Here is a 72089-nt window from a genome sequence, read left to right on the forward strand (position 1 = left end):
TACGCGGGGTCTGAAAGGGAAATTGTTGTTGGATTATCTTTAAATACCCGCTACTTTTTGAGCAGAATTCTATCTTTGTATAGGCTAATGTTCCTATTGTTGAAAGCACAAAGGTGTGTAGTAAACAAATAGCACATTTATATTTTGCATTTTGTTTTCTTACTGTACCGAAAATGAACCGAACCGTGACCTCAAAACTGAGGTACGTACAGAACCGAGATTTTTGTGTACCGTTTGTTATGTACTTACATTTATATGTTCACTTGTATGCATTATGTAAGTCTTTTATTATTAGTCAAAGCAATCATGCATTCACACTCTGGTTAGTTTTAACATATAGCATTTGGTGTTATTAGAGTAAGCTCAGTTATCTTAGTCCTTTGAAGACCACAAAGGTGTAACATGAACCCCCCTCAGTCTACTCAAGTCTTTGTTCATCCAATCAGGGGAAGCCACAAGAAAACCCCCAGAACTGTTCCTTGTTGACCAATGATTTGAATGACTAAAGTAAACGCCCACTAGATTGTAAAATGTGAGGTATATATTGGAGTCAGATACTGTAATGTGTGTGCCTCATTCAATAAAGCATGTGTTTGTTGTTTGACCGCACCCTGAGACTCAGTATTTGTGTGTCGATTCAGTTTTTATTAAAGCCTCCAGAACAGAAAAAGAATGCGCGGCGTTGAAGGTATGAGGTCGAGAGAACACGCCAACACGTTACACCCCTAGTACTTAGGGTGTCAAATTCACCATTGGTAGGCATTTCGCCAGTGTAAACGTTTTGGCAGAACAACTGTATGAACAAGGAACATTCGTAACAAACAAAATTCTTAAAAACAAGTTTTTTTTTTTTTTTTTGTAAAAAAAATGTGAGCATTGAATTGCTCAAAAGAAGTGATCCCTTTATAAGAGAAACAACTTTACAGAGTTCAACTGCAATTATTTTGTTATCCATAGGCAATGAGAAAAAATGTTTTCAATGTGTCGCACCTGCTGCTCGCCTCATTCTTTTATATGTCACGCTCTTCGCGTGATGTTCTGCGGCTGCTTTGCCCCTGCTGTTCACGTCTACGTCACACCGGCAAAGCGTGCAGAAACCGTGGAACGAGTCTCGACTGCTTTTGGCGAGAAAATCGTTCTCTTTCGTCCATTCATCGTTAAAAGATGTCCATCGTTTTGGTATGTTTGCTAGCACTGTTGTAAAATCTCCACAAGAAAATTATGTTGTTAGATAGCCGCATGTGAAGCTTTGTTTGCATATTATTGAACCAATGACATAGGACGAAGACACTCTTGGCCAATCACAGACCAGTTGTGACAACAGTGGTGCTGAGTTGCGTCACATAAACTGAACCGCGGCCCATTTTCTTTAAAAGCCGGACAAATAGCATCTGGATAATGAGTGGTGCTGGACTCCGGACACATCACTGAAAAGGTTGAGTGTCCATCCTAAAACAGGACAGGTGGTCACCCTATACCGGTGTGCCCTGCCCATGACACATCTATGAAGGCCCTATTAATGATGAAAGCTTAATATAGGATTTAGAGCAACAAAACGGTGACAAGGACCCACTAACACTAGCCTTTGCTGCTGTTTACTGCCACTTGCCGTTGCACTCTCCTTTGCTCTCAGACATTGCGTGCAAGATTACTGCTCCTCATGGGAGTCAGATCAATAATATGTCATTTAATCCCCCCACACCTCCACCCAATACAGCAACTCTACCACGAATGTTTGAATCTGAAATAATAGTGAGCTGTTTAAAATGCAGTCACATCATAATGTTGCCAATGTTATGCTCACTGATTTACTTTGAAGAGCCGTGTGCCACACACAGTGAAACAGCTGAAAGCTACACTATATGTACAATAAAATGTACCTACTAAAAGATTTCAAATGTTCTTTTGTTTGTGGTATTTTAATTAATCCGGACCCAGAATTTGGGGACTGCTGAGGAAAATAGTGGTAAAGTTCTTTGCCTTTTGAAAAAACAAAAGAAATGAAATCACTTGACATTTAAGAAAATCTTCACCCTGATAAATCATTTGTGAGTCAGTTGAACGGGTTCAATTCTGAGAAAGGCAGACAAAAAAAAAAAGCTTATTGTATGTCAGGCAAACACAATAGGAGATAACGTGTTAAAAAAGCTATTGACAGGTATTTCAAACGGCTGGACTCATAAGAACAAAACGAATGCAAACAAAAGGTGGTATGTGGTGTTTATCTCTGACCTTTCCCAGCATTGTAATAAGCTGAAATCATTATCCTTTATTGAAATTTTCAGTACAAGTGTAATTCATCTTTTACAACCATTTGTTTACAGTACTTTACTTTTATTTATTTACCAATTTCATTTTTACTAAGTAAAATGGAGATGTTTATGAGGCAATGTTTATTTCAAGGCAAGGCACCTTGAGTTTTGAATTTTTTTTTTTTTTCTGCAGTTCCACCAGTAAATGGTCAGCTTGTCAACAAATATGGCACTTGATTTATATTGGACTTCATGGCTGTAAGGACAGCTCAGAGCAAAAAAGAGACCTAGACTTTACTTCTGTCAAGTGCGCAAGCTGAGAAAATGACTGCTATTGTTGCACCAATCATACCCACATGTTGTGCACGGCATTGAGTGAGAAGCATTGAACCCGAGATTCCAACAACTTCTATCCATAAAACTACGGCCATAATAGCATTGATTTTAAATGCATACAATTTAAGTACAACAAAGCCTTAGTTGAGTTCAATAAAACACCAATTACATCCAACTTGATGACTAGCAGGCAGTCCTCGCTGTTGGCTGGGATACGCTCCCGCCTACGTGTGACCTCGGAAATGGCGGATGTGTGGATGAAAATACTAATCATTATGGAAGTTATTAAATTACATGAGGTATTTGTAAAAATGACCAAAAACTACGTCTTAATTCGTGTAGACTTACAATACTAAATTGTAAACCCCACTAAACCTCTCCGAGCCGTCTCTCTGGGTGGCTCTGACGTATCATCAGCTATTATTCTGGATGCCTCCCATGGGCTCGTGCTCTCTGCAAACTCTTCCCCCTTCATTGAGCCCCAACCTCCCCTCACCAGCATGCTTGTTAAACAGACACACACATTAGTGGAGCTCATGTTTCCTCAGAGAGCTGCACAACTGCCAAGCCAAAGCAGCCACTTATCACTCAGCCTCTGCCCCGAGTTTGACTACGCAAGCGAGCTGCTTTCACACATTTACAACTCCTGCCCTCAAATAAACCCAAAATGTGCGTGTCCACTTTTTGGACCAAATTGTAACATTTTCTCCCTCTGGTGTATTGCGTGTTTAAAATAGAAAAGGACTGCACTAGTACACAAATGGATGAATGCAAATTCTTCAGGTGATGGCTTGTTTATTGGAGCATGCAGTATACGTAGAATTCACCACAGGAAGTGTTAGGAAGGTGGTGTTTGATGTACATTTCTCCACAGGTCACATCAGTTTGAAGTCCACGTCAGTGAATTCTCACACCTTTTCATCAGAGGATTAAGGTCGAGCACATCAAATAGAGAACAAATCTGCAGTGTGTTGAAAACATCACCCCTCGGAAATCCAGACTTGAAATGTTGGACAGGTGACGACATCTCGTGAGGGGTTTCTGTTTCCTAAGGCTATAAAAAGTCAGTGCTGTCCAGAAAACATACACGGCAGAACTTGAGCCATTATGCAACGATTAGTAACAAAACAAGCCTTTTTGTTCCAGTTAAAGTTTTGGTACTTTGCCTAATGATTTAATCTTTACAGTCTTGTTTTTGTACACTTGGAACAGAAAGTCCCCATCCTGGTTTTTATTTAAAAGCAACGCCAACTGTTTTGCAGCTGTTACTAGCCCATTTTAAGCGTATGTTTGTTAAAACTAAAATGTCGCTCTGTACAGGTACAATAAAATTTCCGGTGTAAGTAAACAATTAGGCGGAATTTACATTGCTGTGTTCAAGAGACAAAATAACAGAAAACATATAATGGACTTCATTTAGACAGTAATCGGACATCTGTCAAAGTGATTGTCAAGTATATGGGAAGAACAATATAATCTTGATGTCTTTCTGATTTACGTACAAATTTATTGTTACACCTGTTGGGTTATAAAGGAAAGTGGTATTTTTGCTAACATGCTAAGCGATAATCATAGACAGGCCTGCTTCTATCGTTTTAGTACAAAATAAAATAAAGATGTAACCAGGAACCTCGGACTTAAAGACTTGTAGGCTCTAATGAGCCACAATTGTTCTCATTCATTTATTCATTCATTCATTTTCCATGCCGCATTTCCTCATGAGGGTAGTGGAGATGCTGGAGCCTATCCCAGGTAACTATGTGCAGTAAGCAGAGTACACCCTGAATTGTTCGCCAGCCAATCGCAGGGCACAATGACACATACAACCATTCACGCACACACTCATACCTACGGACAATTTAGAGTGTTCAATCAGCCTACCACGCATGTTTTTGGATGTGGGTGGAATCCGGAGTCCCCGGAGAAAACCGACGCAGGCACGGGGACCCAAACGCTCTGGATGATGACTGGATGGTCTGTCTGAGACCGAATCCCTATTTGATTGACAGGGAAATGAGTAAATCAGTGATCTTGTTGTGTTAACATCCGCGGGAGGCATTTTTCAATTTTCATTCCGTTGTTCCGAGTTAAACCGGAGACTTTCATAATAATCCTAAAAATTAAAAGCTTATTTCCAGTGTTGTATGGTGTTTCTTTTGTGGTACTCCCCAAGGTTTCTCGTTTTCTCCCGAAGACTCTGGAGTTTTTGGAGTTTTTCCTTGCCGACATGGAGGGTCTAAGGATGGGGGATACCCAGGACTTGAATTTATTTATTCATCTTTGTTGCTTCGTTTGCTGTTTCTGATTGTTTATCATATTGCCTCTGCAAAGCCCTTTGAGACAACATTGTTGTGATCCAGGGCTATACAAATAAAATTGAATTGAATTGAATTGTTTTTTTTCTATTATGGCTGCTTGTGTTTGGAGACCTGACTTCTGGCACTCTAGTTTCTTTCCCTACTGGGCAGCGGGTGGCGCTGAGCCCCTCCACCGTCACAAAGCACTCACAGGCGGACACACTTTGAGCTTCCCCTCATTGAAAGACCAGCATCCGCCAGTGGTTTGAATGGTTGCCTTTACGCAACCCTGTGATTGGTCAGTTGGAATAGGGTACTGCTCATCCGCAATACAAAAAAAATAAGCGGCGTAGAAAATTGATTAGTTGAGGTTTGAAACAAAAAATTATCATCTCAAGTAAACAAACAGTTACGTTGCAAGGCAGTCGTGTTTTGTTATGCCGTTTGCAGCATTTTTGGAGTAGAATTTCAAAATTATGTTTCAAAATCATGAACAAACAAGCCAATTCTAGTTTTAATTGCTTGGGGTGAAAAGTGGCCAGTACAAATCCATACTTCTGGAGAATTATGCTGTAGTTAACTACTAGTGTTGCAACTGAGACCACGACCAAGACTTGTCTGAAACCAGAACTCACTAAGACAAGATCAAGATTTTGGGGATACAAAATCAAGACCACAACGTAGTCTTTTGGGAGTGAAGTTCGACGCCTGACCAAAAACATTAAAAAATGGCTTTGAATGAAGACCTCTCTTTAGTGAAAAAAAATATTAACTACATATTCCCTACGAAGTCAGAATATTATCTCTATCAGTAGCCGCATACTCAAAATCTCATCCCTTAAATCAATATACATACAAACCTCTTTGTATTCAATGTGAGTCATACCTCAAGATCTTTAATCTATAGAGAAGCATGTTGGGTGAATCTTGATGAAGCTTTGTCTTTGCTCCTCAGATGCAAAGATCTGAATCAAAGCCGTGCTGTATGCCGGCGGCTCCTGTACTGACAGCCTCTAGGGGATTTAGGCTAATTTTCCTTTTGGTCCAAGTCACTCTTGTCCCTCCAGCGCCACCACCCAAGAGTGCTATCCTCGTCACTGATACCTGACTTACTGCTGTTTGATGCCGGTCATGTCTCACTGCCTACCGAGCTCATCTATCACAGTAAGTGTGAATGGCAGACAGGGACGGCGCAGGATCAGAGGGGGGCTGCTTCTAACCCTCCCCCTCTCCAACGATATACTTAGTAATCTGTGCCAAGGCTACTCCCTAAACGAAGAATGGAGACCTTGTGTTCTGAGCCTCCAGATGGGAGACAAGAAAAAAACAGCAAACACAATTGCAGCTTTCCAGTGAAGAAGAAATTCAAACTATTCTTCTGTAATTTCGTACATCTTCATGTTATGCATTGTGATGTGATTTCAGTTCAGTACGGCTTCAAAAGAATTTTAATGGTATGCTGGCTTGTAACAGAAAGAATCGTATCTTTGTCATTGCCATGGCAACTACGGATCACTTTCCTTAGCGGACTCCAATGGTGAACCATCTCGAGCAGCTCCTCAGATTGTGTGCACAAAAGTTTTCCACAAAGGTGGAAAAATGAAGAACCAAAATGACATTCGGCATTGCAGAAAAAGTCCAACTGAGAAATACAGTAGATAAAAACAAAATCTTTTAATGCTTACATTGTATTTAGATGTCTTACATTTCTTATTAAAGAATAGTGTCTTATTTATATTAGACATTAGTTAATGATTCTAAGCTATAAATGATAGATATTTTGAATAATAAATATAATTACTTACCTTCTTTTTATGGCTGGGTTGAAACAAAAGTGGTTGCGTGGTGTCTGTAAACGGGGGTATCCAGGATAAAACGGACACATTAAAAATAGTTTGGGGGCTCAATGCACCATGAAACTGCTATGGCAGCATACTGAACTAATGATATGGAGACTTATCTCATTCTTTCACTACCATTTACAAGTTTACTTGTTTATTAGAATCAGAACATTCACTTCAATTGAGTGGTAAGTAAGGTGGAGGGTCTGACACAGCACCAGGGTGCTAAAAATACAAAAAGGGTCAAGGTATATTGCTAAATACATGATTATTTGGCCACCAAAAGTCATTTCCAAATGTTGTTTTTACTGATTTATAGAACGAAAGTACTATTCTGACATTACCCACCTCACAAAAGTCAAACATATCAGCAACATAGTCGCTGTTTTTTTTTTCACAAAACCTAAAAGTTTTTGGGAGACTTTTTGACACATTTGGGAAAAAAAATTCTGCTGTTTTACCGCTAATTACTAAAAAGCGTAAAAAGTTCTCACTAAACATTTTGTTCCTGGAAAAAGAAAAGATTTTCGTGACCAAATTATCATGGAGCACTAAATCTTTTGGGTCTTGAAAAATCAGTCCAAATGCTCAAAGATGGCTGGCTGAGCTGAAATGAGTGGCTTATTTTAAAGTATAACACTGTAGTTTGTCAACAAAATCAACTTTTTATTTAACTTTGACTCCATGACGATGGGTGAAGTTTATGGCAAAAAAATAAATAAATAAAAAATCATGTTGTAATGTGCGCAAACAGAGAAAATTGCACCGATTTTGTTCCCAGGTTGTCAGTCGAACTGGATCAAATCTCTCCCGCGTGGTGTGCATATAGATTGAGCATGCTTGTTGTCTGTAGCTGTTTAATACCAAAGAGAAGCATGGTAATGAAACGAAAGATTGAAACGTCTTTTATTCATAAAACTGCACTGACATTAGCATTGATTTTGATTGCACACAGTTTATTTACAACAAAGCCTTGAACAATGCACCATTCACTTGACAACAAATGGATCCAGCAGAAAGAGGATGCAAGCCTGTATGCGGCAAGAAAATACAAAACACAACATGGGTGCCATTAGCTACACAGTTTGGTCGCCTCGTACTCCGTGTAGTTGGGTTGTCTGGCACTGAAAGCCTGCAGGGCGCTGAGGATCCTGCTCACGTCCGCACTGGAGAGTTTAAGTCTGTGGCGGAGCAGACAGGCAAATAGATCCACGTGGGGGGCCCCCGGAGGCGAGAGGCGATTTACCCTGTAGCGCAGCTCCACCAGCTGCAAGAGAGCCGAGTCCTGCGATCCCTGAGTGTACGGGTAGTCAATCTGCAGAATCAAGTCCTGGATTGCCTCAGGGTCAAAATGCATGCTGTATCCAAACAGCTGCATGCTGTTCACTTTCATATAACCGATACTACTGGGTGGCTCTGTCGCCTCCGTAAGCTCATCGTCCACTGAAGTGTTCTTTGATCCCGTCGCCGCGCCCTCCTTGATTCGACTCCTCAGGTAAAAATGCACCGTCTCGAAAAAGCTCTTCCATCTGTTACCGAGAGACAACGTCCAGTTATAGCAGTCCAAGGGAATGTCCAATTTGGTCCGGTCCCAGTCGGGATAGCCATTTTGGCCTACGGGCATTGTCCAGCTCTCTGAATGACTGCCTCCAAATGGGTTCACGAAGAGCGAAAAAACTGGCTCGAGGGTGCTGTTCCTGCTGAGGCAAAATTGCAAGTCCAGTCCAAGGAGCATGTGAACACGATTAGATTTAACCCGGTTGCTTTTCAGGGTCAACAGCATTCGCTTCCTCCATGATGGGTCGAACCAAGTGTTGACCCGCACATCGTTGCTTACGAACACCGCGTGTAGAGTGATGCGCGGGTCGCGTCGCTGAAGCAGGTAGCGAAGCTCCATGTCGTGCAGGTCTTGATCGCTCTCCATACCCAGGTACGGGTCCGTAGGGTCGGGCACGGCGTGTCTGCAGGCTCCCTGGTTCAGGGTAAAACCAGGATTGCAGCTGGAGCATCTCGTACGATTCTCAGCAGAGCAAGACGAGCAGCGGGGTCCGTCGCCCGTGGAACATGGGATGAGGCCTTGGCAAGGTGGGTGACTGTAAGGGCAGGAGCATCTGCGACTTTCTTCATTGTAGACTCCAACTTGGTTGTTCTCACTGCAGTACAAGATGGAGAGGGTGTAGCTCAACCAGAAGTGAAGAGACCTAGGAGAGAATCACAACAAAAGATTCTCCAGCTTGATTCTCGTCTTTTGGAGTCCTTTCTGCTCGAAATGAATAGAATTCACCAGTTTAGCAAGACGCGCCTTTGCATATTAAAGCACTAATTTTTGGTTAGTAACACCATATACTGACAGAAGAGTCACTATTCTACTATTCTACAGAAAGAAAGGCTGGAAAGCATCCAGTGTCTTGTAACTTTTTCATTCTAAGCATTTTTTGACTCGCTTCCCAAGGGCATTAAGGCTCTTTGTCAGAATTTGACTTTATTTTAAATTCATTGCTAATCCATTTAAACTGGCACGGCTTTCAGAGAATGATCATGTTTCAGGGCCACCGACAACAATAGGTGTTCAACTCATTTAGGACATCTATTGCTATGATTGTCAACCACTGAGTTAACCCTTAATTGGGAAAGTGACCATTACAATCCAGTCTGACTGAGAGAGCTGGCAGTGATCTTTCGCCGCCAGCCTCTCCCAGTCAAAATGGATCAGATGTCTAGCGCTGTCAATGGCAGCTAATAAGTTAAATAAGTGCCCCACAAAGGGTTATGGACCTGTGTGTGGTATTTACACTTGGGATTAGAGATGTCCCGATCAATCGGGTCCGATCACGTCATTTTCAAAGTATCGGAATCGGCAAAAAAATATCGGCCATGCCTTTTTTTAATATATATATATTTTTTAATTAAATTGTTTTCTAATTGTATTTAACGTTACAAACATTATATGTTGCACTCATCCAGAGTCTTTAGTTTAGGCTTAAGGTAGGATTACCAAATTTATCCCGATAACCTGTAATGGCGCCGTTTTACCTATATAGAGAGATAAAAGGCAGTGCAATGAGTAGAGTGAATTTTGGCAGCCTTTGGAGCCTTTTTATAATTGGCTAAAGCTTTACAATCCCTACGTGGATTCCTCTCACAGAAAGAATGTTAATAATGTAAATGCCATCTTGAGGATTTATTGTCATAATAAACAAATACAGTACTTATGTACTGTATGTTGAATGTATATATTCGTCTGAGTTTCATTCATTTTTTTCTTAATGCATTGTCAAAATGTATATGATCGGGAAAAATTATCGGGAATGATTGGAATTGAATCGGGAGCAAAAAAGAGCTATCGGATCGGGAAATATCGGGATCGGCAGATACTCAAACTAATACGATCGGGATCGGATCGGGAGCAAAAAAACATGATCAGAACAACCCTACTTGGGATTAAAAATTTTAATCGCAATTAGGGCTGTCAAAATTATCGCGTTAACGGGCGGTAATTAATTTTTTAAATTAATCACGTTAAAATATTTGACGCAATTAACGCACATGCCCCGCTCAAAGATTAAAGTGACAGCAGTGTCCGCTTGTTACTTGTTTTATGGTGTTTGGCGCCCTCTGCTGCTTTACAAGTTTTAATAAAACGAAAACATTACGAGGGCTTTTAATATAAAATTTCTATAACTTGTACTAACATTTATCTTTTAAGAACTACAAGTCTTTCTATCTATTGATCGCTTTAAGAGAATGTTAATAATGTTAATGCCATCTTGTTGATTTATTGTTATAATAAACAAATACAGTACTTATGTACCGTATGTTGAATGTATATATCCGTCTTGTGTCCTATCTTTCCATTCCAACAATAATTTACAGAAAAATATGGCATATTTTATAGATGGTTTGAATTACGATTAATTCATTTTTAAGCTGTAATTAACTCGATTAAAAAATGTAGTTGTTTGACAGCCCTAATTGCAATACATTCTCCAACAGCTGACAATAAAGACTTTTAGCTCACTTCTTAATGTCTTTGCTACGCTTCATATTGTATCCTAAATTAGTTTAAGATGGAAGATTTTTGTTTTCCAATACAATGTGGTGCAAGATAACCATTAGGGCATTTCAATGCTTTAACAGTTCCTTTTAATGACATGGGCTACTAGACTCAGATTTTTCATGTTGTAAATGTATACCATAGAAGGATAATGGGTGTGCATTCCATTTTCAACTGATTACCATCGTGCAGTTAATATAGTTAGCATTTTGCACACACACTTAACACACTCGTCTAATTACTTATGTGTTACCACTTGATACATATGCCACATAAAAAATAATGTATTTTGAATTACATTTTATACTTACAATACAACACGTAAACATGAGAAATTTAATATACCCATAAACGCAATGTTTCACAGGGACACGAACAATAAAAATACTGTCTTTAATTTTATTTTACAACCACACAGTGTGCAATAAACAAGTACAATTGGATTCAAAGTTCAAAGTAGTAAATGGATGGATTGTGCATTTTATCAATTTCCTTCTTGAAAATGCAACCAATACAGACTGTGCAGTGGCTGTCATGAGCTGTTCGAGTCGAGCATCCAGGTGGGCTCTATGCTGAAACAGCAGTTGTAGCAGGGAAAAGAATATAGGGAGCCATAATGGAAAGCAACAAAATGGCAACAGCTGAAATTCTTGAAAAATGGTAAACTGTAAATGGAATGCATTTATGGAGCACCTTTCAAGTGACTGAGTGCTTTTACAGTGTTGATTCATTCACACAGTAATGGTGAATGCTGGCAGGGATCGAAATAAAGTATGGGGCTCGTTTACGCACTCATGTTGCAGCTTACATTGCAACTGAGACCATTAGTATCTAGCTCAGGGCAACTCTGGAGAAAATTTGGGGAAAATGGAAAAAAAAAGCTAGGATAGGATGAGATCATTGACAACCATGAACACTCCCCTGGTGCATTTATTTTATAATTTAATGTTAACTTTAGACATGACTTTATTAAAGGGAACCTCGGAATTAAAGACTAATAGGCTCTAATAAGCCACAATTGTTCTCTTTTACAAAAATATGTTATTAGAAACACATAAAATATTGCCATTGATTTAAAAATCTATCATATTTAATACATATTTTGCCCTACAGAGGGCGTCATGTTTTGTGGGCACAATGGAGGCTCGGTTAGAATATAGGAGAATATAACGGCGTTACTAACGGCTTTGTTTTCTTCAGTAGTGAGTAATCTAATTAATTACTTTTCTCATCTTGGCAACGCTGTTATCGTTAGTGAGGCGGGAAAGGTGTGCGTTACTATGCGTTGTGATGTTGGTTGACGACCGCGAGAAAAGTCTGAAAAACACGGACTCACGGAGATGAGAGAGCAGAGCAGGAGTGGGGAGGAGGCAAGGGAGTGTGACGCCGTTGCAAACGCGATGCTACTATGCTAGGTGGGTCCAATAATACCTGACTGTAGCTGATAGCCTTCAAACTACGCCCACATGATGCTTTGGTAGATATCACATACATACAGAACTAGATGTAAATGACAGACACGTCTGCATTAGCAACAAGTATCATAAAGAACTAGATGCGTTAGTAAACAGCCGCCATCTTAAAGCAGTACACTTCTCATGAAGGCTCTGTTGTAGAGAACCTTCCTAGCGAACCTAAGTAACTTTCTATCTAAAATACTCCTAAATCGGCAAAACTTAACTTAAATCTATCTTGAAATGATGAAACAGTTTTAAAAGTTACACATGTTGAAAATAGACAGAAGGGAACTAATGCAATAACGGGAGCAATTTTAACAACTTTAACGGTTGATTCACAACATTAAATGACTTCCACACATAGCGAAGGTTACTAACTAGTTTTCGCAATATCCGCAATACCCCTGTGTCTAGTTAACTTTAAGGTAAAAAATTGGGCTACGGCCAATTGTCCCAAAAACCTGTTAAACCTCATATTGTGTGACCGTTTTTTGTTGTTGTTGTTTTTTTTGTTTTGTTTTTTGAGAAAAAAAACATGAAAATTATCACCAATAACTTTGCCAAGTAACTAATTACTCTTAAGTAATTTGTTACTGTAATTAATTACTTAAAAAAAAAAAAGTAAGATAAACAACACTGGTGACGACTAACAAACACTACCAGGTTACTCCAATTCCTTCTACGTGGCAAGACGTCCAACACATCCGTAAACAGTGTTGTTAATCTTACTTTAAAAAATTAATTAATTATAGTTACAAATTACTTCTCCCAAAAAGTAATTGTGTTAGTAACTCAGTTACCTGAATGTAAGAGTAATTAGTTACTTGGTAAAGTAACTGGTGATAATTTTTATGTTTTGTCCCCCCCCCCCCCTCCAAAAAAACCAACCAACCAAACAAACAAACAAAAAAAAAACATAGGTCACACTATGTGAATTTTAAAAGGTTTTTGGGACAATTGGCCCTAGCCCAATTCTTTTCCCTAATTTACCCTTTACTCTGAATCAACCGTTAAAAGTTGTTAAAATTGCCCCCATTATTGCATTAGTTCCCTTCTGTCTACTTTTGACATGTGGAGGTTTTAAAACTATTTCATTATTTAAAGATAGATTCAAGATTTTATATATATATATATATTTCAAGATTCTCTCTCTCTATATATATATATCTATATATCTATATCTATATCTATATATATCTATATATCTATCTATATATATATGTATATATATATATATATATATATATATATATATATATATATATATATATATATATATATATATATATATATATATATATATATATATACAGTGCCTTGCAAAAGTATTCGGCCCCCTTGAACCTTGCAACCTTTCGCCACATTTCAGGCTTCAAACATAAAGATATAAAATTTTAATTTTTTGTCAAGAATCAACAACAAGTGGGACACAATCGTGAAGTGGAACAACATTTATTGGATAATTTAAACTTTTTTAACAAATAAAAAACTGAAAAGTGGGGCGTGCAATATTATTCGGCCCCCTTGCGTTAATACTTTGTAGCGCCATCTTTTGCTCCAATTACAGCTGCAAGTCGCTTGGGGTATGTTTCTATCAGTTTTGCACATCGAGAGACTGACATTCTTGCCCATTCTTCCTTGCAAAACAGCTCAAGCTCAGTGAGGTTGGATGGAGAGTGTTTGTGAACAGCAGTCTTCAGCTCTTTCCACAGATTCTCCATTGGATTCAGGTCTGGACTTTGACTTGGCCATTCTAACACCTGGATACGTTTATTTTTGAACCATTCCATTGTAGATTTGGCTTTATGTTTTGGATCATTGTCCTGTTGGAAGATAAATCTCCGTCCCAGTCTCAGGTCTTGTGCAGATACCAACAGGTTTTCTTCCAGAATGTTCCTGTATTTGGCTGCATCCATCTTCCCGTCAATTTTAACCATCTTCCCTGTCCCTGCTGAAGAAAAGCAGGCCCAAACCATGATGCTGCCACCACCATGTTTGACAGTGGGGATGGTGTGTTCAGGGTGATGAGCTGTGTTGCTTTTACGCCAAACATATCGTTTTGCATTGTGGCCAAAAAGTTCCATTTTGGTTTCATCTGACCAGAGCACCTTCTTCCACATGTTTGGTGTGTCTCCCAGGTGGCTTGTGGCAAACTTTAACGAGACTTTTTAATGGATATCTTTGAGAAATGGCTTTCTTCTTGCCACTCTTCCATAAAGGCCAGATTTGTGCAGTGTACGACTGATTGTTGTCCTATGGACAGACTCTCCCACCTCAGCTGTAGATCTCTGCAGTTCATCCAGAGTGATCATGGGCCTCTTGGCTGCATCTCTGATCAGTTTTCTCCTTGTTTGAGAAGAAAGTTTGGAAGGACGGCCGGGTCTTGGTAGATTTGCAGTGGTCTGATGCTCCTTCCATTTCAATATGATGGCTTGCACAGTGCTCCTTGAGATGTTTAGAGCTTGGGAAATCTTTTTGTATCCAAATCCGGCTTTAAACTTCTCCACAACAGTATCTCGGACCTGCCTGGTGTGTTTCTTGGTTTTCATAATGCTCTCTGCACTTTAAACAGAACCCTGAGACTATCACAGAGCAGGTGCATTTATACGGAGACTTGATTACACACATTTGGATTCTATTTATCATCATCGGTCATTTAGGACAACATTGGATCATTCAGAGATCCTCACTGAACTTCTGGAGTTAGTTTGCTGCACTGAAAGTAAAGGGGCCGAATAATATTGCACGCCCCACTTTTCAGTTTTTTATTTGTTAAAAAAGTTTAAATTATTCAACAAATGTTGTTCCACTTCACGATTGTGTCCCACTTGTTGTTGATTCTTGACAAAAAAATTAAATTTCATATCTTTATGTTTGAAGCCTGAAATGTGGGGAAAGGTTGCAAGATTCAAGGGGGCCGAATACTTTTGCAAGGCACTGTATATATATATATATATATATATATATATATATGTGTGTGATGTCTACCATGTCTACCATATCTGCCATATCACGTGGGCATAGTTTGTAGGCTATCGGCTACAGTCAGGTATTATTGGAGCCACCGAGCAACTTTTTTTGCCTCCTCCCCACTCCTGCTCTGCTCTGTCGTCTCGGTGAGTCCGTCTCCCTCAGACTTGACTTGTGTCATTCAAGTAAGTAACGCATAGTAACGCACGCCTTTCCATCCTCAGTAACGGTAACAGCGTTTCCAAGATGAGAAAAGTAATTAATTAGATTACTCACTACTGAAAAAAATAATGTCGTTTGTAACGCCGTTATTAACAACACTGTCTGTACATCGGTTCAAAGCGGTGAGCACTTACTATTTGCGTTTTTATTGAGTCCTTTTCATTGCCTCAAAATACTTTTTGCATGTGTTTTTATCTCATACTTTTAAGCATCGTGTTTTGTTGTAATACCTTTAAAGAAGATTGTTGATCTGTTGACCACATTAGACACGTTGCATATTTAAACCACCCTTATTTGATATTACTATGTTTAAGCATTATTTGATATTACTATATTTAAGTATTTCCTTCTTCTAGATCCCTTCTAAAGGGATCTTTAGTGTATTCTGTCTGTATGTATCTAAACAAAACAAGCTGAAAGTGCACAATAGTACTTCGGGTGTCAAATTTGCATCTTGTTGGACGTTTTGCCGGTGTAGCACATTTTGCAGAACACTGTTTTTTTCCCCCCTACTCTCCTCTCGTCTCATCCCGTCTTTGCTGTTCATTTTGCTTTTGCTGCTCGTTTTGTGAAATATAAACAGTGCTGTCATGCTCATTAATGTTCGTCTCGGGTTCAAATTGAAAGGGTTGAACAGATGACATGTTTATGTCGCTAGAGCCCGGCAGCTTAACCATGTGACGTCACCGCCCTGTGACGTCAACAAAAATGGTGACCTAGTAGTTAAGCTAATTTTACAAATTGTATAAAAATGAAAACATCAAGAGGGGTTTCAAATTATTTTAACTCATGTTTATCTTTTAAGAACTACGGCCTTTCTATCCATGGATCCCTTTAAAGGGAAAGTGCAGGTCAAGTATGAATGACCACGTGAAAAATGGTTGCTCGAAGAATCTAAATATGCAAATCACAAAATTCTTAGAACTACGGTGATGGAGTAAATCATGGTTAAACGCAGACCATGACAATGCGCTGCCATTTTGGGATGAATGTCACGTCAGTTATACCCACGCTCCTTTGTGTTGGAGATAACTCATGAAAAGCCAGCCAAGATGTGTCTGAGCAGCAGAGAAGACTGCGTACTTATCAGTTTTAGGTTGCAAGGCAAAATGAAATGGTGGAAGTAATCACTAACTCAGATAATTTGAGCGATTAGTTATTTTCCTATGTACTGGAAAGCCAGAGCAGGCTAACAGTTTGCACTGAGCAAAGATGAACATTGGATTTAGCATCTTCATTGCATCAGCATTTCAATCAGAACACAGCAACCAAGAAATCAGTGTGGGGACGAATCTGTTGCTCTCCACAATAGGCAACTACATTAGCAGGCACTATTAGCAAACAGCATGTAAACGCTGATAAACATTGAAAACAATTAATGAAATAAAAATAAATAAATAAATAAAATGGTCGCAGTCTTTAAAATTACTTTAACTGGTGTCATTTCTCTTTACCATCTTGGATGTAGACGAAAACTCTTTCACATTTTGGCTTTGGATTTTTTTCTCCAGCCAACGCGTTCTTTTCTCCCGTTTTTCAGCTGAAGGTGACTGCAGTGTTTGATGAAACATTGGGGCAGAAAATGTGCCGAACAGACTTTCCAGGTTTTTGTAGGCATGAACAGCATGCAGCCATCTCTTTCACAAGACCTCAGCAAGTCCGGTGGTTTGACTATTATATCTGTCCTGTTTGCACAGCTGAAAGACGAACACTGTGGCATACTGGCACTGCCTTTTCCTTTTCTTTCTGTCATTTTTTCGATGAACACCCGGCTATGGAATTCTGGTATAAAACAACTATATACTACATTCCTGGGAGCAGCGTTATTTTTAGCAGCCCTTTGAATTATCGTCTTGGTCTTTTGGACAATGATACTTATTAGTCTTAGTCATATTTAAGTCATGTCAAAATGTGTTTGTCTTCATCTAGTTTTTGTTGATGAAAACTCTAGAATAATTTCCTCTGGTTTTAGTCGACGTCTACTAAAAATGTTTTCATCTGTAAAATTAAAAACATTTCCTCCCAAACTGTTAAATAAATAAAGGTTTCCAACTATTTCGAATGAACATTGACAGATGAGCACATATGGTAGCGTCTACAAGGACAACACCAACTTGGTGATAATACTAGGTTGCCCATATTTTGACTTCCAAAAAAGCGGACACTCGGACACCCTTGGGATACTTGAATTTTACTCGAAGTTCACTCAAAGATGCCAATAGACCCTACTCATCTACGTCATAAAATGACGTGTCGCTGTATCCTACCGCCATATTGTCCGTCATTTTTAAGCCCTATTCTCAATGGTTTCAATTAGTCGTGCAATTTATAGAGCAATTCATGGAAGCCCCGGTGTTATCTGACGCTGTAAACTCATTGGATGCGTTGCATAAAAGGCGTTATGTGGAAAAGCTTCAGTTTATCCATTCGCCAGATCCATATTTGATGCCTAAATCGATGTTTTTCGACCCGCTGTCTTCGCCGCCTCTGCCTGACATCTGCTACCCTGATATTTACAACTATCTTGTCCACACAAAATCAGCCTATTCTCACGAAAGTTTGAAAAACTTTAAGACCTTGGAGGCTTATAAATACTTCGTTGCTGGTTGGGTGAAACAGGTCCTCATCCACGAAAATTCGGCAGGAATCTATCTTGTGCTCGTGAAGGTGAATTACGAAATTTTCATTTCAAAATCTTATGTTATTGCTAACATCCACTGTCAAGTCTAATGTATTTCATGTCATTTGTCAACGGAGCTAGGGCTTTTAATGTTTATATGGTTTAGCCATAGCACTCTCACTACATACATATATAATATGTAATAAATATGAAGTGCGATAGCACTACTCCAGATTGTCCCTAGTTGAATTTATTTTTTGGCTTTTGACCTCAATAGTGAAATTGTAAATTAATTGTATGACAACTGTCTTATTATCCCCTATAATTATATATTTTCAGGTAGTTTATTCACAACGTCTGAGTGTATGTTGTCGGCGATTAGCCTAGCAATGATCTTAATTGTGGTTGTCAGCCCAAAACCCTCTAAATATATATTAAATGCATCTTACCAGATATAAAATGACTACTACATAATCTGTGATAATCGTTTGGAGCCCAGTTTTCTCGTCGAATTGCAGCAGTCCATCTCGCTCTCCTCTCCAGGTCTCTCGGAATACGGTAGAACTTCAAGCCTCTCCGTCTACCTTCTCTGTTATTGCAACCGACCGCCACACACGCCTTCACCATTTTGATTATTAATGTTAACGAGCAGAAAAACACGCCATAATAGGAGGAATTTACGTAGCGGTAATGCGTCAACACGACAAGTTGACGGACAATATGGCGCGGGGGCGTGGTTGTGACGTCATGTGAGTAGGGTCTATATCACTTTAATATATTTAATGTGTGGCTCCTCTGCCTGAATAGAAAAATTCAGTTTTATATATACAAAAAAAAAAAAATTACCCATATAGTATATAACCAAAGACACAAATTCAAATTCTCAGAGGTTACTCAACAGGCTGTATTATTCCGAAAAAATAATTTAACAACAAAAAGGTAAAAAAAATAAATAAATAAATAAATAAATAAATAAAATAAAATAAAATAATAAAAAAAGATAAAAAAAATAATAATACAGGGTGATTAAAAAATGTACCAAAATCATCATGCATTTATTCATTTTAAAATCATTGAAATAGACTGAATTATTAATTAATGATTAATTCATTTAAAATTAATTAACTAATTAAATATTCATTTAATTAATTAATTAATAATTTAACAATAATTAAAATAAGAATTAAAAGTCTTTTTAACAAGTACGTAATTTTAACAAATTAAAAGTCATATTGGCTTGATGTTGTATGTGCCGCTGAAGGTGGTCACATTGAGCACTTGTAAAGCATGAAATAAAAACGAAGTTATATAATACTTGAATACAGCTAGTTAGTATTTTATTTTATTTTTTTTTAATATACCGGAGTGGTTTTGGCACATTCTTTTTAAATCACCCTGCATAATGCAGACCCATGGAAATGTAGTCTAATCAATACACACACACACAATAATGCACACAGACAGTAGGCTAAGTGCTAACTAAACAATTTCATGAATTGATATCATGACAACTGTCGTTGACAAATTGTTATTCCAACTCAATTGTTATTGTTATTCAATGTCCTAGATTGCATGCAAACAATAACCAAACTAAACTGACAAACGATTCAGCCAGCATGTTTCCAAACCTTGCAGTTTAAAACTTCATTTCCCCTAATGCCTAGCTCACTGACAGCTACCCTATTAGCGAGCACCGGTAGCTGAGGCAAAATCAAACAGTGCTACTGTATAAAAATTTACCATCATTGGCATTGCAACGATCCGACACCAAACAGGATTTTGCAAATCACACCAGTACAAAGCTCTGACAGAAGTCAACAGTTGCCCAAAAGTAAGTTTAGCAAGTCTACATACCGATAGCATGTGAGCTCCTGTCTTGACAAAAGTTTGTTTGTGAATGAGAAATGACAGTTGATGCCACGATGAAGCCAGTCTGTGACTGTGCACGCATGCGCAAATTTGTATCGAAAGTAGAATAAAGATAATTTTGTCTTAATTACTCTTTTGAGTACATGAGCATTTGATTATATACAGTGGGGCAAATAAGTATTTAGTCAACCACTAATTGTGCGAGTTCTCCCACTTGAAAATATTAGAGAGGCCTGTAATTGTCAACATGGGTAAACCTCAACCAATGGAGACAGAATGTGGAAACCCCCCCCAGAAAATCACATTGTTGGATTTTTAAAGAATTTATTTGCAAATCATGGTGGAAAATAAGTATTTGGTCAATACCAAAAGTTCCTCTCAATACTTTGTTATGTACCCTTTGTTGGCAATAACTGAGGCCAAAAGTTTTCTGTAACTCTTCATAAGCTTTTCACACACTGTTGCTGGTATTTTGGCCCATTCCCCCATGCAGATCTCCTCTAGAGCAGTGATGTTTTGGGGCTGTCATTGGGCAACACGGACTTTCAACTCCCTCCACAGATTTTCTATGGGGTTGAGATCTGGAGACTGGCTAGGCCCTCCAGGACCTTGAAATGCTTCTTACGAAGCCACACTTTTGTTGCCCTGGCTGTGTGTTTGAGATCGTTGTCATGCTGAAAGACCCAGCCACGTCTCATCTTCAATGCCCTTGATGATGGAAGGAGATTTTCACTCAAAATCTCTCGATACATGGCCCCATTCATTGTTCCCTTTACACAGATCAGTCGTCCTGGTCCCTTTGCAGAAAAACAGCCCCAAAGCATGATGTTTCCACCACCATGCTTCACAGTGGGTATGGTGTTCTTTGGATGCAATTCAGCCTTTCTCTTCATTCTTTCTCCTCCAAACACAAACCCTTTGTTTCTACCAAAAAGTTCTATTTTGGTTTCATCTGACCATAACACATTCTCCCAGTCCTCTTCTGGATCATCCAAGTCCTCTCTAGCGAACCGCAGACGGGCCTGGACGTGTACTTTCTTCAGCACGGGGACACGTCTAGCAGTGCAGGATTTGAGTCCCTGGCGGCACATTGTGTTACTGATAGTAGCCTTTGTTACTGTGGTCTCAGCTCTCTGTAGGTCATTCACTAGGTCCCCTCGTGTGGTTCTGGGATTTTTGCTCACCGTTCTTGTTATCATTTTGACGCCACGGGGTAAGATCCTGCATGGAGCCCCAGATCGAGGGAAATTATCAGTGGTCTTGTATGTCTTCCATTTTGTAATAATTGCTCCCACAGTTGATTTCTTTACACCAAGTGAAGAGTAAAGAGTTACACAAAACGTTTGGCCTCCGTTATTGCCAACAAAGGGTACATAACAAAGTATTGAGATGAACTTTTGGTATTGACCAAATACTTATTTTCCACCATGATTTGCAAATAAATTCTTTAAAAATCAAACAATGTGATTTTCTGTTTTTTTCCCACATTCTGTCTCTCATGGTTGAGGTTTACTCATGTTGACAATTACAGGCCTCTAATCTTTTCAAGTTGGAGAACTTACACAATTGGTGGTTGACTAAATACTTATTTGCCCCACTGTATGTGCCTGGAGTATGAGGACACTGATGAGTTGTGGGGCGGGGGGTGCATCACATCACATGATTGACACAACCAGACACTTCTACGACGCAGGCTAACTACACATACACACATTGTGAACATATGACGGAAATTATTGTGCATTTTTGTCTCGTTCTCGTCTCAACAAAAGTTGGCATCCGTCTCGCTATGTATTAGTCTGCAAAAACACATTTTTAGCTCATTATCGTCTCGTCATCATAATGAAAAAAAGTGTTTGTTGTTAACAATAACACCACTGTTTGGGAGCAGTCTAGCATAGCAGATCAGCAGAGGCCTCACAAACGCCACACTGAACCAAAATACAGCAATACTGCCAATCAACAGCAACAGCAATAGACAAACCCACAGCAACAGGAGTAGGACAAAATACAGATTGCTCCTTCACCTCAGGCAAAATCAGTATACGTGGATACAATTTAAGTGACAACTTACATGGAAACAACAACGAGATTAGGAAATTGTAGTTATAACTGACGTCACGAGCAATAGCGGACTATCTTAAATACTCACCTCTGATTGGCTAAACAGTTCTGGCATTTAAAAATATCTGCTCAGTTTGGTCAACTTCCTTGAAATATTGCCTTTTATTGACTTCATTTCATTTTTCTCCACTACAACACATCATAAAAAATGAAATTCAGATTTTTGCTTTTCCAAATTGAAGATTTTATTCTGCAGGGATACATTTGATGATATCCTGTCTTTCCCTTTAAGCATGTCACGATTTTGGAGCAGACCTTTCTACTGAATCAAAAGGCATAAAAACACTGGAAATATCAAGGTAATAATTATGTGATTTAAAAAGTGATTCAGAAAGTAAGCAGGTTTGCTATGATGAACGCATATTAAGGCAAGTTTCTGTCTGGCAAATGCATCCTATTAAGCTGTAAAGCTGAGAGCATCTGTGAAAAAGTCACAGATAAGCCGCAAGCAGGTATTTGAAGCTTTTGGTGACTCTGGAGTCTCAAGAAGTGCTACGTGAAGGAGCCTTAAGCATTAAGCTTTAATATCGGCCACCCCTGAGCAATGATCACTAGGGGGAATGTTTGCAATGGGCTGATGAAGACAGCTTTTCCTCTGACCTCACCTCTGCTCAGATCCAATGGCACAACCTTTAAAGAAAAACCTAAGAGAGTGGGAATACTATATGTAGATCCTGATTTATTATGTACGCTCAGATAATTGTTGATGTTCACAAAATGTATTCATGGTAAATCACATTTACTGTTTAGGGAAATGAGCAAAAACAGCATAATATGCCTTCTAATTTGAAAGAGAGTATGCAGAACAACAACCTGGAAATAAGGCATGGAAAATACTGGCTTTATCAGGTTGTGTTCAGTTCATGTTCACATAAAAAAATCCAACAGCACTGAAATAATTTGGAAGTGAAACCAAGAGACATTTACCTGTTTTCTTTGATTAGAAAGAAAGTCTACAAGAAGAAGACGAAATTAATCTAGGAGGCTACGACACACGCACTGTATTTTACTGTTCCACCAAGAGAATTTGACTGTGGCGAAGTCATATCAATGACATCTCACTGCATCCTGTTTCAGTTTCTGTGAACTGGAATGGTTACTTAATATTCAATTTTATAAAAGCAGATATTGTACACTTTGTTTTTCAGGCTGCTAATTTCAAATGTTGTTTCTAGTTTCTATTTTGCATCTCACCTCGGCCTCTGGAGGATGATTTTGGGCTGTTTACGGCACCTCTTGCTGAGATTGAAGAGCTTGTTGATGGTGCGGCGAGCTTTGGTGAAGAGCTGCTGGCTGCCCATCTCCAGTTGCCTGTAGCGCTGGAGCAGGCTAGCATCTGTCCGCCATAAGTGCTCCACAACAGATGTGTTTACAGCATAATGTGTTGGCAGTTTTCCAACAAAGCTTTGGAATTCCTCTGGAAGGAGAGAAGAACACCAATGCAAACTCTGCTAGTGGCTGGAGGATAACAATCTAAACAAATACTAACAAAATATGGATGAGTCGTTTTTGTCAGGAAAGACAACAATTCAAGAGGAAAAGTAACAGAAATATAAAGTATATATTGGGGATGTAATTATAACTGAATCTCAGAGTATGATAATACCGACTCACGTGATTTTGACTTTACTACGTTTTTTTTCTCCAGTCTTTTTTTTTTTTTTTCCCGTTCGCGTAACAGTGTTTCGTCCGTCACCTCTCAGCATTGATGGTAAGTACAGTATATTATTTGTCATTTAATTTAGTTCTGTAGTAGGGCTAATTGATATAAATGGTAAATGGCATATCTGGTATGTCATTGTACTGCAGTATATGTGAGGTTTGCTTTCCTTTGTCGCACTTGGACTTGTTTGATGTCACGCCAGCACAATTTTCTGTTAGTTTTGAGTGTTGCGTTCACTCTGGGAAGCGGGTGTCAACACTAGTTAACATTTCAAGAAGGCAGAGAGATGATAAACGGCGCGGGCCCAGCGATGCACACCCCATGGCCCATCCATCCATCCATCCATCCATCCATCCATCCATCCATCCATCCATCCATCCATCCATCCATCCATCCATCCATCCATCCATCCATCCATCCATCCATCCATCCATCCATCCCTCCCTCCCTCCCTCCCTCCCTCCATCCATCCATCCATCCATCCATCCATCCATCCATCCATCCATCCATCCATCCATCCATCCATCCATCCATCCATCCAAATTTTTACTTTATTTTATTAATATGATGTATAACACATACTTTTGGATTATTTTGAGATTTAGGAAATATTTAGTACTTAAACGCTTAATACCAATTTACGCGGAAATTCGGGTTATTTCGCCAGCTAGGAGCTGAACTTGTTCTCAATCCAGATGTAGGTTCCAAAACGAAAAAGCCTTCAGAATCTGGCGCTCTCCACCTCGTCCTCTTCGTGCAAGTTGGACAGCGGCCAAGAAAAACCCTCACGTTGCTCGCTTGAGTTCGTTACTTAATTCAACAAAAGGCGTCAACAAAAAAGCAAACTGAGAGGTCCAAAAACATAGAAAGTAAAGAGAGATGTTAATAATAGACAGAGACGAGAGAGAGAGAGAGAGAGAGAGAGAGAGAGAGAGAGAGAGAGAGAGAGAGCGAGAGCATCGATTCTAAGGGCTTAGGGCTTTTACGTTTTGGAACCTATTTTGCAAGTCAAAAAACTATGTAAGCTATATCTGACTTATTCCTTCTTCTGCCTAGCGCGACTGCCCGTCCACACAGTGGCTTCCGCATTATATATCGTACGACGTGACATCACAAGCCCGTCCCACGAAACCAAACAAATCACAAGCCTGTCTTATAGAACAAAAATAAATTATTCACACCTAACATGAATAATTAACCAAACATTATTTAGGCTCCCACACCAGGGACTACCTGTATTGTAGTTAAAGTCAACAGTATTACAGGAATATTGAAAGTGATTATTTCACCCGTGGCTATTTTTGCTGAATGATGTGACAATCAAATGCTTGAGAATTTGATAGTTTGAGCAAAACATTTGATTGAAAAACTGTAGCAAAAAATTGGGTATAAATTTGTTTACAGCAGAGTAGTGCTGCAACAATTAATCAATGAACTCAAATATTCGATTAGAAAAAAAATATTCAATATATATGTTGCTGTTTCGAGTATTCGTTTAATTAAAGTGGTGTCGTAATGGTTTGTTTCAAAAGTGTTTGCATTTAGTTTTATTGATTTGGGTGGGTACACTGCCCTCTACTCTGCCTCATTTCACATGGCTGAATCCAGCTGCTCCTTGTTAAGCCCAACATAAGCTAAGTTTTTGTTTGAGCTAATGATTTTTTTAATGCATTCGTAATTTAGTTTAAAGGTATATTTAGCCATTTTTTATGGGAATATGTGTTTGAACTATTTGTTAAGAGCATTGTAAAAAAAAAAAAAAAACGTTGGCATTTTATAGTAGACAGAACAGAATGTACAGAACAGTACAGAATCCTGCAGCCAGAGTCCTCACAAATACAAGTAAACTGGACCACATTGCACCAGTTTTGAAATCGTTACACTAGCTTCTAGTGTGTCAAAGGATAGACTATAAAATACTACTGCTCGTCTACAAAACACTTAATGGCCTTGGACTAAAATGGTTGATTTGTTAGATTCCTATTAAACATCTAGACCACTAAGGTCGTCTGGAACCAGTCTCCTGTATGTTCCAAGAACAAGAACCAAGCACGGTGAGGCAGCATTTAGTTATTATGCTCCTCACCTCTGGAACAAGTTACCTGAAGGTCTGAAGTATGCTCAAACTGTTAGCTCCTTTAAATCAGGGCTAAAAACGCATTTACTTAGCAAAGCATATCCATAACTGTCTATATATTTTAAGGTATTTGCTTTCTATTCCTCTTGTGCTTTATCTCCATTGCTGATTTCAAATATTATTATTATTATTATTATATTCATTATAATAATTATTAGTAGTATTTATTTATTTATTTCTTAAAATTCTATTTGTGATTAAATACAATTTTTATGTATAACTTTACTTTCTGTTTCGATTGTCTTTGTTTTTACGTTCTATTGATTTAATGGGATTTTTATGATCTTCATGTGATGTAAAGCACTTTGAATTGCCTTGTGTTGAATTGTGGTATATAAATAAATTTGCCTTGCCTTGCCTTAAACTAGCGGACTTTTGCTATGTAAGTTCGCCAATTCTTCTTTTGTTGTACATATATCCTCTTTTATTAATTTTTTTAATACCGTTTGAGGCTCAGGTCAGGTATTTAAATTTTTTATGCTCCTTACCCGATTACTCAATTATTCAAACTAACTAGTTCATCGATTAATCGACTACTAACATAATCGATAGCTGCAGGCCTACAATAGAGACTAAATTATGTCATAGTAAAAAAAATATATATAATGAAAAAAAAAGTGGAATGATGTAAAACAATAACGTAAAAAGACAAATTACACCTTAGGCTTCAAATTTTCAATAACCAAGCAAACATTGGAAAGAAGGTGAGAACAAAACTGAAAACCCCAAACTCAGATTCGAACCTTAAATCTCAGCGCTATAGGGTATGTGTCACCACTGTCTCAAACCCAAACAAATCTTTCTGATATTCTATCATACACAAGGGATGGGCTAACCTTGGATTTAAGGTTATCCCTTTTTATTCATGCCCCAGAACAGATTAGATCCGATTTTCTGCAAACCCCGCGGTAAATTGCTCAGTAAATGCAGGTTCAGGCTGATAATCCAATCAGGGACAGATATGTTGTGTTTATGGTAATGATAGTTTGCTTCCAAATGATGCACTATTACATTATTTGGTTATAGGATGCAAGCTGTGCTTTGTTAGATTGGTGGAGAATTTATTTATGTGCCAGCCGCTTTGCTCGATGCAAAGCTGTGGGAAATTACAAGAGGTCAAATGATCAATTAGCCAGCTCGATAGTGTTACAGGTACATTAACAAGCTCTGGTTAGAAGTACAGACATGTTCTAACTGCAGTGGCGAGGTCATGACTTTATTAAAGATTTGCTGATTGAATTAGTCTTTTAATTAATGTCTTAACTCGTCACCCACAGCAACACTTTGTGAGAAGAAATAGACCGAAAGCGGCCATGTTTTCCATCCAGGATGGGCTCGGGCACCTATAGAAAGCCGCATGCTGAGATCTGACACTTTGAGTGGCAGATCTTTTGATTCTGAGTGGCAACACTTGACAGCCAAGCAAGAGTTTAGAACAGAAACAAGACATGGCTTTTCGGTTCATGTTAGCGCTCAAATCCTAGTATGAATCTGCTTCTTTTCTGGAACAACATTTTAAAGTTCAGAACCATTTCAGGCAATGTTTTACCCATGGAAGCACTTTGATTGCGCGATTTACATTGACATTTCCAAATGATTCCGAAGGGCAACAATAAATCTCAACCCCTGACTCACCGGATGCTTCAAACTCCTCGTTGGACCGCCTCCAGGCCTCTCTGATGCGCACTAGGTTGTTTTCCAGAGTGTCCAGGTCAGTGTGAGGACAGTTACACTTTGGAAATTCCACTCTGCAGTCACACCAGCATTCGTTTTTTTGGCACATAAAATGACCCTCGGATTTACAGCCAATGTAGTTCAGAGCCGCCTGAATGAAGCGACTCTGCAAGTAACTCGGGAGGACGACCTGCAGCCCTGTAGAGCGTGAAAGACAGGACCGAGGCAATTATTATACTGTCCGGTTGAAGATGAGGGAAGGGAACAGCTTCTTATAATTAATGTCAACAAATTGCATGACAACTGTGGCCAACTAATTGTATGGTTACAGCCAGGCCTGGTAAATTTGTATTTTTCTGCACCCTTTTCGACTGTCTAATATATAATTCAGCGAGTGTTCCTTTCATGAGATGACATGACCATTTTACACTACTCTGCTGGAAGAAATTCTTACTAAAAGGGACTGCATGTTCTGTACAAAGCAGTCTCCACTAAAACGGATTCAAAAATCATGTTAAAACCTGCAGTTGGATTCGCAGAAAGACTTAGATGAACTTTAGATGTTTAATTTTTGGATGTCTATTGCGGTCATTCGCAATGAATGAGTTAAGGGCTCGTTTGAAATCAGCAATAAGCTGTTTAGGGGGAACGCCCAATTGATACGAGCAAATTAAAGACATTTTGATGTCTTAGCAGAAATCATAAAATTAAGTTAACTCTACAGTGGTACCTTGGGTCGTCCACGAACAAGATTGCAACTCCATTAATTTGCTTCATTAAAATGAGCATTAATAGTTGATCAATATGACAATATGACTTCAAATAATATGAGATTATAACGGGAAACTCAACAACCACTTCTGAGTTTAGTTCAGCAAAATGGAGGTCAGGAAAGTGATAGTGATAGATATAGAAGCTAATCCTGGTGTTGCTCACAGTCTGAAGGTGACATATACAGTATGAAATGAAATTGCTGTGACATGTTTTAACAAGCAAAGCAGTCGTCCATTTATCTTTTGTTGTTGTTGTTATTTTAGTTCAGCAACTCGCAGCATTTTCATTGTTTTAGAAGGATCTTTAAGCCATTGTACTAACCTGGTCCTAAAATATTCTATTGAAAAATTAAATTCTGTAATACATAATGGAATAGAACATGCTACACAAAGTTGCTTATATTGGGGGTGTGACAATATCTTGAAATGGTGATACAGGGATCCCTTATTTTTCACGGTTGATGGGGATAATCGAAATCCGCGACCTAAAGGTGTAGCTTATTAAAAAAAATAAAAATAAAAAATAAAAAAAAAACTTTTTTTTGGTGCGTTTAATATATCTATTAAGATTTAGTAATGGAAAGAGATACATATGACACATGATTTTTTACTCCCCCCCCCCCCCCCAAGTATAATTCTTTATTAAATGCTTCATTGAGTGAGTCCTCTCAAATCAGCTCATGCTGCTTAGAACAGCACACAACATAACACAGCACAATGAGTTGCCATAGCACATTACAGCCAGTGTTTAACTTGTTAAACGAGTCGGGGCCTTTGACAGGTAATACAGTGGTACCTCTACATACGAAGTTAATTCGTTCCAGGACCTTGTTTGTAAGTTAAAATGGTCACGAGCAGGATTTATCTATAAGAATACATTTTGATTCCATTAATTCGTTCCACAGCTCGAAAACATACTCTAAATCCTTAATAAATACGGCTAGTATCATTATAAATGGCAAATACACATAGCATAATAAATAAAACTCAAGAATAACAATATAATAATAATAATACCGTATTGTCCGAATATAAGACAGTGTTTTTTGTATTGAAATAAGACTGAAAAAGAGGGGGTCGTCTTATATTTGCGGTCTAGACATTATACCCATTCACGGCGCTAGATGGCGCCAGATATCATTGAAGCGATGTTCTGTCATGACAGATCTCAGCTACTCTCCACATTCACGACGCTAGATGGCGCCAGATATCATTGAAGTGATGTTCTGTCATGACAGATCTCAGCTACTATCAAGTTTAACCAGTTTGTATGATTTTATTGCAATGTTTTTCCTTATTCAGATTTTTTTCAAGACTACAGTTAGGTAGACTACACTTTGAAACAAAATATTAAATGTGATGGTTCACTTACTTATTTTTCCCCATTCTGTCATTGTTTGCATACTCTCCTCATTAAAATATATAAATTTTTGGGTGGTTCTAGTTAAAGCAGACATTGTTTTTTCATCTGTGTGATTTTGACAAAGACCAGATCATATTTGATGATTTTATGCAGAAATGTGAGGAATTCTCAAAGGTTCAGATAACTTTTTCATACCACTGTAGTTGTTTTGTAGAATATTTTAGCGATGATTTCCTGACCAATGTATCGATAATTGTTGTATCTGTGATATCGTGAGATCAACATTATCGTGAGCATATCGTAGCATATTGTGAGGTACCAAGAGATTCCCACTCATAGCCTATGTAGCCATTATTTTATAGAATCAACAATTTTCTTACCTTGTAGCTGAACCTTGTTCTCTGGACTGTGAACAAGAACAGAGCTGACAGTGTCCAGATTGTCATAGTTGCTGCATCCAAGTGGTCCAGTTCTGGTTTCTGTTACCTAAATTTAAGCAAAAAAAAAAAAAAAAATTGGCATTGACGTTATATAGAGCTCAATTATTTCATGTACATTTTTGAAGAAGTGAACATTTGGATGCAATAGCAGCTCGGCTGTACTGGCAAAATCAAACAGAGCTGAGTAAGTAAGTATTGCACTGTTGGAAAAGATCTTAGTGTAGATGGAGCTATTAGCCACCTTGACTTCTAAATGTGGATTCACTTTGCTTGTGCATCTAAATAACCTAAACACCCCATTTTATACCTCAAATCACATTTAAATGCAAGCCAATGTGAAGGAATCCTGAAAAGGTCTTCAATTTACAAGCTTCTACTCCTCAGAATGAACCATTAGAGGGAGGAAATCTACTTTTCTCTGACCACCTAACGTGAGACTGATTTGTTCAGCTTCATTCCTCCAGTAGTTGACCCCGTCTGCTTATGAATTTAGAAGTTTGAAAACACGCAGGGGTTAAAGTTTCAAATTCTTCCTGGCATTTCAAACATTGTACAACTTTAATGAAAGGACATCAATAGAGGTGCTGTTTTTTTGTGGATCTTTTTATCCTCATCCATTTTAAAAAGTGATATTCATTCCTCCTTTCCCATCTTCCTCTGATCTACAATAAATGTAAGACAGCTTGGCTGGGAATTAATGGGATGACATTTCTAATCGATCAAGCCGATGGATAACCATAAGATGTTTGTGGGGTGGCACTTGTCTTCATCAGCAGCTACTCACTTTAGCATCTACGTAATACCCTTAGGCTGATGTATGCGTCCTCTCTAATAGCTACTTTAGATGTTAAAACGGATGATTGGTGTTTCATTGTGAGGCCTTGAAACCGCTGCGCTCTTCCAGTCCTCTTAAGCTTCCCCTAGGAGTTGGCAAGCCCATATATATTCATTTGAATTAAACAATAAAATATTGTTTTCAATGTAGTATTTAACTATCGAGCTTATATCCAGTATTTATGAGATTGTTCTGACAAACTTTGTTAACTCAAATACATCTTAGATCTTTGATCGCAAGCAGCTAAAAATGTAATATCTTCATGTCAAGGACACTCTATACCCTATTATACTTGTATAACAATATTCATCCGACTTGATTTAACAAATGACAACAAAGACCAAAACTCACATCCAGTGTTGTCACTAACGCGTTACTAAGTAACGTGTTACTGTAATCCGATTACTTTCTTTCAATAACCAGTAATCTAATGTGTTCATTTTTACAAACCAGTAATCTGATTAAAGTTAGTTTTGTTAGTGTCTGTGCGTTACTATTTTGTTATTGCCTCATAATGTATGTAGAATGAAGAATATTGTAGTCATGTACGAAGAGCATTTTGAATAGAAAATGTTAGAAAGGTTCCCGCTATGAGTCCGTTTCCTTGGTAACCGCTCATAGTTCTTCCTGTTTTGGTCTCGAGTCACATGTGCTAAGTGTTTTGGGACTGACGTGTGCCAGCGCGGGTGCACATTCGAGCCGAGTGTAGCTTGTCTGGAACTTCAGACTCACCGCTGTTCCAGCGATAGAGTCTGGCGACCTTTCCGCAGATCAAATTTCCAGGGCGGAGCAAGCCACAGCAAACAGACAGCGGAGTGGACCAATCACTGACGGGCGGACATGATGTTGGTAATGAAGTCAGTATACATCTCACCTAATGCTGATATGCTTGCAAGCATGACTAGATGTTTATTCACTGAAACTGCTGATTGTTAGTTATGCCTCAGGTAATCATGGACTTTTAACTGCCAACCAGCAAGGCTCATGACCTATTTTGCAAGAGCCGCAGGAAGAGTTTATCACCAAACAGACACATCTCCTTTTAAGTACAGCATATAAGCAACGCCGAGCTCTCTGTTCAGTGTGCATTTCTCTACACAGCTTTTGTTCTGTCATTGAATGCACCCAGAAATTTCTGAAATTAAAACTGTGCCGTTATGTTCTCCTGCCTCCAGTCTTTTACTTTGCAATCCAGTCTAGCCAGCTCACCTGAATTGAAAACGAAAAAGCGGAGGAACTGAAAGACTGCCTCCAATAGTAATATGACAAGAAACTCTAGCGCAAGGAAATAAACATACAAGGAGATCGGAGAATGGAGAAGTTTATTCAACATGGCTAGCATGAGACAGACAGTTGGTTTTGGCAACTCGATGTGTTTTTGGTCAATTAAAACTGAATTTATCGCAGATTGGGACATATTCTCGGCTCTCCCGTTCGCCATCTGTGTTGTATTGGAGAATACGACTGCCGCCGCACAAGAGTGACGTTGCTCGTTAGGAATACGTCACGCAAATAAACGAATCTGATAGCACGGTTACTTTCGTTCGGGCTCAAGAGGCCAATTGTGCTGGGTCCCAGACTGTTCTTCAGGTGTTTAAAAAAATACAAGGAGAACAGTCTGGCCGTGCCAGGCTAGAGTGCAGCCACCTGTTGAGATGTGCGAGGGAATGTAGATCTGTGTGCGTCCATGAATGAACGTGAGAATTTTTCCTTCATTCTGGATGGTTCCAGCAATTGGTAGAAGCCGGTACATGCACTGCCGTTTCGTAGCTTTGCCGTTGCAGGCAGGTAGTCGTTGCTTCCGCTCGTCCTTGTGAAGTGGGCGACTAGTTTTTACATCATATTCATGTTGCACATTTATGCCATGAGGTGACGTGTTCGTTTAGCATCTTTGGGATGTGTTCTAACAGTCCGATTGTGTGTAAAGTGCTTAGTTAAAGCCTTTTGTGGCCAAATTAACCGTTTGTGTGTATGCCGTACTTCTGGGTTCTGCGCGCGCATCCGCGCCTGACCCCGACCTTTGTTTTTATGCACCGTGCAATTCATTTGTGTGTTGTTGATTAGTGTGCAATTAATTTGCATTGTTTTCTATTTGCATTGATATGCTCTTAACCCTAACCCCGAAATCCTAACCCGAAATTCTGAATTTTGGTATTACTTGATTACAGATTACTTGAAAAAGTAATTTAATTACTGATTATGCCTCAAAAAAGTAATCTAGTTACTTCAGTTATTACTTTAATATCAAAGTAACTAGTTATTTTAAAAGTAATTTATCGGTTACTTTTTCTTCCTTTGTTGCCTCATACATAAGACTGACAACTGAGAAATGTCATTGCATGTAATTGACTTTCCGAAAAGAAATTTTCACATAAGGCTTAATCTTTGAGTTAGCAGGGTTTAATTGGTCGGTTTAGTTGATTTAAAAAAATTCTATAGAGTTGTCAGTTATTTGGTAGCAGTAAAATCAACTCCATCGCCTAATTAAACCCCTGCTGACTCGAAAATTAAGCCTTATGTGAAAAATTCTTATCGGAAAGTCAATTACATGCGATGACATTTCTCAGTTGTCAATCTTTTGTTGAGGCAACAGAGGAAGAAAAAGTAACCGATAAATTACTTTTAAAATAACTAGTTACTTTGATATTAAAGTAATAACTGAAGTAACTAGATTACTTTTTTGAGGCATAATCAGTAATTAAATTACTTTTTCAAGTAATCTGTGACAACACTGCAGTCACATCACTGCCCTTTATTGCGACAGACATTCAATTAGTGCTGCAACGATTAATCGATTAACTCGAGTATTTGATTTGAAAAAAAATATTCAAATAAAATGTTGCTGCTTCGAGTACTCGTTTAATTAAAGTGGCGTAATGGTTTGTTTGTTTGTTTGAATTAAGTTTTATTGATTTCAGTGCATACACTGCCCTCTAGTCTGCCTCATTTCACATGGCTGAATTCAGCTGCTCCCTGTTAAGACCAACATAAGCTTTTGTTTGAGCTCATGTGTTTTTAATGCATTCGTAACTTAGTTTGAAGGTATATTTAGCCGTTTTTTGTGGGAATATGTGTTTGAACTATTTGTTAAGAGCATCATAAAAAATGTTGGCATTTTATAGCATTCAAACTAAACGGACCTTTGCTATGCAAGTTAGCCAATTGTTGTTTTGTTGTACATATATCCTCGTTCATTTATTTATTTTTTTTACACCGTTTGAGGCTCAGTTCAGGTATCTTAATTTTTTATGTTCCTTATCCGATTACTTGATTATTCAACTACTAAAATAATCAATAGCTGCAGCCCTACATCCAATGCATAAGAACTGGAAGATCTAGCAGTGAATGATTCCAGGTCAAATGTATTGGACGTTTATTCATGTCAATGAGATAATCCAATTGATCTCCTTTCAACACACCTTTATGGCAGTCGAGGCAATCTGGAGGTGGTGGAGCCTGCGTAAGGTACTCTCTCTGTCGGTGAAGTAGGAAGCTGCCAACTGGTGGAGCGCCTCCAGGGTAATTGGGCCAGTCGTGCTGTTGCTTTTACTGTCCTCAGTCCCAACCGCTGAAGATTTTTGACCTAGCTTCCTTTTGTCCACAAATATGGTTAAGGACTCTTCCCCTGGTGACAGTTAGACAGAGCGAGTGTGAGCTTCATTAGCTCTGACAGGACGCCACTAATCACCTTTCATTAGCATCTCTGCATATTAGATTGAAAAGTAGTAATTAAGTACTGTGGATGAAGTGACGCTTTGGATAAAAAGAGGAACATTCACAGATAAGGAACGAATCATGCAAGGATAATCATGAATCATAGTCATTTCATTTTTTGTCTCAAACAGTTTCATTTGATGGTACCGATGTTACCGATGCATATCTGACAATTAAAAATATTCGTTGTCAAAGACTGTCATTGTGTTTTTGTTTAAATGTTAGTCAGCTCATTAGTGTCGGTCAAAAATGAGGCTCAGATAACACTTCAACATTGTTTTTAACATCATTAGTACTAACTAAAACAATAAAATGGCAAAATGTTATGTACATATGGCCTACATGATCACCATCCATCCATTGCTGTTGTTTTTGTTAACGATGACAATAATAGAAAGTAATTCGTTGATGACCGTTTTTAAATTTTTTTGAATGATGATGACGCAATGATAACAGGCAAATCATGTGTCTTGGGAAACTAAAACGTAACGAGACATTGGCCAGGTAATGTCCGACGAGAAGAAACAACATGAAAATGGTGAGTAGTTTCTGCCAAATCGTGACAAGGCTTAACATTTTTTGGTTATCGCGCATGTAGTTTTTCAGACTCCATCGTAGCTGTGTTTGTGCAGTTAAGAAGCTGAACAATATCTCTGAATTGTTAATTGATGATCCATAGACCTCATAATTATATTGACGGGACACATTCCACAAACACTGCGGCACGCCTTCAAGTAGGGGGTCGTCGTCCCACACTCCGCTTCAGTTATTCGCAATCGGTTGCAGTTATACAACACATGCAGCAATCCAACGCCGGATTTAGGTTGAAAAAGTACGAAAGCTGTACCGCATACAAACAGGAAGGATTGTCTGAGGAGTGGTTTGTTCGAGGGCTCAAGGCAATTATATATTTTTTGTACCATGCATGCCTTTTCAAACGTTGTGAAAAAAATCAATTGGTGAAGTTAATCGCTACACGTCGTAACTCGTAATATTTACGTAAAATAAATGCTAACTGCTCATTTTTTTCCTTTTAACCAAGAACTGAGAATGTTTTACATTCAAATCTATAAAGAATCCAAGGATTTAAGCATTTATTCACAAGAATTTTCAATGTAAAAAGCTCTTTCTTGTAAGGCTGCCACCACAATGGCTGAAAGACCAGCAGCACATTCGACATATTTACCTAAAATAAATTCTAACTGCCCGGTTCTTTGCTCTTTTAACAAAGAAACAAGACAGTTTTACGTCTATATCTATAAAGAATTCAGGTATTTACACATTTATTAACAAGAATTTTCAACGTAAAAAGCTCTTTGAGGGGATTAGGCGGTGCCACAGTGGCTTAAAGACTAGCAGCACCTTCGACATATTTACATAAAATAAATGCTAACTGCCTGTTTTTTTGCTTTTAACCTAGAATCAAGACATTTTTACGTCCAGATCTATAAAGAATTCAGGGATTTAAGTCTTTATCCACAAGAATTTTCAACGTGAAAAGCTCTTTGTTGTAAGGCTGCCGCCACAGTGGCTTAAAGACTAGCAGCACATTTGACATATTTACGTAGAATAAATGCCAACTGCCTGGTTCTTTGCTCTTGTAACAAAGAATCGAGACTGTTTTACGTCCATATCTAGAATAGAATTCTCAACGTAAAATACTCTTTGTGGTGATAAGGCGGTGCCACAGTGGCTTAAAGACTAGCAGCACATTCGACATGTTTACGCATTCATTCACATGAATTTTCAACGTAAAAAGCTCTTTGCGGTGATAAGGCGTGTTATTTTACACATTTAATTTCTAACAGGCGGCGCCAGAGTGGCTTAAAGACTAGGAGCACATTCGACATATTTACATAAAATAAATGCTAACTGCCCGTGTATATATATATATATATATATATATATATATATATACGGTGAGGAGAACAAGTATTTGATACACTGCCAATGGGTTTTCCCATTGGCAGTGTATCAAATACTTGTTCTGAACTTGTACTTGTTCATCAATATATTTGTTATCATATATTTGTTGTCATAATTGTTTTTTAAATCTGGATTACTCTGCAGATCTTGCGCTCTCTACTCAGTCAAAATTTGTCTGCATTGCATCTTTTGGCATTCAGAATGTGTACAATTTAGGAAAAGCCATTTCAAAAAAATCTTAAGAGAATAAGAGAATAAGAGAAAATCGCATTGGTGAACATCCATGTCAGGTTTTGCATGCTGATTATGATGCAAAAACAAAAATGCATGTTCATCAAACTTCTGTCATTTTGTCACCTGCCAAAAAACAGCAATTGACTGATGATTACTGTACGTACTTTGTTGCATAAAAAAAAAAAAAAAAGACACACAGTAAAAACAGTCAGAATGAGATATGCTGGAGCATGGTGTGTTTTTATCAGACCTCCCAGTGTGGCAGAGAGTAGGAGGTGGGTGCCATATTTTTTGATTAGACTCTCGGTAATTGCGCGCAGGGTCGGCCGCCTTCCTAGCTGGCGGATGGTGTGCATAAATTCAGGGTCGAGGGGCAAAGCCAGACCACGACTGCCGCCGAGACTGTCTCGTTTCTCCACCGCCAGGCTGTTGACCTTCCATCGACCAAACTCCCTGGACACACACACCAACACAAACACATTTTCTTACTTGGATGCTGCCTATGCTGGCATTTGTCATCCTCTAGTCACTCCGTGAAGTCATTATTATAGAGGTCATAGTCAGTGGCTGATGATTTTCTCTCATTATAGTATGTCTAGTTTTCTCACCCACTGACATTCTAATTCAATTGATAGAAATTGTAAAGTGCATTACATCTTTTTCTTAGCAGGTTGTAGGAGATTACTGTGTGTCTTTAGTTTAACAAGACCACAAAGAAATTTGGGAACTTTTAATACCTTCTGTTACCTAATCTTGTGACATCCCTAATAAATATACTGTATCTATGTGATAGTGGATGCAAACAGCTTGTACATGTCTCTTTCTCTGAAGTCCTGCCTGTATAACAGCAGCAAACAAACAAATTGTGTAATTAAAGCTGTGCCGATGGTATTTTACTGTTGGAAGGTTTTATGTATATAGGGCTTTCTTCCGTTAGTAATTGATTTTCCTTGCCACATTGCAATGAAATACTGTCTAAATAAAGCTTCACAGAATGTAAAAACACAGTCCGTTTATGCACTGATTTTAGACATCAAGACGTTTAACTCATCAGCAGTGTTGTTAATCTCACTTTTAAAAAGTAATTACCGTAATTTCCCGAACATAACACGCACTTTTTTTCCCCAAAATCAACTTGTAAAATCATGGTGCACATTATAAATGGGTACAGGGATTGAGACAAAAATATAAATATATTATATACGTATATATAAAGACCGATTTTTTTTTTATTGACACGGCCATGTTGTGTTGAAGAAACGTATACGGTGATCCGTTGCTGACCATTACGGTACGTGACGTCACCATTTTTATTTCGGTCGTGGCGAGCTAGGGAAGTCAGATGCGGAGTATCAAACAACGGAGCTGATCCGCGTTCCTCTATTGACATTTAGGCTGCAACAAAATATGGCAGCAATGTCTGTCTCACATGCAACCCGCAGAATATAACTATCTTTCCGGCTGTTCCCTCAACAAAATACCTCCCCCGGGAACTATACAATGTGCCAACATAAGTTCCGCCGGTGAATTCTGTTATACCTCGCTACACGGTAATACTTCACTCTGATTGGTCGAATGATTTCGTCTGTGTTAAATTTGGCTTTTTTCACTCTTCATAAAGCACAGAATTTAGTTTCTTGAACTCATTTGAGTCAACGATTATTGCAACTCTGCAACTCTGACCATAACAATAACCACATCGACCATAACCATCGGGTTCAGATCTGGTGACTGGCTAGGCCACTCCAGAACCTTAAGATGCTTCTTACGGAGCCACTCTTTAGTTGCCTTGGCTGTGTGCTTTGGGTCGTTGTCATGCTGGAAGACCCAGCCATGACCCATCTTCAGGGCTCTCACTGAAGGAAAGAGGTTGTCAGCCAAGATCTGGCGATACATAGCCCCATCAATCCTCCCCTCAATATGGTGCAGTCGTCCTGTACCCTTGGCAGAGAAGCAGCCCCAAAAAATGATGTTTCCTCCTCCATGTTTCACGGGTGGGATGGTGTTCTTGGGGTTGTACTCATTCCTTCTTTTTCCTCCAAACACGACAAGCCGAGTTTAGACCAAAAAGTTCAATTTTAGTCTCATCCGACCACATGACATTCTCCCGTTGCTCCTCTGGATCATCCAGATGGTCAGTGGCAAACTTCAGACGTGTCTGGACATGCACTGGCTTCAGCAGCGGGACCTTGCGTGCGCTGTAGGATTTTAATCCATGACGGCGTAATGTGTTTCAGATGGTTTTCTTCGAGACTGAGGTTCCAGCTCTCTTCAGGTCATTGACCAGGTCCTGCCGTGTAGTTCTGGGCTGATCCCTCACCTTCCTCATGATCAGTGATGCCCCACAAGGTGAGATCTTGCATGGAGCCCCAGAACGAGGCAGATTGACCGTCAACTTGAACTTCTTCCATTGTCTAATAATCGCTCCAACAGTTGTTACCTTCTCACCAAGCTGCTTGCTTATTTTCCTGTAGCCCCTCCCAGCCTTGCGCAGGTCTATTATTTTATCCCTGATGTCCTTACACAGCTCTTTGGTCTTGGCCATTGTGGTGAGGTTGGAGTTTGTTTGTTTGAGCATTTGAACAGGTGTCTTTTATACAGGTAACAAGTTCAAACAGGTGCAGTTACTTCCGGTAATGAGTGGAGAACAGGAGGGGTTCTTAAAAAAGAACTAAGAGCCAAAATATTTACTAGTTGGTAATGTATCAAATACTTATTTCATGCAGTTAAATACAAATTTATTATTTAAAAATTATACAATGTGATTTTCTGGATTTTTGTATTAGATTCCGTCTCCCACAGTTGAAGAAAACTTATGATGCAAATTACAGACCTCTACATGGCAAGTAGGAAAACCAGCAAAATCGGCAGTGTATCAAATACTTGTTCTCCCCACTGTAGCAATAGTTCCTATTGTTACTGTCGTGTCGACAGCGATGAGCTCTCTTGGATTTCCGACCTAAATCACCACTTTTATTTTACCGTATCAATCCATGGAAGAAACATTTATTCGTCATGATGAAACGAGCAAGGTATACCGCAGCCTTTAAAAGAAAAGTCACATCTGTTTTGAAGAAGTTGTCAGATCATATTATTACCGTACATATTGTCAGTTTAAGGTAATGTTTTAAACTACCAGTGTGCTATGCTTGTGCTGTGTTTCACCAGTCAGTAAAATGACATTTCTGTATCTGTACACGAGCTCTGTTTTCTTGTATTCTTCTATTTGTTGTTGCTAAAATTAGGGTGCGCATTATACACGGGTACAATAATTTCCCCTAGATTTTACAAGTAAATTTGGGGTGCGCGTTATTACCGTGGTTACAGTTACAAATGACTTCTCCCAAAAAGAATTGAATTGGTAGCCCATTTACGTCATTGTAATAATAATTAGTTACTCAGTAAAGTAACTGACATTACTTTTCATGTTCTACACCGGGGTGCCCAATCCTGGTCCTCGAGAGCCCCTATCCAGCTTGTTTTCCATGTCTCCCTCCTCTAACACACCTGAATCAACTAATCAGGATCGTTATCAGGCTGCTGCAGAGCTTGCTGATGAGCTGATCATTTGATTGGGCACCCCTGTTCTACACGCTATTACATTACACCATCTCTCACATCAAAGATGTTTATATTCACTGATTGAATTGAACCCATTTTTTGTAAAAAAAAAAAAAAAAAAAAAAAAAAAAAAAAAAAGACGTGGGTCACACTTTTTACATTTTTTTTCAAATTTCACTGATACAAGAGTGTAACTGTAAACAATCTTTTAAATGCTATGAGAAAAAAAGCCTTTTTGTTTTTCGTGTTGTACTGAACCCTCATCGAACCATGACCCACGTACCGAGGTACGTACTGAAAAGTGACTTGTGTGTGTTGTCATACCCCTAATATATAAAGATATGTTTTTCAATATGCAGCTTTCAATATGCAGCTGAGGCTCTGAATCTCCTGCCTCTCCTGTCTTTGCTCTAGTCGTCTTGATAAAACAAATTAAAAAACAAATCACACAAGGTTCATGGATACATCATTCAAGAAAAGTTTAGGGCAAGAGACTATTTTTGGTAATTAAAAAAATGCTGATGATAAGAACGCGAATGCTATGCTAACGCTACCAGCCACTTCGCCAATCATCGTCACATTTAAAACAGTGTCACTACCCCCCTCCCATTCTGCTCTCTCCCAGGAAGCTGTGACAAAATCAGACAACTCACATTTCATTCAATCAAATTGTAGTTACGCGCCCCTTCACATCCTCAGTAACAGTAATGGTGATGCAAAGACTGAAAAGGTAATTAACTTGATTACACACTACTGGAAAAAAAAAAAACACCTGTAGATATAGTATATTTCCATTTATTCACTTGTACATACTGTTAATCTGTTCATTTCACATCATTGCACATAATTATTCTTTATTCTCGTAACTGTGTGTTTATCTACAATACTGCTTGCCAGTGTTGTCAGTAAGAGATCAATCAAGGATAATCATGAATCATAGTCATTTCATTTTGTCTCAAACAGTTTCATTAGATGGTACTTATATTACCAATGAAAATCTGTCAACAAAGTCATCTGATTACTTTCTTTCAGTAACGAGCAATCTAACGTGTTCATTTTTCCAAACCAGTAATCTGATTAAAGTTACTTTCCCTAGTACCTGTACGTTACTATTTTGTTATTGCCTCATTAGGGATAGGAATCGAGGACCTGTTCTGTGCGCTGCAACTCCATGGAATTGTTTGACAGCTTATGTAACAATTCTCTTCTAGATTCCAAGCAGCACAAATTACGCCACATCTTTTACACGTTTCACGCGCTTAATTCAACAATTAGGACCACATGATTATTCAAAGAGTGACCACTCACTAAGTGCAAACTGGACGGCTGTCACTCAGCGCTGAATTTCACAGGCCATGTCATTATTCATGAGACTACTTAAACAAATGGTGATTTTGCCCAAAAAGTCTATTGATGGGTCTATCGTTTTCCTCGTCGAATACTCTGGAAGAAAAATATAACTTATTTGCATCTAAAATAATCCTAAACGATTTTATTAGCAACTTTAACACTCATTTTGGTCGGTAGTCCACCAATCAGTATTTTATTTTATTTTTTTTGTAGAATTTGAATTTGGTGGTTCGTAGGGCCAATCTGACTACTGATTTCACACAAAAGTATATACCTCCGCATCCGATGGTGGTATTTTTGTGTTGCTACGACTAACAGAAGTGGATATTCCAAATTACTTCCGAAATGCACCTGACGACTACAGCCAATCAGCGTATTTTTTTACCCGTAATTCGAGATAGGATGGTCCCATTGGTTACCAACCACTTTTATTCTACTCAGTATCAAAAGGAAGTTAACAAATCCAAGTTAACGGAGGATTGTGCTAAAATTCCTCTTATATTGTATGGAATTACACCAACCTAATTATAAACTTTTTAATATTTGGGACAACAAAAGAGATACTCTGCCCCTACTGTCTGGACTAGCTGAAAAGTTTTTGTGTGTGCAGGCGTTCTCCACCCCATCTGAGATGGTGGTCACCACTGCCTGAGACACCATAAGTCCAGAAAGATCACGTTTCCTACCTGAAACAGCAGACATCCTCATTTTTCTGCGAAAGAATTGATAATTTTGCACATTTGCACTACACACTGTTTTGTTGTATTTGACAGTATTTATCTTTTTTTAATTATTATTTTTGAGTCCTATCAGTTTATGTCCTTTTAAAAAGGAGGATTTTTTCATTTCTATTAGAAAAATGTTTTTGTAAAATGTTACACATTCTTGTCTATTTGCCACAGTTAACATCGAGGCCTTAGACCCCTTTTGACCTCGTTGTGAGTTTGTAAGGTTGTTACTTCTGATTAAACAAACTAGATGCAAATCAAAATGTTTGTTCTTCTTTTTCCCCAAATTAGAATAATAAGGTAAGAGATAAGAAAATCGATAAAGAATCGGAATATCAATAATGGAATCGGAATCGGAACAAATCCTATCAATTCCCCTCCCTAATCTTGACACTGTTCGTGTTCAAGCCTCGGTTCAAGCTTAGTTGTTGAAGCTTTTGAAAGCTTAGGTTTAAAGAAATTCTAAATATCCATCTACTTCCTCGGCTGTACTTTTGGCTAAGCAAAGCAAATGACCGACTCTCAGGTGCTAGTCACATGTTCTGTTCGAAAAATAAGTTGGACCCATTATGAAATAATTTGAAGGATTCTTGTTCATTTCGTTCATTTTGTTGTTTGTTATATTGCTTTACAACTTTTATAGACACCATTTTAACGGCTAGGTATTTATTTTAAAGGGGAGGTTCACAATTTTGACATTAGGCTTAATCTTCCAGTTTAATTTGTAGTTGGAGTTGATTTGAACAAAGTCTGTGCAGTTTTTAAGTTATTTGTTAGTTTCAGTGCTCCAGACTGGCTAAGCCAGCGCGAGTCAATGGTGGTTGAAATCAACTCCATTCCACTGTTTGTTACGGCAAATATAAACTGTATGATTTCGAGGTTGAGGCACTTCTGCTCGAAACACCTTGGTGGAATGTCCTGGCTAGCCAGCGTTTTTCTTATCTTTCCTAAATAAATGTATATATTAGGGCTGTCAAAATTATCGCATTAACGGGCGGTAATTAATTTTTTTGATTAATCATGTTAAAATATTTGACGCATTTTACGCACATGCCCGGCTCAAACAGATTAAAATGACAGCACAGTGTCATGTAAACTTGTTACTTGTGTTTTTTTTTTTTGTCGCCCTCTGCTGGCTCTTGGTTGCGACTGATTTTATGGGTTTCAGCACCATGAGCATTGTGTAATTTTTAACATCAACAATGGCGAGCTACTAGCTTATTTTTTGATTGAAAATTTTACAAATTTTATTAAAATGAAAACATTAAGAGGGGTTTTCATATAAAATTTCTGAAACTTGTTCTAACATTTATCTTTTAAGAACTACAAGTCTTTCTATCCATGCATCGCTTTAACAGAATGTTAATAATGTTAATGCCATCCGGGGCCGGATCTATGGGGGGGCCGGGGTGGGCACGGCCCACCCAGACGTGAGTCGTGCCCACCCAATCAAAATGTCGGTGTTCTGTTATGCATAAAAGATTGATGGGTTTTGTGATTGAATACCTGAGTTTTATTGCTTTTACGTCTTATTAGCATCATCTAGTGGACGCCTTAATTTACTGCATCCCATGTGCACTTTATTTGAAAGAAACTGTCACACGGATGTTTAGTAGTTGTTCAGTAGGGAATCACACGAAACCGGCCGCAGTCAGTTCGCACCGTCTCTGTGACCACTTTGCCTTGAATTTAAGGTTGCATCGCCGGTATGTATTGTTTAAATGTGTTTAAAAACGTAAATATGTGAATTGTGTGTACTTTAGTGCAAAAAAAGTGGGATTCACTTAGCATGAAACTTGTGATATGTTAATTACCCACGAGTTAGAGGGTCGGCAAAATGGCGTCTCGGGGGCTCTGCTAATTGTTTATTCATATTTTCATATGCAGTTTGCTACAGATAGGGCAGTACATATGCAATTTCATATATTGTGCATAATTTGATTGTGTTGTTTTGTCTGTTTTCTTTAGTTTCACCCTTTTGAGTGTTAATAAACCTGCTTAGACATAGCCACGTCTGTAGAGTCGTTGATACGAGAAAGGTGTTCATAGCCACGACTATCGTGACGGCACAGTCTCTATTTAGCGTCGCACTGGATATAGAGAACGCACGGAGAGTTGGTCTCACCTACTTTTTTATTGCAGGATTAACGGTTACTGTTGGCCGCAACCACGCCAAACAAGTAATCACCAAAACAAGCTGTTTTTCCAACCTCATTTGTTATCCGCGCGCTTCCTCTCTCTCCTCCAGACACATTCTCGCAGTCGGACATCCGGGCATTAATGACATCACCAGCCACAACAAAGCGTCGCCATATTGAAATGGGGGCAAAACACGAGTCACAAGCAGTGGCTCTGTCCTTTATTGTAGTACAAACGCGTTGAACTTTTGTCTTATTTGCGGTCTTTTTTTCCATCGGAATGACTAAAAGTTGCCGTGTTGAGGTTTGTAACACAAGGAAGAGTTCGGAGCCGCATTTGAAGTTCTTTATTCTTCCTCGTGAGAAGAAAAGGACAAGCAAATGGCTGAAAGCAATTAATTAAGGAACAGTAAAAGAAGACTGTTCCGTGGACCATTCTCGCCAGTGGGAACCTAAATCCAGGCACATTTACTGTACGTTTGCAGCTGACATTTTATTATTGGTGAGTAAACTTTAATCGATTTTTCTTGCCCCAATTAGCTGCTAGGATTCAATAGACTAAGCCTTTTTATTATTACCGTAACTGACAACTTGCAAAGCGTTATTTTTCTTTTGCCATGAACTGCTCTGATCGGTCAATCGGTATATTATTGGCCTGGTGGGAATTGGTTATTTTGCCGTGACGTGTTCACAGCTAAATAACGCTTGGAGGCGAATTACCGGTTACGGCAGAAATGATCACTCTGTATATACTACCAGTTTTCTTAGTTCCTCACAGTACATATTCCATGTAATTGGTAAAGGTCAACTTACAGGGTGACTTTATGAGGTAGTTGTAGATGTTACCGAACTCCACTGCAGGCAATTCCTTTGGATTGTTTATCCAGCTATCAGCTGCGACTTTGTATGGGCAGATTTACAGGCCAATACACGTTAATTTTAAGTTGTATCGCCTCCTCGCGTCTGTCGGCAGTGACTCATGATAATAAGTCATGTTTAAGACGTTTTTAATGAAAAAAAGACGCAAAACACAGCTGAAATATATGAATTTCAGACGTTTGTCTACGGATGTTTACCTGTGTGTGCCCCCATCTCAAAATGGCGACACGTTGCTATGCGAGATGACGTCATCGTGACATCACGCCGACAGCGAGAACAAGTAGATAGATGAATGAAAAACAACAACAAACAAACAAAAAACAAACCCCCCAAAAATTAATACAGCCTCAACGGGACACAAGCCAGTGTCCTACTTGCGCCGGTCCCAAGCCTGGAGAAATGCAGAGGGTAAAAAAAAGCCTGCATTGGGGGTGCCCCCTCAAGTTTTCTTAGTGCCCACTCTGGTGGGTAAACTTAGATCCGGGCCTGATGCCATCTTGTTGATGTATTGTTATAATAAACAAATACAGTAGTTATGTACAGTATGTTGAATGTATATATCTGTCTTGTGTCTTATCTTTCCATTCCAACAGTAATTTACAGAAAAATGTGGCATATTTTATGGATGGTTTGAATTGCGATTACCAGGTAATTACGATTAACTCATTTTTAAGCTGTGATTAACTCGATTAAAAATTTTAATCGTTTGATAGCCCTAGTATATATCTTAGTTTATTATTGCTTTCTTTTTGTTCCTGAATTGTGTGTCGTCATCTCCTCTTCGCTAAGAGAATAAAAGAACCTGTAAAAAGAAAAGAATTGACTTTTTTTTTATCCCTTCACACCATTATACGTACTCTAACACCGTTATTAACAACACCGCTCATCAGCAGATTGCTGAGGTGTGAACTATAGCCCCAATTTTCTTTGTTTCTATCATTGGATCACTAGATTTACATTTATGTCTGATAAAAATCTTTTTATTATAACTCAAAATCATTTACCATGGCTTTTAATGACGCAACCAGTTTTGCCACTGCGGCTTATCTCTAGTTGCTACTTCAAAGAAAAAGGCATCTTTTAACATAGTTCTTTGATACCCATATTAAATATTTAACTAACTTTTACTTATCCATTTCTCTTGATTATGGCTTTAAAATATAAATATCGCTTCAAACATCTGGGGGAAAATAAATCAAATAAAACACGGTATTGCTTTCTCTAAAAGCTGCACAGGATTCAAAAGTATCTAAAGTCCTGCAAAGTGACGACTAAATAATTGAAATATTTCATGTAAGGTAGTCTGGTTTCTAAGGCAACCAATCTGTAATTTTAGGCTTTTTTTTTTTTTTTACTTTAGTCCTTTTAACTCCTTTGAACAAAATGATTGATTTTCTAGCATTTTATCTCTTCCAGTCAAGCAAAGGCTGATGAGACACAGGTAAATTAGCATGCAGCCGTCATTCAGCATCAAAAGTCAAACCCTGTCTCCATTTTCCAGCTGAACATTGATTACAAAGTGCCGCTGTGATTGTGGGAACGTGGCATCAGAATTAAGTGAAGTTAAATTGTTAGTCTATTCTGTCAACAAATCACGCTTAGACTGAACATTTCTAACGGACTGCTACAGACCACTCTGGAAGTCTTTGTAGAAAATTGATTATTTTTCAGCCGGCCCAGGTGGACGCACTCTGAAATGATCATTAGATCCCAGTTTGTTCGCTTGCCTATATAAAAGTGACTTTAATCGAGATAAAGAGCACTTGAATCCCATTAGTAAAAGTAGCACCAGAGGAACACTTTTTAGTTGTGTTCTCAGAGGATAATTATATCTTAAAAACATGCCGGTGAAGGGGAAACAGGGCCAAACTCTTGGCTTGTGTTGAAATGAGATCCCTGGATTTACTGATGAATCCAAGTTTGGCATTTATGGGAGCAACAAGCACGAAACGGGATGTAGGTGTATGCAAGCACAGTGAGCACCTGCACAGAATGAGCAAAACGCCAATTAAATACAAGTAGTGCAGACACAACCTGCGCGCGCTTGTTTATGTCTTTGTCCAGGGTTCTCAAAAATACAGCAGAATCTACTACAAGGCCAAAGAAAACAATCCCGTCAGCAAAAGCCCTCAACCCCTGTTTGACATCACGAAGTTTAGCATAGACTGAAAAATCATTCTAAATAAAATGGCTCATTTCTCTTTCGCTGCCTGTGAATGATCATGTTTAAGGGCCATTGATGACGATAGACGCTCACTCAAGTGGATAGTCACTGCCAACTTATGCAGTTTCAAATGGATTGGATGTCAGTCACCGTTAATGCCACCTTATATAGTTTCAAATGGACTGGATGTCTATCATCATCAGTGAATGTGTAATGTCTGTAAATCACCAATGTTATGATGATACTATATGATTTGGATTCAAGCCCACAACTGATTTAATATTTCTGTGTTTTAGAACATTGTGTTGTTGCAGCATCCGTCCTCTTTTTAGCTTCAACTGTCTGACAGACGGCCTCAGGTTTTCCTGCAAAACATCCTGATAAACTTTTGAATTCATTCTTCTATTGATGAATGCAAGTTGTCCAGGCACTGAGGTAGCAAAACAGCCCCAAATCATGATGCTCCCTTCAACATGCTTCACCGTTGGGATGAGGTGTTGATGTTGGTGAGCTGTTCCATTTTTCCTCCACACATGACATTGTGTTACTCCCAAACAATTCAACTCTGGCTTCATCAGTCCACAAAATATTTTGCCAAAACTTCTGTGGAGTGTCCAAGTGCCTTTTTTGCTAACATTAAACGAGCAACAACATTTTTTTTTAGACAACAGTGGCTTCCTCTGTTGAGTCCTCCCATGAACACCTTTCTTGTCCATAGTTTTACATATTGTTGATGTGTGCACAGAGATATTGGAGAGTGCCAGTGATTTCTGTAAGCCTTTGGTAGACACTCTGGGGTTCTTTTTGACCTCTGTGAGTATTCTGCGCTGAACTCTTGGCATCATCTCTGGTGGACGGCCACTCCTTGGGAGAGAAGCAACAGTGCCAAACTCTACCCATTTGTAGACAACTCTCTCTGACTGTCGATTGATGAACATCCAGACTTTTAGAGATTGCTTTGTATCCTTTCCCAGCTTTATACAAATCAACAATCCTTGATCGCAGGTCATCAAAAAGTTCTTTTGATTGAGCCATGATGTACTTCCAACAATGCTTCTCATCAAGACAATTCTTACCAGGTGTGTGTTTATAGTGGGCAGGGTAGCTTTAAACCACTCATCACTGATTGGCCATACACCTGACTTAAATTGTTTGGTAAAAAATGATTTCGATTGCTCTTTAAGTCTCCTTAGGCAGAAGGTTCACTTACTTATTTTTCCCCCTTCTGTCATTGTTTGCATGCTATCTTCATTAAAATATATGTTTTAGTTAAAGCAGACACTGTTTTTTCATCTGTGTGATTTTGGCAAAGATCACATTTGATGGTGATTTTATGCAAAAATGTGAGAAATTCCAAAAGGTTCAGTTACTTTTTCATACCACTGTAACTACAAAATAATCCAAAAATTATAAAGGTTAAAGTATAAAGGTTTACATGCTATCCAACGAAATCGATTGAAAGCCTTTATATCAAATCGAAACGACTTGGCAGACTTTGTAATATCGACAAAAACCATATCACTGTCCACAGAATAGAAAATGTATCGTATCGTATCGTATCCTGATGGAAATAAATTATTTAACCCCTATTAAAAATCCAGATTAATGTTTTGTTACACTCTTAATAAAACCCTGTTAATAATAGTAATGACCACTCTAGATGTGTTCATTTCCCGTGACACATACAGTAAATCCTCCAATCTTATTGTCAACCTCATTAACACTGAGTAAAGTACATTTTATTGTGTTTAATTGTTTATCTTTCCCTGTATAGAATTGCCTTGGCAATGTTGTTGTTCATACAGTACAGCAAACATCTACAACACAAAATTTCCCATTTTTACAAGCTCATGTCAAAACATAACCACAGTCAGTGTTCCGTTCTCAGTGATCCTCATTGAGTCGAATCAGTGAACAAGCTCCTGTTAGATCTAATTGGGGATTGTAAGAGTGCCCCCCAGGGATACAAGCATCCCAGAAGGCAAAATTTCCTCTTCCATTGCTGTATTGACTACAGAATTTCCACGTGTGTACATATTGTACGGTATCATGGGTTTAAGGAAGGTTTGATAACATTATAACAATGAACAAGTCTCATTGTATGCTTCTCGGGCCCAAAAGTTGGAGGATGAAATCTGTTCAAGTGCAGGATTCCACTCCCACAGTGCTACTAGCTGTTTGCACTGTGATCACTGCCCTGAGGAAAGCTTCTCAGCAGAGAAATAATTGGGGAACCGGGACTATGTGGAGTGTGGCCTTACAGCCAATCATCATAACAAGTGGCCAGACTGAGTGTCCACCTCTGATGGACAGATGGGTTTCCTACTCCCACCCTGCATTACTCCCCAACCCTCAACCCCCAGACAGTTATTAGGCACATAAGGCAAGGAGATGTTAGTTTTCTATTGGAATGTACTCCATCCTGAACATGACAGATTATTACATGCACTGTGAGCAATCAATTGTGATGAAAACAACTCAGTGGAGAGAGAAAGGTTGAGCTGGGAGAACATTGAAAGTGCAAATAGACAAGGGAATGACATGTCTAGCTTAGAAGATTGTTGATCACTGAGGTAAGAAAGGTAGCAGAGCAATCTTACCCCTAGGGGAGCTTCATTTTTGACAAATGGCAGTAAATTATCATGTTTCAGGGCCGTTAACAGCGATCCAGAACAGAAGATTAAAGGGAAAGTGGAAAAAAATCTTGTTAAATAGAAAAAAAAAAAAATTCAAGATTTTCATTTTTATGTTTGAATAAATTCCAATATTTCCCCAAAATAGTCAATATAGCTACTAGGAGACATTCTAAAATGCCTACAATATTTTAGCAAATCAAATGTGAATATCCAAGAATGTCCCGCCTACTTGTCACCTGGCTTGGCTACCCATTGGGCTATGACCTGCTATGGACAATACGCACTTAAAATCGACACAATGTGAAATGTAGATGGGATGTGTCTGAGGTGGAGAAAGCAGAAAGACAGATATAGGTTGAAGAGGAAAGGGAACTATTAAGACATGTTCATCACAAAAATGGATGCAGTCATAAGCCGTGTGCTTATTTTGTGTTTAATCATAACTTTCCCCATTATCAGAGCGCTAGGAAATGCACAATTTGCACTTCAATGGTTTGAGCGACCGACTGACACATAATGATCATTTATACCAGGTGTTGTCATTCTATTTTGCATTGATTGAGATTCTTGGAATTTTGAATTGACCTAATAATTTATATCACGGCCATTTCACTCTGACAACTCTTAGAAAAATCAATACTAAAAAATATCACATATGTAGCACAAAGTGTGAATATCAGCAGGTAATTAAGCATAGCTGAGACACACGCAGAAGGAATTGAACCGATATCATGCCTGCAAATATGTTGAGTAAAACGAGAGAAGATTTCTTTTTCGGTCTGAATATGTACAGGCAGATTGGCTGAATTTCACATATCCGAGTGTTGGCAGGTGTGATACCTGGGAGGCCAATCCTGAGAGTGGGCAGGCTTTCAGTACATCTCGACAGCAGCTGCCTTTACTGATTAATTCCACTCAAGGATTCAGTGCCATGTCAGATGAAAAGAGGAATTGCAGGTACACACAATACACCGCCCCCAAACATATGAATTATCCATCCTTGCCACTCATACAGATACACACTCTCACCTGTAGATCTTGTATCTGGTGCTAAACCCTTGCTGGTGCCTTTCCGCAGCCTCTGTGAACTCCAAGGACTGATGGAAAGGCCCTTTATCTGACAGAAGCCACGCTAGAGAGCCACCGAGGGAGCCGCCGGCCGGTCCGGCGTTTTCGGCGGCTGCATCTCCTGCGGCGCTGGCCAACGAGGTCCAGCAGCAGAGCCAGAGGCCAAGAAGCGCACTCGTCCATCGCAGAGACAGCCGCTTATGACTGATTCTCTGACGGCTCATGCTTCACCCAACGACACCTCATTCTCTCTGGACTGGAGGAGTTAGAAAAACAGCTTGACTGACCATTGTCCATCTTCAACGACAAGAAATTCAAAATGTTTCAATGTACTCACCTGACTTGGCAATTAGGACCAAGTGATGCACTCTTTATGGAGTCAAACCCGTCAATGAAATGACAAGATTTGTTCTCTTTCAACTTGATTTCCGCTCGAGCTCAACTTTGTCACAGGGATGCAGACCCTCCAGTATCCGTGCATCCCTCCGCTCCTCAAGTCACAAACACAAAATTTTCCAAGTCCAAAGAGCCGATGCCCGTATCCCCGCACTAGTCTCGTATGGCACTGAATGCTGTTGTTAAAGCTTTTGTTTTTTTCCCCTTCCTTTTTCATGCAAAATGCTGCGTGCACACTGCTGCAGCAGCTGTTCTACTCCTCATCCTCTTCCTCCTTCTGCTGTGTGAGCTGCTTGGTGAATGAGCGGCTGCTTCCACACAGAGAGCTTTTTCTCCTTACCGACAACCCCCCAGCCCCCTCCACCGCACCTTCTATCCAATACCACCTCTCCCCAAGCCAGTGAGGGAGAGGGTGATGTGTACAGCCCCACTGGATTGCAGTTCTAAGGACAGCAGGATGATAAGCATCAGGAATGCTTCTATCAATCAACAGCACCTTCACATGATTCATTATAATTATTTGGCATTACAGGATGTTCCATGGGCAGATAAATGTGTTAAAATGAGTTTCATAATAGGCTCATTATCACCCCTATTTTTCCATTTTATTGTCCTGTGCCACAGCTTTAGAGCCGAGGGCTTGCATGACTAAAGACATCTTGTATGAGGAGGAAAAGCACATTGCTAGACTTACCAGTGAGAGTAATTAGTGGTCATTATCAGACGGTGGCTTTCTTGACACTCATTCAGCACATTTATAGTAGCACTTTGAAGCTTAGTCATTTCTTTTGAATCTCATCTTATGTCCAAAAAGTTGATATCTAAAACAGCTACTTAAAATTTGAAAATTTGAAAGAGTCTCTCCCTGCTCCCTCCGAATATGATGATGCGTAAGACATCTGTAGGAGCAGGTGTGCATGCAGATATTTTCAACCTTCCCTGCAGCAACATCGCTTGACAAATCTTTTTGACATGTGAAAGCTTGAAAATATAATAGCAAAGTAAGCTGCAAGTGTATTGCAAATGAAGGTGGACGAGATAGCTGAGCCATACACTAAGGGCAAAAGTATTGGTTTGGCTTCATCTACACAGAGAATACAGCTACTCATGCGAGAAAGGGATCGAATTTTGCTGCGAATAGTGAAAATCTGTAAGTATTCTTTGCCCTGAGCACCAGAGTTGTTTTTGGCAGCCTTAGTTTAGTTAGGAAGACTATGTTTATTAGTCTTAGTTACATTTTCATCGTCTCTTTAAATAGTTTTAGTAATGTTTAACAACAAAAACTCCGATATATTTTAGTATATTCGAAGTCAAAGACAACTCAAGGTCTGTTTTTTTTTTTAGTTTTTGTCAGAAATATGGTAGTCCAGTTTTAGTCAACAAGCACTCAAAAGTCTTTCGGCGTAGTGGATGATGTCGGTGAGTCTCGTTGCTTGTTGAGTTGAGTTGAGTTGAGTTCGTGTTGCTGTGCGCTCGTGTCGTGTTGTCGTGTTCGGCCGCTCTTGTTTCTTGTCTCTCTGCCGTAAATGCACGCGACAATCCCGAATTATGTACAGAGAATGTTGAGTCACTACACAGGCCCCCCCAGAATTCACCGACACAGGACGCCTTGCGCAACCCACCTGAACGTAACGATCTGGTAGACGCCCGGGGCGCAGATGGAAAATGACAGAATGGGACGACCGGGAGGACGTCCGAATTGCCAGGCGTGGGACGAACAAACAGGACCATCAGGAGGACGTCCAGGATGCCAGGCGTTGGACGACCAACCGGGACGATCTGGTGGACGTCCAGGACGAGCAGCACCACTCATGTGTGGCTGGAGCAGCAGGCGACCAGAGAGGCAGCATGCGTTGCCCAGCCATGGCTGGGGACGAAGTCGAGAAGCGTGACGTGCAGTGCCACCCAGAAAGAAAACCAAGCCAACCTGTTGTAGCAGGAGCGAGGCAAGCGCCGAAACCGGAGTCGAAGGGACGTCCTTGTCGACTTGAAGCGGCGAAACAGGAGAGACAGCGCTGACAAAGGAGTGACCTCAGAGACTTCCGGAGGCGCTGTCACAGCAGCGAGGTTAGTGGCGACCAGCGGCGCTGGCAGAGGAGCGACCCCGTAGACATCCGGAGCCGCAGGCGCTGGAGCGATGTCAGCCAGAGGCCAGAGACTTAGGCACAGGGTTGACGTCGTCAGAAGGAGTACTGGCAGACAGGACGCCGCCGAGAAGTTGTCTGACATGGCCAGACTGTTCTCCCTGTATTTTTCAAACACTGTGAGAATAGTCTGGGACCAAGCTCCGTAATGGCCTCTCGAGCCTGAACGAAGTCATCCGTGCAGTCAGATTCGTTTATTTGCGTGACGTGTTCTTAATGAGCGACGTCACTCTTGCGTGTCGGAAGTCGTCTCCACAACAACACAGATGGCGAATGGGAGACCCGAGAATATGTTCCAATCCGCGGTAAATTCAGTTTTAAATGACCAAAAACACATCGACACAGGTAATTGACAACAGTCTGTCTCGCGCTAGCCATGTTGAATAAACGTCTCCGTTCTCCGCTCGCGCTAGAGTTTCTTGTCGCTGTACCAACGTCACGTCCGCCTGTCGCTGATTGGTCCACTCCGCTGTCTGTTTACTGAGGCTTGCTCCGCCCTGGGAATTTGATCCGCTGACGGTCACCAGACTCTATCGCTGGAACAGCGGTAAGTCTGGGGTTCCAGGCTAGACGAGAAGGCCAGGAACGGACGGGATGACGTCGAGAAGGCCAGGAATGGACAGGACACTGTCGAGAAGGCCAGGAGTGGACAGGGCATCTTTGAGAAGACCAGGAAAGGACGGGGCCTCATCGAGAAAGCCAGGAACGGGCGCAGCGGCTTCGTCATGGAGAAGCTCCGGAGCCAAGGCGAGCAGGAACCTCGGGCAGTAGGGCTCTCGTGACGAGCACTTCGGGCGCCTTTGTAGTCGTTAACGCGCACGACGGTTCAAAGAGCCTGAGAAGGTGCGCCTTGAGCCCCAGATACTTGTCCTCCTTTGGCAGAAAGACCACGAAGAGCTGAGCTTTGACCGCAGTCGAGTACCCAAGGGCAGTTCCCACGTGGTTGAAGCGCAAGATATGGTTTGAAATACCACGGAGGGCGAATTGCTCCTTCACGCATGCGAACCTCGTGGCCGCAGAAGACTCATTAAACATCGCTAGCTTAAGAAAGCTAGTGTCCGCCATAACGTTTAAAGTTCTTACTAAGCCTCGGAGACTTCAGCGAGGCAGGTCAGGGTCACCACCAATCTCGTCGCTCGTTGAGTTGAGTTGGTGTTGTCGTGCGCACGTGTCTCGTGTTCATGTTATCGTGTTCGGCCGCTCGTGTCTCTTGTCTCTCTGCCTGAAACGCGCGCGACAAAGAGTTCCCCTCCGGAACACAACATCCCCCACATTAGTTCTGTGGGTGAATTATGTGCAGAGAATGTAGGTTCCACTATATATAGTTTAATTTTAGTCCAGAGGTACTCATTAAGTTCTCAGTCAAAACAACTCAGAAGTCAGCCCATTTTTAGCAAAATTTAAAAAGTCAATTTTAGTCATATGTAAATATATATTTTTTAAAATTAATAACGAAAATCTTGATATATATATATATATATATATATATATATATATATATATATATATATATATGAAAAAAAAAAAAGCGTTTATAATGAATTTCATCTTCTTAGCAAAATAGTGCTTAGTTCAGAAAACAGAATGGCGTAACATATGTGTGAAGCAAAAAAAAAAAAAAAAGTGTATTAACCACATGGCCATCTCCTGAGAAATGAAAAAGAATTTTTAAAAAATCAAGTAATATCCATTGGTATCTTCGGGAATCGCAACAGGTCCAAAATAAATTACAGTATTATAGTTCCCACCATGTTTAAAACCTTGAATGGGTAAATTTGACGGCACTGCTAATCTTAAAAGCTGCAACCAGGTGATTTACCCCCCCCCCCTCCCCATATTGTTCGAATTCTGCCTTATCCCTCAGCCTGCCTGATGAGAAGTGTTTATTTCTGTTGTGTGGAGACGGGCCAAGTGCTTCCAGCTGCTACCTGCACTAGTGAGTTCTTTATGCACAGATCATGGACACAGAGAGCACCCACTTTGCAGCTAAAAACACCACTTAAAATACCATAATAGGTTGTTTTACTAATTAATAACAGAAAATACACAGGAAAATAAGGCAACATTTACTCACAGTAACACCGTTTTTGTGGTAGGAACTTGTTTTCAGAGGGTATTTTTCACCTTATAGCTGTGCTTCTTTTTAATGCCTTATATAGGTGCTTAGTACATTTTCATCAAACTGCTGTTCACTTTCCTCCTTGGTGCAGTTGTTTGATCAGGTGTGAACACAGTAATCAAACACTGGCGAGAATCAAATCAACCGCAGTCTTCAAGGTGGTCTCGCTGGCGTTGGAGAGAAACTCCGCTGTGGGTTGTTTGTGGTAAGGAATTGTCCAACCACAATATGATTCAACTGGCAATCTCCTAAAAAAAAGATAATTACTGATGTCAATTTTCCAAAAGAAAACCATTGACAGCAAAGCCTTATGTTTCATTTTAAATTTTCAGAAATCTGTTGCTGGTAACAGAAAAAACACAGTTTGTTTGGCCGTTTCTTTATTACAATCCATGCAAACTTAATGGAAAAGACGACATTTATCCCAGCAGAAAGAGTCATGTTTAATGTATTGAAAAAAAAAAAAAAACATTGGAGAAAAATGTACATAAATTAAAGGCCAATATTTCTAGGAAGTGGCTGCCCGAGATGTGGGCAGACATTTTATCAATGCCAGTACTTTTTTAAACAATCAAATGTGAGCATTCCAACTTACCTACCTATCTTCGTTATGTCATTAAAACACATGATATGACATGGCATGACATGCACCTGTGTTCAAATATATTAGTGTGTGTATAGACACATAAGTGACATCACAAAATGGCTGCGTCCATAAGCTGTCATTTTTTTGTGTAGTCATTATTGTCCCCATTATCAAAGGTCTAGGAAATTGCGTACCACAAGTAACACCTCACCTTTGCTCTTTAATATTCATTACTTAGCAACTGTTGCTAGGGGGGGTCAAGCTCGCGTTTGTCCCTCTTGCAAAATGTATGTAAATAGTGTACGAATTAGATGTTTTCAGAGCTAAACCCACCAATTATGTCTGAAAATGATGTCCCTGGTGCCAAATTCACTGGTAAAGATGTGGAAGAATATACAAATGTTCAGTTAAAGAGATGGCTTGAGTCTCAAGGGCTGAAAAAGACAGGAAAAAGAGCCGACCTGATCCAGAGGTAGTTTTTTTATCGACACCTTTTTCATGTGTGCATTGCCTAACTTCACTGACAAAGACATTCTCCTTTTGCAACAAGCTATCCTTTACCACCATATGCCCTGTCTTTTTTTTATATTATATCTTCTTGTTGTCTTATGTCTCTGACCGTTCTTGATGGCAATTTGTATTGCTAGCTAGTGTAGCGATCGCAATTGCTCTTCAGTGACAGCCAACGAACACTTTTATTTATTTATTTTTCATTAATGACCAGTGTAGTTAATCTTACTTTAAAAAAGTAATTAATTACAGTTACAAATTACTTCTCCCAAAAAGTAATTAAGTTATTAACTCAGTTACCTGGTTGAATTACTTGGGAAAGTAACTGGTGTTACCTTTCATTTTTTTTTCTTCCCAAAAAACAAACATACTAATCTTTGCTTTGTTTGGAAGTCATTTATTGTTGTGACTCAACCGATAAAGTTATTAAAATTGCTCCCGTTATTGCATTAGTTCCCTTCTGTCTACATGTCGACATGTGAAAGTTTTAATGTTTCTGTTTCATCATTTAAAGGTAGATTCAACTTAAGAGTTTGCTGATTTAGGAGTATTTTAGATAAAACGTTACTTAGGTTCGCTAGGAAGGTTCTCTACAACAGCGCCGTCCTGAGAAGTCTACTGCTTTAAGGTGGTGGCTGTTTACTAACGCTGGTGAGTCGATCACTTCGCATTTAGTTCTCTATACATGTGTTAACGCTGCCGTGTCTGTCATTTCGCATCTAGTTATATGTACATATGATATCTACCTTAGCATCATTTGGGCATAGTTTGTAGGCTATCGGCAACAGTCAGGTATTATTGGAGCCACCTAGCATCGCGTTTGCAATGGCTTCACAACTCCCTTCCCTCCTCCCCACTCCCGCTCTGCGCTCTCGTCTCCATGAGTCCGTGTCTCTCACATACTTTTCTCGTGTCATTCAACCAACTTAATAACGCTTAGTAATGCACGCCTTAACATCCTCCATAACGGTACCGGCGTTGCAAAGATGAGAAAAGTAATAATTAGATTATTCACTACTGAAAAAAATAACGCCGTTAGTAACGCCGTTATACTCTCTATACTCTTAATAACAAATCTTAATTCTATTTATTTACAGTTCCCCATTACTAAAGGTGTTTCTTTACAACAGAAAAGGTAACAACAGTGGCAGTCAGGCACCTTTTTAATTATTTTCAGGTCATTCATTGTCAGACAGAAGCAGCACGGCAAAACGCCACGCTAAAAAAAAAGTAAAACTATCAAAATGGCTTACCTCTTTGGGTCAGGCTGTGGCAGGCAATGGATCTGCATCGTCATCTGTAGGACCATGGCCCCCAACAAAATGTTTACTGCATTATGAAGGTTAATGGCTTCACCCTTGCTGGTGTTAAACTGGTCTTTAGGATGTTCGCACAAGTTGTTCACATTTTTTCCTCTGACTTTTTGGCTTCGGGAAACTCATGAAGAAAACATCCTTCATATGTTGTAATGTCTAGATCCATTTCTACAAGTTCCATAGCAGCAGTGTTTACTCGGCATGTTCTTTTTTGAAAGATTACCGGCAGAAAACAAGCACCATTAATATGGGTTGTATGCGAGGGCGCTTTCGGTTTACGGTGGTGACGTCACGGTCTACAAATAGCATTCGTGCTGTACGCTATTAAGTCCACATTATTGTACTATACTTTAAGTAAACATACTTGTAGTGCACGCCTTGTATGCATATCCTCCTATTATGTCTGCAACTTTAGTTTATGAAGCCCAGAGAGCTCTGGCAAACTGAAAAAGACAAAGAAATGATCTCGTAGTTGGCTCATTGGTGGAGAGCGGGGCATCCGTTGTAAACACTGCTAATTGACTTTTAAAATTGGAATATCTCAAATTCACTATTGAGAGGTGCGTTAGAAGAAGGATGTGTCTCTAATATCTATTGAAATGTTGGGGTCAAAGAATAAATAATTCAAGTGCAAATCTTCCATATTGCTCCTCTAGCAACCATACTTTATGATGATTTATTTATTTATTTTTTTTAAATTTTGGGGCAAAGGTTTTTTTTCCTGATTAGTTTCCCATATCTGCAGCAATAATCACACAGAAAACATACGCTATCAGTGGCTTGGAATAATACAACGGCTTCACTTCGCTGGCGTTAAACTGGTCTTTGGACGTCAGCACAAGTTGATCCATTTTTCACATTTTTTCCTCTCTTTTTTGGCTTTGGGAAACATATGAAGAAAACATCCTTCATATGTCGTAATGTATAGAGTCGTTTCTTCAAGTTCCTTAGCAGCAGTGTTTACTCGGCATGTTCTTTTTTGAAAGATTACTGGCAGAAAGCAAGCAGTACTAGCATTCGTTGTGGGTGAGCGCACTTCTATGTTGACCCCTTTGCTGTTTACCATGGTGACGTCACTCAGCCTTGCGGTCTAAAAATAGAATTCATGCGGTACGCTAGTCACAATTTGAACACTTAAATAGTTTTGTATGAATCTCATTTATACTAGGTTTTGTCTTGCACTTTAACTGCAAACTAAAAAAAAACAACCTATGATTGAACTTATATGATTCTAACTCCAATACCTAAAAATTAGTTCAAAATCAAAACATCTGCAGGCATGTCACTCAGCTTCACACATCACATGAACACTACTTTGGCCATTTGGTTAGAGTTAAACATACAGTGGGGCAAATAAGTATTTAGTCAACCACCAATTGTGCAAGTTCTCCTACTTGAAAAGATTAGAGAGGCCTGTAATTGTCAACGTGGGTAAACCTCAACCATGAGAGACAGAATGTGGAAAAAAAACAGAAAATCACATTGTTTGATTTTTAAAGAATTTATTTCCAAATTACAGTGGAAAATAAGTATTTGGTCACCTACAAACAAGCAAGATTTCTGGCTGTCAAAGAGGTCTAACTTCTTCTAACGAGGTCTAACGAGGCTCCACTCGTTACTTGTATTAATGGCACCTGTTTTACCTCATTATCGCTATAAAAGACACCTGTCCACAACTCAATCAGTCACACTCCAAACTCCACTATGGCGAAGACCAAAGAGCTGTCGAAAGACACCAGAGACAAAATTGTAGACCTGCACCAGGCTGGGAAGACTGAATCTTTAAGAGGTAAAAGAAGGTGTTAAGAAATTGACTGTGGGAGCAATTATTAGAAAATGGAAGACATACAAGACCACTGATAATCTCCCTTGATCTGGGGCTCCATGCAAGATCTCACCCCGTGGCGTCAAAATGATAACAAGAACGATGAGCAAAAATCCCAGAACCACACGGGGGGACCTAGTGAATGACCTACAGACAGCTGGGACCAGAGTAACAAAGGCTACTATCAGTAACACAATGCGCCGCCACAGACTTAAATCCTGCACTGCCAGACGTGTCCCCCAGCTGAAGAAAGTGCACGTCCAGGCCCGTCTGCGGTTCGCTAAAGAGCATTTGGATGATCCAGAGGAGGACTGGGAGAATGTGTTATGGTCAGATGAAACCAAAAAATAATTTTTTTGGTAGAAACACAGATTCTCGTGTTTGGAGGAGAAATAATACTGCATTGCATCCAAAGAACACCATACCCACTGTGAAGCGTGGCGGTGGAAACATCATGCTTTGGGGCTGTTTTTCTGCACGGGACAAGGACGGCTGATCTGTGTAAAGGAAAGAATGAATGGGGCCATGTATCGAGAGATTTTGAGTGAAAATCTCCTTCCATCATCAAGGGCATTGAAGATGAGACGTGGCTGGGTCTTTCAGCATGACAATGATCCCAAACACACAGCCAGGGCAACAAAGGAGTGGCTTCGTAAGAAGCATTTCAAGGTCCTGGAGTGGCCTAGCCAGTCTCCAGATCTCAACCCCATAGAAAATCTTTGAAGGGGGTTGAAAGTCCGTGTTGCCCAACGACAGCCCCAAAAACATCACTGCTCTAGAGGAGATCTGCATGGAGGAAAGGGCCAAAATACCAGCAACAGTGTGTGAAAAGCTTGTAAAGAGTTACAGAAAACGCCTGGCCTCTGTTATTGCCAACAAAGGGTAAATAAAGTATTGAGATGACTTTTTTCTATTGACCAAATACTTGTTTTCCACCATGATTTGCAAATAAATTCTTTAAAAATCAAACAATGTGATTTTCTGTTTTTTTTTCTCCACATTCTGTCTCTCGTGGTTGAGGTTTACCCATGTTGACAATTACAGGCCTCTCTAATCTTTTCAAGCGGGAGAACTTGCACAATTAGTGGTTGACTAAATACTTATTTGCCCCACTGAATTATGTTTCACTTATTTTCATCCTGTAGCCTATATACAGCCATTAAAAATTAAGTGTCTAAGCCTAAACGGACTCATGCATGATACATACTATATATATCAATACTTATTTGCCCCACTGTACCTGTAAATCATGACCTGATGATGGAAGACTCATACTCATATATTCACTGGTTAGAGCTCTGTGTATTTTTTTCTCTTTTTGCCAAGTACAGCCAATCAATCTCTAATTAGACTCTTGGGTTTGATCCACAATGATGACAACAATAGAAAAGGTCAGTTTTTTTTCAATAACCAAAGTTTGTATCTGATGTTTGCCAGGAGACTTCTCTGTCTCGATCCTTCCAGCATTCTTGTCATTATGCATGTCATTTCCACTGAAAAGCAGTGTTAAATGAGCTGGGAGAAGCGCGTCTGTTATCCATGACGAGGTGCAATCAATAGTCTGCTTCCATCGATCCACCTTAGTGTTAATGTTATTTGGCAGGAACCCTTCAGGAAGACAGGGAATGATTTTTTTTCACCCTCTATCTCAAATTAGGGCAGTCAATTCAATATCAAGAGGTCACATCTTCCAAGTCTAAATAGCTACAGTCCCTGTCAGTTGCACTGACAGACTCTTGGACTGTCTCACTTAGCGACAGGAGTTCGCAAACAAAACACAGGACGTAAATGCAGAATGCAGTAGGATTTTATTTATTTATTTTTGAAAGACGAACAAGATTCGCTTCCTACGTTATCTAGTTCTAGCAGTCAGGACAGCTGTAATGATGGAAAAGCCTGCATTTGCTTGTGCAACAAAAAGAACACTTTAAATATTCCAACTTGTAAATTGTGTAGAGAATAGATGGGGGGGAAATGAAGGAGGATAAATGAGCTTCTCCCTCTGGGCAGCAGACTGTTATAGTCTCTTGAAATCTGGGTCTTTGTTGTCTGCGAGTGCTGTAATTGAAAAGTTCCAGCCCCCCCAGTTTCTTTCTTCTCGCCTCACTATTTTGCTTCCTTCATGCTCTCTATATCCTGATTTCCTTGTCTGACATCCCCAACTTCCTCTTTCCACCATCCAGAAATCCCCTCTTTCTCTCCTCCGCACTGTGTTCTTTCAGCATCTCGCCTTTTCCCTCTTTATTTGAATTCTCTGTCATCTCTCATTTGACTCATTCTTCTCACCCCCTCCCTCCAGTTCTTCCTCATCTCGACTCGGCTTCCTGCTGAGCTTTAAGATGGCTGTACACCAGTTTGATCACTTGCGCCCCAACCATGAAGTGGAATCAACCTTAAAGGGGAAATGGCGCAAAGAACTGACTTCAGTCCAGGAACATGATGTGAAAAGATCCGACATGGCAGCGGCGTCGCCTGAGCACTAATGCGACGAGCCCGCTAACATGCAATGTGCCAAAGTAATCGCAAGCCAGGAGTGGCATTGTGATTTCATCCCGTGTTAGAAAGAAAAGGTTGTGGGTGGCGTATGGTGACAGATTCAAGTGCACCTTATGTGATGTAAACAGATTTGGCAGAATGCGCAAGTCTCTATTTGTGGCTGTGACTTTTGTTGCTTGGCATCATCTCAGTTTGTTTGCTCAAGAGATCTGGGGTTGTGTTGTTGTTGGCGCCATATTGCTGCTTGGCCCACACTCTGTGTGATTTACTGAATATTTGCTTCCTTGAAACCTTTAATTACAAAAGGAAAAATTGTAGCCGGAGTGTAACGCAGAACCATGAACGCACTTATGATGTTCTCCAATTGTTCTGGCAACGTTTGTCCAAAATAAAAATACAACATAATTGGCAGGTTGTGAATTTCACAAAGGTGGATGAGGTGGAGGAGGTCTTGGTTTTAAAATTAGTATTTTGAATGTACAGTGATACCTCTACTTACAAACGTCTCCAATACAGAATTTTCAGGTTAAGACATGCCTCAAAGGGAAAATATTGCCTCTTGTTACTGAAGAAAAGTAGTCGGATGAAGAACTGCAGGAGGCGACTTCTATTTCTCATGTTCTTTTATTCTCTTGGATGAACAAAAACTGACGACACACCATTCTGGAGTATTAAAGAAAATACCGGGTGTACATTTATTGAGAAAAGAAAAGAGAAATGCTGGCCGGCCAGTACAAATGCCCCCGAGTCTCCTCGCACAGACCTGTCCCGACCTTCAAGATCATAGTTTACATCAAGCGTCAACGCTAGCCTCTAGATTAAACAATTGAACACTACCCGACTAAACTAGGGAGATGAGAACTCCCTGTTCACAACCTTGAGCAAGAGGCCTATTACACAAAGCAGTACTGTACCCAGATGTTCATAAAATAGATAAACACACTGTTATGAGAACAATGAATGATTATGTGAGTATGGGAAATAGTTATGCGAATTAATGGAAATATATGTGTACATTATGACAGAAATTTCAGGATATGAAAGGCAAAAAAATAGCATGGCTGGTACTCGCAGCTCTCAGTTTACTGAACGTAATACTTATAGCTGCTCTGCCATTGGCTAGTGCCAATGGTTAATTTGTACCAGATCCCGCCGGAACAAGATCCGGTACCTCTTGATTTTGGCCTCCCTGTGTTCCGGGACTTATTTGGGAAGATCCGGCACCTCTCGTGCATAGAAAATATTATAAAACCGTTTTTAAAAAATGTATAAAATTAAATAATAATATGTATAAATTCGTTTACAGAACAAATCCCAAGAATTGCATGTTGTTTATATATAAAAAAAAAAATGTCATTTGAAAGAGTGGGAGATTTGTTGATTCACTGAAAAGCTGGACCAACAAATCTCGCTCCTGATATATATAAAAAAAAGAACTTTGGAAATTTGTGGCATCTGGGGAGCAAGCAACCAGGATCAAATGGTTTTTCAACCATTCATCCCTGCGTCTCCTCATCCCTGCGCTGTCATATGTGTTTTGCGTTCCGGCACCGTATGATTTATGAATTAGGCACCGTCTATTGTCTAGCATTCCTGGTATCCAATTGGCTAAGAGGGACTGCTATTGTATGTGCATATCCCAGTGTCCTTTTCATTCGTCCCTCGTGTTCCGACAGCTTTTATATGAGTGTATTAACTTTTATTTTTTATTCTTGGTAATTTACATTATCTACAACTATGAATTTATGTTTATTGTGCAAAAATCTTATTGTATCGTACTTGTTACATGTTTTGATGCATTTTTATGCATTATAAAAGATTTTTCTCAATTTTGGAGGGTTTGGAACAGATTTGGGCATTTACACGGCAAATGCGTCTCTACTTACAGAATTTTCAAGTTACGAATCTACTTCCAAAACCAATTACAGTGGTACATCAACATATGATCGCTTCAACACAATCTTCCGACGTAAAATTTGACTCACCATTTGTTTGTACATCCGACGACATGCTCGAAATATGACGATTTATGACAGCGCCGCAGTTACTTTGTTTTCCCGCAAGACTGATGCACAGCAAATTTTCTTGTGAGAGAAATCAACATGGATTCCAAGAATGTTGGTGCAGATGGCGAAAAAAATGAAAAACGTGATTATTACCATTGAAATGAAGCTGGAAATTATACAAAAATATGAGCATGGTGGGCACGTCCGTGAACTGACTTGACAATACGGCCGTAGAAAGTCTAGAATCTCGGCAGTCCTCCAGCCTCCATTCGCCAGTCTTTGTAAGTTAAGGTGACAATAATTATTGTTGTAATATCGCAAAAAAAATCGCCAGCTTCATCAGGTTTGTAATCATTTCATTCAGAACTTGTGCAACACAACATGCCCATTGTCCACCCCAGTTGAACAAAGTGAAAGTAAAAAGTCCTCCGTCCCTCACTCTGTCAGCCATGCGGTGCGTTCAGGTACACCACACAAAAAACAGCTGCCACATTAGAACCCCATTCGTTACATTATTACAGGTATTATTATTATTATTATTATTATTATTATTATTATTATGATTATATCATTATTCCAATTTTTATTCATAATTTATTTGTTTTGCTCTGTGTAATTGCTATTTGCAATAGTATCAGCAGCATTTATTTAGGATTTAGTTTGTGTTTTCAAGCTGTGGAACGAATTAATAGGATTGCAGAGTGGGAAAATTATGGGAAAAACTTGCTCGACATACAACCATTTCGACTTACAAACAAGGTCCTGGAATGAATTAACTTCGTATGCAGCTACCACTGTATTTTCGTATGAGAGTTACCACTGTATCATGCATGAGTCCGTTTAGGCTTAGACACTTAATTTTTAACGGCTGTATATAGGCTATAGGATGAAAATAAGTGAAACATAATACAGTGGGGCAAATAAGTATTTAGTCAACCACTAATTGTGCAAGTTCTTCCACTTGAAAATATTAGAAACGCCTGTAATTGTCAACATGGGTAAACCTCAACCAAGAGAGAAAGAATGTGGGGAAAAAACCCAGAAAATAACATTGTTTGATTTTTAAACAATTTATTTGCAAATCATGGTGGAAAATAAGTATTTGGTCATTACCAAAGTTCATCTCAATACTTTGTAATGTACCATTTGTTGGCAATAACGGATGCCAAACGTTTTCTGTAACTCTTCACAAGGTTTATACACACTGTTGCTGTTATTTTGGCCCATTCCTCCATGCAAATCTCCTCTAGAGCAGTGATGTTTTGGGGCTGTCGTTGGGCAACACGGACTTTCAACTCCCTCCACAGATTTTCAATGGAGTTGAGATCTGGAGACTGGATAGGCCACTCCAGAACCTTGAAATGCTTCTTACAAAGACACTCCTTTGTTGCCCTAGCTGTGTGTTTGGGATCATTGTCATGCTGAAAGACCCAGCCACATCTCATCTTCAATGCCCTTGCTGATGGAAGGAGATTTTCACTCAAAATCTCTCGATACATGGCCCCATTCATTCTTTCCTTTACACAGATCAGTCGTCCTGGTCCCTTTGCAGAAAAACAGCCCCAAAGCATGATGTTTCCATCCCCATGCTTCACAGTGGGTATGGTGCAATTCAGTATTCTTTTTCCTCCAAACACGAGAACCTGTGTTTCTGCCAAAAAGTTCTATTTTGGTTTCATCTGACCATAACACATTCTCCCAGTCCTCTTCTGGATCATCCAAATGCTCTCTAGCGAACCGCAGATGGGCCTGGATGTGTACTTTCTTCAGCAGGGGGACATGTCTAGCAGTGCAGGATTTGAGTCCCTGGCGTCGCATTGTGTCACTGAAGTAGCCTTTGTTACCGTGGTCCCAGCTCTCCGTAGGTCATTCACTAGGTCGCCCCGTATGGTTCTGCAATTTTTGCTCACCGTTCTTGTTATCATTTGACGCCACGGGGTGAGATCTTGCATGGAGCCCCAGTTCGAGGGAGATTATCAGTGGTCTTGTATGTCTTCCATTTTCTAATAATTGCTCCCACAGTTGATTTCTTTACACTAAGCGTTTTACCTATTGCAGATTCAGTCTTCCCAGCCTGGTGCAGGTCTACAATTTTGTCTCTGGTGTCCTTTGACAGCTGTTTGGTCTTGGCCATAGTGGAGTTTGGAGTGTGACTGACTGAGTTTGTGGACAGGTGACTTTTATACCGATAATGACTTAAAACAGGTGCCATTAATACACGTAATGAGCGGAGCTTCGTTAGACCTCGTTAGAAGAAGTTAGACCTCTTTGACAGCCAGAAATCTTGCTTGTTTGTAGGTGACCAAGTTCTTATTTTCCACTCTAATTTGGAAATAAATTCTTTAAAAATCAAACAATGTGATTTTCTTTTTTTTTTTTTTCCACATTCTGTCTCTCATGGATGAGGTTTACCCATGTTGACAATTACAGGCCTCTATAATCTTTTCAAGTAGGAGAAGTTGCACTATTGGTGGTTGACTAAATACTTATTTGCCCCACTGTATGTGTATATGTGAAAAGGTATAGGATAACTAAATTTAAATCTGTTTTTATGTACTGTAGGTAAGAACTGGTATGTTAACATATTCATAGAAACAGATATATTCAAATCTTTTTTATGTTAATAATACTGTTTGTAGGTATAGGTTTATATTTAATAATGTTTTTTGGTGATTCTCAACAGGTTTGCAATAAGTTAAAATGTCGACTTTAAAGTGTGTGATTGTTTGAGGAGAAACAATGAAACCTGCAGTAAATTGCAAATGCCCTCCAAGGCTGTCACATTAGCAATTGTTTCAGGACATTTAACATGCTCTCAATGTTATTAAAATCAATTAATTATAGTTTTTATTTGTTATCCACTTGTGCTGTGTGACAATGGAACATTTGTATGTGCGAAACAAGCCACCAAACAATGTTTTCAGGTCTGCTCACGAGGGAAGGGGGCAGGGGGAAACCAACTAATGGAAGTGCAAATAGATGAAAGAAGAAAAGTAGTGGCATTCTCAAACATGTACGAGGTCAGCGTGGTTGAGCGGGCTGCCGCTCTCTTAGTTATTCAGGTCAGGAAACACATATGTCCGAGGCTTTGTCAAATCTTTGGCTTCTGTGGCCCGGCTGCTATTTTTGCTCCATCCCTGTACATGCCCTTTCATTCTTGAGTCACACTGGGGCATTGCAGGGGCCGACCTAGAATACTAAAAGGCTGTCACAAAACAAGACATGAACATCTGTGCAGAGGAAAGGTAATTTGAGGGAAGGCTGAAAGAAACATAAAACTGCTTTCCCAGCTATTAAGTTATCTCCTTAATGCAGCATTAGCGGATGCACTTAAGAATAGTCTGTACTCAACGACGGGGCATACATTTATGCAAATAGATACTCCCAAATAATTATTGCACAAAGGATTCAGATACCGTAGTTATGTTACTTTTGTACAGTGTTTTGTACAGTTTTTTTTTATTTTTTATTTTTTTTATAATGTACTCAACCATGTCACCAAAGTACAAATGTCTATCTACATTTTCAAAGCTTTTAGAAGACATTTAAACAACTCTAATATTTTTCTTAAACTGAATGTCAGGGAGCGCTATTTCTACTTATGCCTGGTATTTATATTTAATGGAGTGCAGTGATTTTCTATGTTAAAAAAATGTCACAGTGTTCATTTGAAGTACGTGTCTCGCTGTTTCTGTCACCTTTCAAGCAGGTGAGCTGACATTTTTTCATTGGTCAGAACCTATGGATTATGTCTACTAACAAGTGGTCAAGCATGTGACCAAAACAAGTTATTTATCGCTAACAGACTAAAATTGTCTTTCATTTATGCCGTCCACTGCCAAGCCACTGAAAGCGTGTTTTCTGTGTGATTATGGCTGAGGATATTAGAAGCCATTCAGGAAAAAAAAACGTTTGCCCCAAAATAAAAAATAAAAAAAATAAAAATAAAAATAAATAATAAAGCATGGTTGCTAGAGGAGCTTAATGGAAGATTTGCACTCAGTTATTCATTCTTTGGCCCAACATTTCAATAGATATTAGAAAAACATCCTTCTTCTAATGCACTTCTCAATGATGAAGTCGAGATGTTCCGATTTTAAAAGTCAATTGGCGACCTGTAAAAGTGTGTTTACAACGGATGTCCCGCTCTCCACCAATACGCCAACTACGAGATAAGTTCTTTGTCTTTTTTAGGTTGCCAGAGCTCTGTAGGCTTCGTAAACTAAAGTTGCAGAAATAATACAAGGATATGCTTACTGTATATGTCATGTACAACAAGTATGTTTATTCACTGTATACTACAAGAATGTGAACTTTATAGCGTACCGCATAGGGGTGTAACGGTACACAAAAATCTCGGTTCGGTATGTACCTCGGTTTTGAGGTCACGGTTCGGTTAATTTTTGGTACAGTAAGGAAACAAAATGCAAAATATAAGTGTGCTAGTTGTTTATTACACACCTTTGTGCTTTCAACAATAGGAACATTAGCCTATACAAAGCTAGAATAGTAAGTAATAAACAACTTTAGTGAGGGGGAAGTGTAAATAGATTATAGAATTAAGATTTTTTTTATCAATGAAAAAATCAAAAGTGTTTGTTGGCTGTCACTGAGTAGCATTAACTACGATCGCTACAAAAAAATAGCAATGTAAATTACCCCCAAGAACAATCAGAGACATAAGACAAAAAAAAGATATAATATAAAAGGACATATGGTGGTAAAGGATAGCTTGTTGAAATAGGAGTATGTCATTGTCAGTGGCGTAATGCAATGCAAGCAAGAAAAAGGTGTCGATAAAAAAGCTACATCTGGATCATGACGGCTCTTTTTCCTGTCTTTTACAGCCCTCTACACTCAAGCTATCTCTTTAACTGAATGTTCTTCCACATCTTTACCAGTGAATTTGGCACCAGGGGCATCATTTTCAGACAGAATTGGTAGGTTTAGCTCTGAAAACATCTCGTTCGTACACTATTTACATACATTTAGCATGAAGGACAAACGCGAGCTTGACCCGCATAGTAATAGTTGCTAACGTCATGAATATTAATGAGCAAAAGTGACGTGTTGTGTGCGGTTCGCTATTGTACTCAACTGTGGTTACTTGCAGTTCAAGTTTGTGTACTTGTGTGTTCTTGTACTATGAGTATACCAATCAAAACAGCAAAGCTACCCACGTAAATTCTCCAAACGTGGCATTTTTTAATTTTTCTGATTGAAATGCAACATCGTTATGATAACACAGTTTGATTCTCCATTGCGAAGCGCACTTTACAGCGCATTTATCTTGCCGCTCCCTCAGTTACTGTTCGGAAATTTGGGGGCACACACACAAAACTCACCTTTATCCACTTTCTATCCTTCACAAAAAGGCAATTCGGATCATTCACAACGCACCGTTCAGAGTACACACAAATGAGCTCTACATCAAATCCAAGCTATTAAAAGTTCATGACTTGATTAACTTCAAAACTGTTCAAATGATGTACAAGGCCCACACAAACTGCCTGCCGCCTAACCTATAAGCTCGATTCCAACTGAGGGGATCAAATTACGACCTAACAGGAATCGGATTGTTTTCCTATCGGACAATTAGGACCACCCTAAAATCTTTCTCGATTACGAACATTGGGGCTCGCCTATGGAATACATGTGATGCAGCGCTTACGAGTATAGAATCATTTAGCTACTTTAAAAAGATGTACAAGGAAACCATCCTAAATCGCTACTTGAACCAAAATGACACATAACTCTGCACACACACATCCGCAACAAAATGTTCCCACAACAAAAGAATAATTAAATGTCAGGGACAGAGACCTAGACATACTGTATCATTGCACGTCCTGAAGATATGCCCTGCAGCAAACTTATATCACTAACCTGCAAGTGCAAATGGAGCTGCTTGACTGGACGCTAAGCATTGGACAGAATGTACTCTACAATGCGACCTCATGGCAATCAATGATTTTGGGAAGATATACAAGTGAAAAAACAGACCAAAAAAAAAAAAAAAAAACGGAAAATAAAAGCTCATGTAATGTGACTATGCAACTCTGCTATGCTAGACGGTGCGTCCCGGGCTGTAGAGGGATGGGTATTGATAAGCATATGCTTTTCCCGTCTTCCTTTGTCTGCCATTGGTGTTTTCGGGCAAATCATTCCATATTTTGTGACTGTCAATGATCCTCTTTCTTTGGTCAAACTATCCCACATTTTGTAACTGACAATGATACCGATTATGATGACAATAAATATTCATTCATTCATTCAAAATTTTTGGCCATCAATCTTGCATCTGGCTCCTTTGAACTTTGAGAGGCTAAAATGCCCCGTCATCATTGTCCATTTTCTTTGATTTTATGATCTAGAATTTCCTCAAATATGGAGGAGAACAATGTGATTACTTCGCCAATTCACTCCTATGAGTAAAATCATTGCTGTCTTTGTAGGTTTCCCCCCCCCCCATCTGTTGTATTGAGAGTCAAATATTTATTCTGAAAGTATTGTGCTTTTGGTCCCTGTCAAATAGAAAGAGAAAGAGTTAAGCAGCCAAAGGCACTGCTGTGCTTACTGGATGATTGCTGATGGTCCCCGCTTGCTGTTCACTACAGAGAAGCTTGTGTACAGAAGCTTTCATAGAGAATTCTGTCTGAAAAGACCAGCCTGCTGCATCTGCAAACGGCACATTGATAGATATGAAACTGACCTAACTTGTAAAACCTCTTTATGTAGTGCTTATCTTGACCTTTGTTCAGGTATAAATAAATAATGCACAAAGTACTTTATTTTTTTTAAGTTTGTTTGAAAATGCTTGTGATAAAGACGGCTGTATTGTCGCAAGTTTGGATTCGAACCATCAGCCCTTAATCTCGTAGGTATCACTGCGCAACGAGAAGTCTGCCTGCCTGTTTTCTGATTTGGTCACATGATGTTTTGCATAAGGCACATTTTTTAAAAATTGTGCCCCAAGTGAATGTGAGCAAAGAAATGTAAATTAGGTTTAATAAAACGGCTGTTAGCATTTACATGCCTGGCATTAATTCTCTCAGGGTCAGAAATTTTGTTTTTTTCTAGACCAATCCGGGGCATGATCATACCTGTCAACCCGAGGCCTTTGGCAATCTTACAAATAGTGACGTATGCCCTTACAAATTGGTGACTGATTTTACGACGTTCTATATAGCGTGCAATATGAAACAAAAATAAAACTCAATTTTTTAAAATAATATGAATTTATTGGTAATATTGTAACATATAACCTGGTGCAATCAAAGAACAATCAATATCTTCAGATACATCATGATTACTAAAATTTAACAGTGACTTTTGTTATAATTGTATGTAGCACTTTTGGCAATTT

General features: G+C 39.3%; 1 protein-coding gene across 1 annotated transcript; it reads right to left on the reverse strand.

The window, feature by feature from the left end:
• Positions 1–7627: 7627 nt before the first annotated feature.
• On the reverse strand, positions 7628–52085 carry LOC130930463 (BMP/retinoic acid-inducible neural-specific protein 3-like). Its single transcript, XM_057858434.1, has 8 exons — positions 51663–52085; positions 51287–51581; positions 37052–37254; positions 34347–34552; positions 30033–30138; positions 27478–27714; positions 23237–23459; positions 7628–8927 (listed from the first exon to the last, which is right to left on the reverse strand). Exons 2-8 carry the CDS (start codon positions 51547–51549, stop codon positions 7799–7801), a joined length of 2367 nt encoding a protein of 788 aa, XP_057714417.1. The 5' UTR covers positions 51550–51581; positions 51663–52085; the 3' UTR covers positions 7628–7798.
• Positions 52086–72089: the final 20004 nt, after the last annotated feature.

Source organism: Corythoichthys intestinalis, chromosome 14 (assembly GCF_030265065.1).
Source record: "Corythoichthys intestinalis isolate RoL2023-P3 chromosome 14, ASM3026506v1, whole genome shotgun sequence".
NCBI classification, from domain to species: Eukaryota; Metazoa; Chordata; class Actinopteri; order Syngnathiformes; family Syngnathidae; genus Corythoichthys; species Corythoichthys intestinalis.

Bases quoted from the DNA above. Each gene is read 5' to 3' on its own strand.
- LOC130930463 (XM_057858434.1), bottom strand. From the start codon at position 51,549: ATGAGCCGTCAGAGAATCAGTCATAAGCGGCTGTCTCTGCGATGGACG. The intron at 37,255-51,286 runs GTGAGAGTGTGT...GTGTGTGTCCAG, and splicing joins ACCAGATACAAGATCTACAG to GGAGTTTGGTCGATGGAAGG. The intron at 34,553-37,051 runs GTCTGATAAAAA...AACTGTCACCAG, and splicing joins ACTCTCTGCCACACTGGGAG to GGGAAGAGTCCTTAACCATA.